Source organism: Phyllobates terribilis, unplaced genomic scaffold (genome assembly GCF_046119375.1).
Source record: "Phyllobates terribilis strain yellow unplaced genomic scaffold, ASM4611937v1 Scaffold_8__6_contigs__length_399053987, whole genome shotgun sequence".
Taxonomy (NCBI): domain Eukaryota; kingdom Metazoa; phylum Chordata; class Amphibia; order Anura; family Dendrobatidae; genus Phyllobates; species Phyllobates terribilis.
Genome location: NW_027362768.1, coordinates 266,544,004 through 266,616,092, shown reverse-complemented (window position 1 = coordinate 266,616,092; position 72,089 = coordinate 266,544,004). Strand labels below are relative to the sequence as shown.

Below are 72,089 nucleotides of genomic sequence, written 5' to 3'. Positions count from 1 at the left end.
TCTACAACTTTTCATAGAAATTATTTTGAGTTCCAGAAAGTCAGAGGTAACGCTCACAAGCTCCCAATGTAAGTCTATAAGGATATGTGTACCCGATGCGTACCAGCCTGTGGCCCAGACACTGCCGCAGACCCGCCGGCGGCTTCTGCTCATCTATGCAAATAAGCTATGGCCTTTTTTAATTTTTTTTTCCCACATGCGGACTTTCCTAAGAGAGGTTAGGTCTATGGGGAATGCCCGCATGCGGACCCGATGAAGAAATTGAGATGCTGCGGTCTGGAAAGACGAGCCGCATGTCTGTTTCCGCGGGTGAGCCGAAGAACGCACAGTGGACATGGGATTTCTACAAATCCCATCTACTATGCTGTAACATTTGACCGCTGCGGGTTTGATGCTTCATAAGTCCGCAGTGTCAAACTCGCAGCGGCTCTGGATCTTGGGCACGTTCCCTAAGAGCCTCGTTCTGGCTCTCATAGACTTACATTGTGTTGTGACTTCTGGATCGCCCAGCAAACACTGGCAGTAATCCGGCAGCTTACAACCTGTAGAAGACTATTGGAGTGGCGAGGATAAAAGATGGAAACTGCGTCTGGTAAGTATAATACTAGGGTCAGAGAACTTGGATTAGTAGCAACGCTCCAGTGCTGCAATAACAAAGAAAAAACACTGGAGAGGGGCTTTAACTCCCATTCAATTTTATGAAAACCACCAGTTTTAGTTGTGTTGTTTTTTTTTTTTTAGTGGGGAGGAATTAGAATGGGAGAAAACCACAGTGAGATATTTCATTAAAAGGACACTTAGACTATGCTCACACGTTGCGTATTTCCTGTTTTTTTTTTTTTTTTTTCTGCAGCAAAACCTGCTCTCTTGGCAGTGAAGAATCTGCCTAAAAAGAGCAGGTCTTCCTGGGTTTTTGGTGCAGTTTTTATTTATTTATTTTACTCGCTTATATAGCGCCATTGATTCCACAGCGATATACAGACATTATCACTGTCCCCATTGGGGCTCACAATCTACATTCCCTATCAGTATGTCTTTGGAGTGTGGGAGGAAACCGGAGAACCCGGAGGAAACTGACACAAACACGGGGAGAACATACAAACTCCTTGCAGATGTCCTTTCACTGCAGTTTTGTCAGTGTTCATTTGTCTCTTGTACATGCTGATGAAGTTTAGTGCAAAAGAAAAAAATTCAACTTCCTCAGGGTTTGGCACCAAAAACGCAGCAAAACCTGATACCTGTGTTTTTGGGTTTTTTTCAGCATTTTTCCACTACCCATTCCTTTCAATGGGTGGAAAACGCTGAAAGAAGTGACATGCTGCATTTTACAAAATACAAGGTTTTGCACAAAACACTGAGGACAAAAAAAAACATCCTGTGTGCATGAGATCTGTACAATCTCATAGATTTAGCTGGTACTGTAACATGCAGGTAAAAATTTGCTAACAAAGCAAACATGCAGTGTAACATGCAGGTGCAAAAAAAAAAACGTGTGAACATAGCCTTACAAACCTATTTTTTTTGTGGTGTTTCAGGGGTCATTGTGACTTTTTTTCTTCCAAAACACAACTATGGGCATAAGATCTGAAAAATGGCAGAAAAACATACAAAATGTTACAAAATAACAAAGTGTGTGTGTCTGTGTATGTGTTTTCAGCCTAATAAAGATTTGTACAGAGTTTGGCTGTGTGCCCACGTAGCGTTTTTCAAGCGTATATGCTGCGGAATTTCCGCATCGTAAACGCTTGAAAAACGCATGTAGATCCGCACCCCATGGTCCCCAATGGCATTCCGCAATGTCAATGCCCATGCTGCGGATTTTTCCGCAGCGTATATGCTGCAGTCAAAAATCCGCAGCATGTTCATTAATTTTGCGGAAGCGCAGCGGAATCAATGTGCGGATGGTACCCAAGTCTGGAGGAGAGGAGACTCTCCTCCAGACCTGGGTACCAAAGAACCTGTAAAAAAAAGAATAAAATAAAGTTTATACTTATCTTATGATGTTTTCCCTCCGTCGCGCTGTTGTCTGAAGGACCTGCCACGTCATTGAGTCATGTGACCCACCACATGACTCAATGACGTCACCGCAGGTCCTGCACACAACAGCGTGAGCCGCTCAAGCCTCCGGACGGGGCAGAGAATGCATCAGAAGGTGAGTATAAAGTTTATTTTTTTATTTTTTACCATTCTGAACAAGTTGTCAAGCACTTTTCCAAGTGATGCTTGGAGAAGTGCTTGATAACCCGCATGCGGAAATGCATGCAAAGACGCCTCACAAACGCTTCTACCTGGCGGGAAAACCGCATGTAATATCCGCATGCGATTTTCCCGCCAGGGAGAAGCGTAAAAAATATGCTTCAGGTCCGCAACGTGGGCACATAGCCTTTCACCCACAAACAAGATGACATTAAAACCAATAGTTGTTCATATACACTGCTCAAAAAAATAAAGGGAACACTCAAATAACACATCCTAGATCTGAATGAATTAAATATTCTCATTGAATATTTTGTTCTGTACAAAGTTGAATGTGCTGACAACAAAATCACACAAAAATCATCAATGGAAATCAAATTTATTAACCAATGGAGGCCTGGATTTGGAGTCACCCCCAAAATTAAAGTGGAAAAATACACTACAGGCTGATCCAACTTTGATGTAATGTCCTTTAAAACAAGTCAAAATGAGGCTCAATATTGTGTGTGGCCTCCACGTGCCTGTATGACCTCCCTACAACGCCTGGGCATGCTCCTGATGAGGTTGCGGATGGTCTCCTGTGGGATCTCCTCCCAGACCTGGACTAAAGCATCCGCCAACTCCTGGACAGTCTGTGGTGCAACGTGACGTTGTTGGATGGAGCGAGACATGATGTCCCAGATGTTCTCAATCGGATTCAGGTCTGGGGAACGGGTGGGCCAGTCCATAGCTTCAATGCCTTCATCTTGCATTAGGAGAAACCCAGGGCCAACCGCACCAGCATATGGTCTCATAAGGGGTCTGAGGATCTCATCTCGGTACCTAATGGCAGTCAGGCTGCCTCTGGCGAGCACATGGAGGGCTGTGCGGCCCTCCAATGAAATGCCACCCCACACCATTACTGACCCACTGCCAAACCGGTCATGGTGAAGAATGTTGCAGGCAGCAGATCGCTCTCCACGGCGTCTCCAGACTCTGTCACGTCTGTCACATGTGCTCAGTGTGAACCTGCTTTCATCTGTGAAGAGCATAGGGCGCCAGTGGCGACTTTGCCAATCCTGGTGTTCCGTGGCAAATGCCAAGTGTCCTGCACGGTGTTGGGCTGTGAGCACAACCCCCATCTGTGGACGTCGGGCCCTCATACCACCCTCATGGAGTCGGTTTCTCACCGTTTTTGCAGACACATGCACATTTGTGGCCTGCTGGAGGTCATTTTGCAGGGCTCTGGCAGTGCTCCTCCTGTTCCTCCTTGTACAAAGGCGGAGGTAGCAGTCCTGCTGCTGGGTTGTTGCCCTCCTACGGCCCCCTCCACGTCTCCTGGTGTACTGATGACGCGCCACCTGGGCCTGTGTTGTGCAGGGGAACCCGGAACCGGGCCTGTTGTAGAATGCTGGGGGTTGTAGTCTCCGTGTGGCGGTGACCCGGTCCGTGCCCAGGGTGGTCAAACCAGTGGCAGTCTTAATGTATAGCAAATGTCCGACTACGCCACCCGTGGATTGCGGTCAGTGGGGACCGCCGCTGCACTGCCGACCGCTGAGGCTGATGTTGTTTGCGCAGCCGAGTATGGGATAACTCCCCACGGGAGAAGTATTGCCTCAGGGCAGCTAATGTGAGAGATGATGGGAGTGATGGTGTGAGGGTCCCAGTGCTAATGGTGCTGGTGCGGCAAGGAATCACAGAGACGTGAGGTGCAGTTCAGGGTCTTTACTGATGGTACAAGGCAGACCCTCCCGGGAGTACTGGCTAGTATAAGGGGCCTGGTCAGTGGGCGAGCAAGCAGGAGTTCCCCTGGCCAGGTGGAGTTGTAGGCCTCCCCGTTTATCTGCACTCTTCCTGGCTACCAGCGGTTACAAGTAGCCCACGTCCCTGAGTATACCGTGTGGTGCTCACCCGTATGGCTGGTGACTTGGGGCCTTCTGTTAGCCTCCGCTCCTGGATGGCGGCGCTGGTCCCTTCTTTGTGACTGAGCCTCCGGGCTTCTATGGCCAGAGGACCTGGAATCCCCTGCCGGTTGGTTTCTGCTGCTGGGTATATATCAGTCCCCACAGCCTCGGACTCCTGTGTCCGGTTTTAGTAACTTCAGCCAGGGCGAGCTATATCTCTGCTCACAGCCCCTGGCCTTCAGCTGCTGCTCCTACAGAGCTCCTGTTCTCACTTTCCCTCTCCAGGCTCTGACTGCTCTGCTTGTTCTGCAGGCTCTGTCTCCCCTAATCCCGCCCCAGACCCAGTTTATAAGGGCAGATTCCTCCCCTCCCAGGTCTGGGTGGGCAGTGTTGCATGCTTAGGGCTCCTGACCAGAGAAACCTCCCACTTGCTCTCAGACATAATATCTCTATTACTGTGGCAACCAGACCCCTGGGGTGTCACATTCCCCCCTAGTAAATTTTAGTACTCCAGGACTAAACACATTTTTAAAACATAATAACAGGGTATAAACAATAATACGATAACATATTTACAAGAAGCTTTAGTTCTTTAAAGGTCACGGCGTGTCCGCAACCGGGTGTCCATATCACCCAAGGTGAAGCTTTAAGCGAAGTAGGGGACCTGTCCAAAGCAAACCACTTGCGTTGTCCTTGGGCGTGGCTGCAAGGGTAGACTAACTACTTTGGGACGCAAGGAGGCCACGCCAGACAGGTTTTCTCTTCCGCGGCCGTCTTCGCAAGAGGCACCAAGGTACAACTATCTACAAAACTGTTCCGGTTATCCAGCGTCCATAACCTCTTAGTCCATAAAAATCTGCAGGGTAACTGAGAAACATAATTAATAACAGGCAACAAACATAAACCATAAACAGTTAACAGATAAATTCACAGTGCATTAGTTTAGATTCTCCAGCGAGCGGGCATCTGACCTCTAGTGACTCTAGTGGACCTACGGAGCTCACTAACTGGTTCTGCACTACAGGGTGTAGGAGGTGTTATGGGTAAGCTGGGCAGCTGTCTGCGCACTCTTTGGCTCACTAGGGGCACGGCAGGCTCACTACTAGCAGAGGGTTGATCCTCCTGTACTGCTGGTGTGGACGCTTCTGCCTCTTGGGCCGGCTGCTCTTCCAGCTCTACCGGTTCCTCTGTAGGCACTTGCGGGGCTGGCTGGAGAAAGGTGAGGACGGGTACCACGACAGCGCCGTTTACTTGTGTCCAAGACCGGGGGAAGTCTCCGAGTACGGTACTGATCATTTCTTCCCTTTCCTCTGTGGGTTGAGGGTTTCCTTGATCTTCTTCAGGGCTTTGCAGCTGCTCGGGACACTTCTTCAGGTGGTCTCTGGAGACAATGGCTGTGGTTTCTCCTCCATCCTTACTGATTACGCAGATTTTTGGGTTCTCATGGCTTGATGGCAGTACGGTGTACGGGTCCTTCTCCCACTGGTCGTCCAACTTGTGGAGCCGCCTCTTCCTCTTCAAGACCTGCTCTCCAGGTACCAGGGGAACAGCGGGAGCATACTGGTTATAAGCCTTCTCTTGCCTTTCTCTAGCTTGAGACAGACTTCGCTCGACGCTCTCCTGTACTTTCCGATACTGCTGCTGCCTTTCTGTATCCCAGTCTGCCTCTGGCGAGGTGTCCTCAGGCGTCAGGACTCCCATATCCAGGTCAATAGGCAGCTTACCAGGTCTTGCTCTCATTAGGTAAGCCGGGGTACAGTTGGTGGAACCTACAGGGATGTGGTTATACAGGTCCACCAGATCGGGCAGTTTCTCAGGCCACAGACTGCGTTCTTCCAGGGGCAATGTTTTTAGCAGATCTATCACCACCTGGTTCATCTTCTCGCAGAGTCCATTGGTTTGAGGGTGATAGGGCGTTGTTCTTATCTTCTTGCAGCCATACAGGTTGCAGAACTCCTGGAAGACCTCCGCTTCGAAGGCTGGTCCTTGGTCTGTCAACACTTGGTCCAGGTACCCGTGTGGACGGCAGAAGTGCTGCTGGAAGGCTCTAGCTGCTGTTTGAGCCGTTAAGTCCTTGACCGGGACCACCACCAGGAACCGGGAGTAATGATCTACGATTGTGAGGGCGTAGACATACCCAGCTCTGCTTGGAGCCAGTTTCACATGGTCCAGGGCTACCAGTTCCAGTGGCTGTCTGGTGATGATGGGCTGCAGGGGAGTCTTCTGGCTGGCTCGGTCTTTTCTTCTCAGGTGGCACGGGCCACAGTCTCTGCACCACCTCTCGATGGCTCCTCTCATGCCTACCCAGTAGAACCGTTCACGCAACAAGAACTCCAGCTTCTTCCATCCGAAATGCCCTGCTCCGTTGTGGTATGCCTCCAGAACCATAGCCGCGTCTCGTCTTGGGACCACTACCTTCCAGGTCAACTCATGTGTTCGAGAGTTAACCATTCTCCGGCACAGCTTCTCCCTGTAGAGGAACAGCTTACTTTCCTCCTTCCACAGTTGCTTGGTCTCCTCCGGAGCATCTGGGTCAAGACGGGCATCGGCCTGGGTCAGCATTTCCTTCACCAAATGGACTGCGGGATCACTGTCTTGCGTCTCCGCCCAGTTGTAGTGGGGCAAGGGATTGAACGTCACGGAGCGCCTGTCCTTCACACGGTGGGAATACAGGGTAATCCCATGACGGTGGAACGCAGGGAGCTCAACTTCTTCCAGATCTTCTGGATCTTCCCCTACGTCCGGTAAGTTTGGCATTCTAGACAGGGCATCCGCGTTGGCATTTGAGCGTCCTGCCCGGTATTTGATGGTGAATTCAAAGTTGGACAGGCGGGCCATCCATCTCTGTTTCAGGGCACCGAGCCTTGCAGTGTCCAGGTGTGTCAACGGGTTGTTATCCGTGTACACGGTGAAGGCAAGGTAATGCTTGAAACGTTCGGTCACTGCCCACACTACTGCCAGGAACTCCAGCTTGAATGAGCTATAATTCTCAGGGTTCCTCTCCGTGGGCCGTAGCTTTCGGCTGGCGTAAGCGATCACCCGTTCTTTCCCTTGCTGGATCTGGGACAGTACGGCTCCTAGCCCGATGTTGCTTGCGTCCGTGTGGAGGATAAAGGGCTGGCTGTAGTCTGGATATGCCAGGATTTCATCCCCCGTGAGGGCCATCTTCAGCCGGCAGAAGGACTCCTCTTCCAGCTTTTCCCACCTAAAGGGCGGCTTCTGGTTTTTGGCTTTCCGAGATTGACCTATCAGGAGGTCCTGCATAGGGGCTGCCATTTTGGTGAAACCGGGAATGAATCTTCGGTAGTAGCCTACCAACCCGAGGAACTGCCGCACTTCCTTTATGCTGAAGGGTCTTGGCCAGTCCTTAATCACGGTGATCTTATCAGGGTCGGGAGCCACTCCGTCAGCACTCACCACGTGTCCCAGGTACTGCACCTTGGGTTTCAGGAGGTGACACTTGGAGGGTTTCACCTTTAGGCCGTAGTTTGCCAGAGCTTCGAACACTTCTGCCAGGTGTTTCAGGTGGTCCTCGTAGGTCTTGGAATAGACGATGATATCGTCCAGGTATAACAGGACCGTCTCGAAGTTCCGGTGTCCCAGACAGCATTCCATCAACCGTTGGAAGGTTCCTGGTGCGTTGCAGAGCCCGAACGGCATACAGTTAAATTCGCTGAGACCCATCGGGGTGGTGAATGCGGTCTTCTCCCGGTCCGCCTCTGCTACAGGAACCTGCCAGTACCCGCTAGTGAGATCCAAAGTAGAGAAGAAGTTAGCAGATTTTAATGCAGCTAAGGACTCTTCTATCCTTGGTAACGGGTACGCATCTTTGTGTGTGATACGGTTGACCTTCCTGTAGTCTACACACATTCTCATGGTGTTGTCTTTCTTTTTCACTAAGACTAGTGGAGCTGCCCAGGGGCTACAGCTGTCCCTGATTACCCCAGCCTCCTTCATGTCTCTAAGCATCCCCTTGGCGTGTTGGTAGTGTGCCGGGGGTACGGGTCGGTATCTCTCCTTTATGGGAGGATGGTCTCCCGTGGGGATGTGGTGTTCTACCCCCTTTACTCGCCCGAAGTCTAGCGGGTGTTTACTAAACACTCTCTCGTACTCTCGAACCACCCGATAGACTCCCTGTTTCTGGTGTGAGGGAGTGGAGTCAGTACCCAAATGCAGTTGCTGACACCAGTCCTCCATTGGTTTCTTAGAGCCGTTACCTTCCTCTGGTTGAGATGGAGGCAAGGGTTCCACGGCCTGTACAGAGTTCTGGTTGATGGTGAACAATTTGGCTAGCGTGGCATACCGGGGCAGGTGTACTTCTCTCTCCCCGATATTTATGATGCGAACGGGCTCCCTCCCATGGCGTACATCGACCACCCCCCGTGCTGTCAAAATGGTGGGCCTACTGTCTGAGTAGACGGGTTCTACCATTGCTTGGTAGTCTCTACCTCTTAGACCAATAGCTGCCCGGCACCAAATCATCACCTCACTTTTTGGGGGCATGGCAATAGGGAACGGGTCACACATTCTCACGCTACCTATCTCACCACCAGATAGTTCCACCTGTTGCCGCTTCATCAGTGCCCGGATCTCTTTTTGGAGCACACGCTGCTGGCCGGAACTGGCGTTCTTGGCAACCTGCTGTAAAATGAGAATCACCTCTGCAAGACAATTTTCAATCACATTAGTTCCCAAGGTTATTCTAGGGTGACTCTCATGACGGTCTATGTCCACTATAATCAGTCCTTGTGCCGCCAGTTCGACTTTACCGATCTTAATGGTCACCTCTTTGAATCCCACCTGCGGCACGGGCTGACCATTGCTGGCGATGATACTCAGGTCGTCATCTGGGTAGCGGGTTATGTCCGAGTCATTCCAGTACTGTTTAAAGAGCACGTACGGGATGGTGGTCACCTGTGACCCAGTGTCTAGTAGGGCACTCATAGGAATGCCATCCAGTACCACAGGCAAGGTTGGACGTCCCCCTACGTATTTATCACGCCAGTTTGATGGGCCTGATGGTCTTATGCCTGGGGGTTGGCCCTCTACCCCAGGTTGTGCCCGTTTAAATGACAGTACCTTGCCACATGTCCGGGTTGATTGCAGCGGCGGCAGATGGGTCGTCCGTCCTCGTATCTGTCGCTGGGTCTTCCTCTTGCCGGTGGGGTCCTCCTCAGTCGGCGCCACGGGACGTCCTCCGGTCCGGATGCCAGCTGGATCTTTCCTGGAGAAGAGACCTGTAAAGACTGCACAGTTCTGGTTAGCGCGGCAACGCTCTTAGTCAGCTCTTGGACCTGATGGTGCAGGTCTGTAGCCGGGTCACTGTTTAAAGCCTGCGCATCAGCTCCCACAGGCCCTGCAGACAAGGGCGCCGTCTCCTGGTGGTAAGTGATAGCAGGGCACCTGTGGGTCACAGCGCCACCTGGTGCCGGTTCTCGGAGCACCCGGATGGCTCTGTCCTTGAACTGTGCAAAGTCCAGGTCAGGGTCCTGTAAGGCCATTGTCCGCAACTGGGTTCGGTGGGCATTGCACAGTAGACCCTCAATAAATTGTTCAGTCAACAGCTTATCTTCATTTCCCACGCTGTCAGGGTCTGCCTGCTTAATGGCTCTCAGGGCCTCTTGTAGGTTTAGAGCATAGTCTCTTATACTCTCATGTGCCCGCTGTTTACACCCGTAAAATCTGAGCTTTATTTCGGCTGAGGTGCGGGTATCAAATGTGTCTTTCAGCCGGGCTAGTATTTCTCTGACAGACCTCTTCCTCCCAGGTGGCCAGGACTTTACCTCCCTTTGGGCTGCCCCGATTAATTGGGCCACCAGGATGCTCACTTTTTGCTCTTCTGTGAGGGGGTACACCTGGAAGAGGCTATCCAGTCTTTCTCTAAAGTCATTTAGAGTATGTGACTCCCCTGAGTACTGGGGTAGCCAGGTTGCCCCCGGGATATAGGGCATGGTGAATGGCATGACTGCTGCAGCGGTTGCGCTGGCGGTGGCTGTGGCAGTGGAGCTCCCCTCGGTATCCGGCATCCTCCTCCCCCCTAGTGAACCGTGGCCTACCTTGCGATGCTCTTCTTCCGTAGGCCGCGGCTCCGCAGTCGATCGTCGGGGTTGAGGACCTGGCGTCGCGCTCTGATGACGTCTCCGGATGGCGGGAAACGACTCCGGACGGCGGGAAGCTTCACCACAGGTAAGTATAAAAGTCTCTTTTTCAGGCACGCAGTACCCGGTGGTTGCGGGCACGAAATCCTGCCGATTACGCCAAAGTTGACGTGCCCCCTGGGCCTGTGTTGCCCTCCTACGGCCCCCTCCACGTCTCCTGGTGTACTGATGACGCGCCACCTGGGCCTGTGTTGTGCAGGGGAACCCGGAACCGGGCCTGTTGTAGAATGCTGGGGGTTGTAGTCTCCGTGTGGCGGTGACCCGGTCCGTGCCCAGGGTGGTCAAACCAGTGGCAGTCTTAATGTATAGCAAATGTCCGACTACGCCACCCGTGGATTGCGGTCAGTGGGGATCGCCGCTGCGCTGCCGACCGCTGAGGCTGATGTTGTTTGCGCAGCCGAGTATGGGATAACTCCCCACGGGAGAAGTATTGCCTCAGGGCAGCTAATGTGAGAGATGATGGGAGTGATGGTGTGAGGGTCCCAGTGCTAATGGTGCTGGTGCGGCAAGGAATCACAGAGACGTGAGGTGCAGTTCAGGGTCTTTACTGATGGTACAAGGCAGACCCTCCCGGGAGTACTGGCTAGTATAAGGGGCCTGGTCAGTGGGCGAGCAAGTAGGAGTTCCCCTGGCCAGGTGGAGTTGTAGGCCTCCCCGTTTATCTGCACTCTTCCTGGCTACCTTGCTGTCAGCGGTTACAAGTAGCCCACGTCCCTGAGTATACCGTGTGGTGCTCACCCGTATGGCTGGTGACTTGGGGCCTTCTGTTAGCCTCCGCTCCTGGATGGCGGCGCTGGTCCCTTCTTTGTGACTGAGCCTCCGGGCTTCTATGGCCAGAGGACCTGGAATCCCCTGCCGGTTGGTTTCTGCTGCTGGGTATATATCAGTCCCCACAGCCTCGGACTCCTGTGTCCGGTTTTAGTAACTTCAGCCAGGGCGAGCTATATCTCTGCTCACAGCCCCTGGCCTTCAGCTGCTGCTCCTACAGAGCTCCTGTTCTCACTTTCCCTCTCCAGGCTCTGACTGCTCTGCTTGTTCTGCAGGCTCTGTCTCCCCTAATCCCGCCCCAGACCCAGTTTATAAGGGCAGATTCCTCCCCTCCCAGGTCTGGGTGGGCAGTGTTGCATGCTTAGGGCTCCTGACCAGAGAAACCTCCCACTTGCTCTCAGACATAATATCTCTATTACTGTGGCAACCAGACCCCTGGGGTGTCACACTGACCTGTCTCTTTGTAGCACCTCCAGCGTCTGGACACTACGCTGACACACACAGCAAACCTACTTGCCACAGCTCGCATTGATGTGCCATCCTGGATGAGCTGCACTACCTGAGCAACTTCTGTGGGTTGTAGAGTGTGGTGCCCCTGAGGGTTCAGTCGCCACAGGGGTACTGCACCTCAGAACGAGGTGTGGTATCTCCTCTCCCAGGTAAGGGTGGAGTACTACACAGGACCCCAACCACACACTCAATACTACACCACTCCAGTTCTGAAGGGGGCCTAAAGCACCATAGTGCTGCCCTGGGCCTGAATGGAGGAGTTGGGGGGAACCAAAGTTAGGGGGAACCACGTAGTGAGTGAGGGTGGAGGAAGCATTTACCTAAGCACTTTACTAGAATTCTATATAACTGGAGGCCATTTTAATAACAAGGTCTTTGGTCGTGGGTCTTTGGGACGGCAAGTCAGCACAAGGCTGCAGCCGGCTGAGGGTCCACGGTCCCCGGTCTCAGGCCTCAAGACGGGGGAGCGGGGCAGAGTTAAACCCGGCTCTGTCCCCGGTCAGGGTCCAAGCAAGAAGGCCCAGGAGGGGAGCAGAGGAGATAGGCTCCACAGGCGAAAGGATCTCAGGGGGTGCGGACGGAGCGGAGTCGCCACCTGCATACCTTATTCTGGCCCAGCCAGAGAGACCCTGCCGCAAGAGGGGGTACCAGTCCCCGATTATCTGACTTTGCACTTTACGTCTCTGTCGGAAAAGTCCAGAGGCTTATGTGGATCCCAGGGGGATACGGACGGAGCGGAGTCGCCACCTGTATGCCCTAATCTGAGTTTATCCAGAGGCACCCGGCCTTACGCCACGTTCTCACCACAAGTCACCAATAAGGGCACCCAGTCGGTCCGGGAACTACACGTTACCCACAAGGGACATCGCAGTACCTGTACGGGACTCAGTGGGGGACACAAGGCGGGAGAAGTTGAACGAGAGAGGAACACACTAGAGCGGGGTCCTGACACGTGCTCCTGAACTACCTGGAGTGTGCTGAACCCCACCCTGGTGGCCGCAGCTCGCCGCGTGACAGCAGAGAGAAGCTCTGAGCTGACTACACGTCACAGTGAGTAAAGACGTGGATGACTTCAACTACTGCTTCTGTCTGTTCTTTCCTCCGCGGCTCTGCACCCGCCGATGCTCTACTCTGCACCCTCTCTACACTGCCCTGAGGCCCCGCTCCACCTGTGGGGAGCTGCACCAACTAAGCTGCCTAAACACCGGCCTCAGAGGACTGTCGCAGCGCTGGTGATCCTCACCAGACACCGCAGGTGGCGTCACGAACATTCCCTAATCCCATATAACTTCCCCCCTTCTTTTGAAGAGTGACTCCAGGGTACGGGCCCGGGAGCTGACCACCGCGACATCCCCCAAGATCAGGCAACAAGGCCCGGGCGCCGAGTCGTCCCCCCATCCCCCTGGGTGCGTCAAGAGTCCTTCTCATGCTACCACACGTGTGAAAGCACAACCAACATTCAAAAGTGACCAAAACATCAGCCAGAAAGCATTGCTACTGAGATGTGGTCTGTGGTCCCCACCTGCAGAACCACTCCTTTATTGTGTCTTGATAATTGTCAATAATTTCCATCTATTGTCTATTCCATTTGCACAACAGCATGTGAAATTGATTGTTAATCAGTGTTGCTTCCTAAGTGGACAGTTTGATTTCACAGAAGTTTGATTTACTTGGAGTTATATTCTGTTGTTTAAGTGTTCCCTTTATTTTTTTGAGCAGTGTATATGGTCAAATGAACGTGACATACTTTTCTGAGGTCTGGCACACAACAGGTTACTGTGTCCTACCCTCCTGGCATTTTTGAGCGCTTTAGTTAGATAATCTCTGCAGCCCAGCACATTGCTATTCAGGCTGTGGCTTTAAAGGGACAGTCCTGAGACTCCTCCTCCTTCCCCACTGTCATAGACGTCACCGCAGAGGGGTGTGCAGGAGAATTCAGATCCAAATAACAAGGAACACTTGGATCTAGGAGAACGGTGCCCTTTAAGTGTCTCTAGAAGGTGAGAACTAAGGCTTGTATACACACAGGGGTCATAGCTGTTTTTGGGAGGAAACCTGAATGACAGCTGAGCCTGTCCTCTATGAGTGGGGGAAGACAAGGTAAGGAAGACCCTTTAAATCCACCATATCTTCTGATCTTCCAAGTCATCTGTGGCATGCAATGGGTGTCACGACACATACCAATGGCCAGATCATTGATTCCTGGCACATACTCATCCTATGTGCAGTGTATATACGGAGTTATTGTATATATAATCCCAATGTGCAGTGTGTATACAGGGTTATTGTATATATAATCCCAATGTGCAGTGTATTTACAGGGTTATTGTATATATAATCCCAATGTGCAGTGTATATACAGGGTTATTGTATATATAATCCCAATGTGCAGTGTATATACAGGGTTATTGTATATATAATCCCAATGTGCAGTGTGTATACAGGGTTATTGTATATATAATCCTAATGTGCAGTGTTTATACAGGGTTATTGTATATATAATCCCAATGTGCAGTGTATTTACAGGGTTATTGTATATATAATCCCAATGTGCAGTGTATATACAGGGTTATTGTATATATAATCCCAATGTGCAGTGTGTATACAGGGTTATTGTATATATAATCCTAATGTGCAGTGTTTATACAGGGTTATTGTATATATAATCCCAATGTGCAGTGTATTTACAGGGTTATTGTATATATAATCCCAATTGTGCAGTGTATATACAGGGTTATTGTATATATAATCCCAATGTGCAGTGTGTATACAGGGTTATTGTATATATAATCCCAATGTGCAGCGTATATACAGGGTTATTGTATATATTATCCCAATGTGCAGCGTATATACAGGGTTATTGTATATATAATCCCAATGTGCAGCGTATATACAGGGTTATTGTATATATACTCCCAGTTCTCATCCTATGTGAAGCGTATATACAGGGTTATAGTATATATACTCCCAGTTCTCATCCTATGTGCAGCATGTATACAGGGTTATTGTATATATAATCCTAATGTGCAGTGTTTATACAGGGTTATTGTATATATAATCCCAATGTGCAGTGTATTTACAGGGTTATTGTATATATAATCCCAATTGTGCAGTGTATATACAGGGTTATTGTATATATAATCCCAATGTGCAGCGTGTATACAGGGTTATTGTATATATAATCCCAATGTGCAGCGTATATGCAGGGTTATTGTATATATAATCCCAATGTGCAGTGTGTATACAGGGTTATTGTATATATACTCCCAGTACATGGTGCAAATATATCTAAATATTTGCTGAGGATGTCATTTTCTTTTCCAGCTACTGAATCATAGTAACTAATGTTACAATTGTATCATTTATTATAACATCTATTTTTGCAAATATTTGAGCATATTTTTTGAGGATTAAATAATTTGTACGTATCATTATCCTATCTGTATGATTCCCATTGCCTGCAACGATGAAAAAAAAAAAAGATCATGTGACCAGATTGCATAAATCACCATCGATAGAAAACATAGAAATCAAAATCTCTAATATTTGGGGATTTACATTCCCAGAACAGTCACAAATTGTGCTGTGTATTGCCGGCTATAAAATGGCAAAAATCTCTAATGCATGTTTTAAGAGCAATAATATGGCCAGATTGTAATATGTTGTCAGACAACCAAACCCTAAAATAAAAGGGCTTTAGGTTCTTTATCTGTCAGTCATTACGACCATAATAATAATAATTGTACAATCCATAGAGGCAGTGACAGGTTTGTACAGAAACGTGATGTTTTCTCTTCTGGCCAAACAAGGGCGGATTTCTTCATGTGTCACAATCCCAGCAGATCCGGCTGACTGCAGCACTACTGCTTTTATTTTTAGCTGCTTTGCGGGGTCCAGGACGATCTTCTGCCCACTCACTGCCTTGTAGATGAAGGGTATTCTCTGTAGTCAGACGCAGCCTGCACCTGCTGCTAAAATGAGACACAAAGAAGGTTCAGACGTTTTTGCGTAAAATCTAATCTGGTGAGAAATGTTCTCTCCACGCCACCCCCGGGACAGTCCTCCTGATAATCAGAGCGGCGCCTTTTCCAGAATGGCTCTTACCAACACTTATTAAACAGCTGGCGGTTCCCTGGTGCAGAGCTCAGATAATGTCTTGGTCCTGTAGATTGGAGAGGTGTAAGCCACTTTCCCAGGGAACAAATGACTCCATTACTAAAATGAACAGAAATCCAGGCCTCGGAATAACATAGGATTGATGCGGCTATGCTAAAAGCTTGGCGTGCTGTTATATTTGGGGGCATAACCAATTGTGTGTGATACACAGATATGCTGGTGATCTGATGTGGAAGGTTCTGGGAAGACATTGTAGATAAATGGCGCATAGTTGTGCTGCTATTACGGCCTTGCACGCTGATTGAAGAAGAGAGATTTCATGTTAATTGTTTGCCAATCATAAATTTGCATAAGATTAAAACCTCTTGCGGTAATACATAAGGCAACATGCAAGACACATTTGCTGCAGATTTTCCACACCTATAAAATCCACAGTGGAATACATTGCCAGCTAATTAGATGAGATTATTAAATGGCTTGTCTGGGCAGATAATATTGATGACCTGGCACCCCACTGATCAGTCATTAGCTTCGGTGGTGGCTATAACCATTGAGCGGAGCTGAACAGCACAGCTTTATTCAATGTGGAGCGGCCGATGCCAACAACTGATGCTCAGCGCCCATTCTTTTAACCCCTTCACATCATGGCCAGTTTTCATTTTTTCCTCCCCTGCTTCCAAGAGCCATACGTTTTTTTATTTTTCCATCATTTTAGTAGTATGAGGGTTTGTTTTTTTGCGGGACGAGTTGTAACTTTGAATGACACCCATTGATTTTACCACATAGTGTACTGGAAAACGAGAAAAAATATTCCAAGTGCGTTGAAATAATTTATTCCCATGTTTACTATATAGTAAACCTCACCTGGAAATATGATTCTTCAGGTCAGTATGAATACGCAGATGCCAAACGTATAATTTTTTCTTTCTTTACTTCACCCCTTCACAAAATATTACATTTATTTACATCATATATCATGTTCCTGACTTTGATGCAGGCTCCGGCGCTGAGCCTGCATCTTTCCCCGCACATAACTGATTTAATCAGCTTTCATGTGCCTTTAACAGCAGTGGGTGGATCAGAGCTCTACCTGCCGCTGTTAACCTGTTAAATCCCGCTGTCAATCTCTGACAGCAGGATTTAACACGTGCCAGCCAGGAAGTGCGTCACATATCCCTCCCATCGACGCCGCTGTCACATGATCGGGTGACACTGATAGGTTGTCATGACAGAAGACCCCTTTGCCTGGCATTATGATTCTCCTGTGAACGCTGGCTTATGGCCGGCATTCATAGGAGATCATTGTTTTTTCTATATATAGCAGCTTAAGCGCTGCTATGTATAGCACAGGTGATCAGATACATACAGTTTGGTATCACTGCGTTCCGAAATGTCTGATTTATCAACATATAAAGTAAATTAATCCAATCTGAAAACGGCATAACAAGAAAAAAATCGAAACTCCAGAATTACATCTTTTTTTGGCTGCCTCAACATTGCATTATGACGCGATTAAAACATTGTATCTACCCCAAAATGGTATCAATAAAAACGCCAGCTCAGGGCGCAAAAAATAAGCCCTCACCCAGCCAGCAGACCCTCAGCTGTCCTGACAACCCATCGGTGCCCCGTGATCATGTCACTGGCATGCCAGTGGGGGCATTGAACAATGTGCGCACTTGTCGCCGTGTGTGAAATGCCGCTGTCAGAGATTGACAGCAGGATTTAATAGGTTAATAGCGTTTGGCGGAGCTCATCTCCACCTGTGGCTGTTAGAGTCACATGATGGCTTATTAAATCAGCCGCCATGTGCAGGGAAAGATGCGGGCTCGGCGTGCGAGCCTGCATCACAATCATGGAGCCGACATATGATGTAAGTTTACCTCCTGCTGTGAAGAGGTAAAAGGAAATCTGTCAGCAGACTTCAAATCCCCCCACCCAAAACTATTTATATGTGCATTCAGCTCTTTCAAAGCAAGTCCAGCCATACCTTTACATGGCCAGTTCTTTCCTTAGTTACCTAGAAAAGAGCTTTCGAATTGGTATGTAAGTAAGGCTGTAGACCTGAAGCCTCTGTCACTCCAGCTCTATTCCCCACCCAGTGGTGCCTCCTCCTGTTTTACTAACAGCCTCTCTGCTGTATGACTTCAGGTAAAGGCGCTGACAGTCAAGCATGAGGAGGAGGCGGTGCTGGGCGGGGAATAGAGCTGGAGTGACAGAGACTTCCGATTCTGACTCATTTATATATCCAGTCAAATGCTGATTTCTCAGTAACAGAGAAACGGACTGGTCATGTAAAGGTATTGCTGGACTTTTCTTTGAAAGCGCTACATGTGCATACAAATAGTTTGGGTTGTGAAAACCTTCTGACAAATTCCCTTTAAACAGGAACTAATCTGCAAGGAAGCTTTTATCAGAACTTTTAAAATCTGTTGAGTACTGAGAAAGTCTCAGATTTTTGTACAAGTATGCTGTGTACCATATTTTGCAACTTCTAAAGACAGAGGTTAAACCAAAAATAGTCATGAACAATCTGGTCTTAAAGGGGTTGAAAAGGATTTATTGATTGGGATTAATATGTGTTTTATTGTGTTTGAAATGTTCTAAAATGGCACATACTAATTATACACTGCTCAAAAAAATAAAGGGAACACTTAAACAACAGAATATAACTCCAGGTAAATCAAACTTCTGTGAAATCAAACTGTCCACTTCGGAAGCAACACTGATTGACAATCAATTTCACATGCTGTTGTGCAAATGGAATAGACAATAGATGGAAATTATTGGCAATTATCAAGACACACTGTTATGGATCCGGGTGGTAGAACCTCTGTGCTGCGGTGCAAGCAGGGACCCAGAGGGGCGTAACTAAGTATCAACTTGGACCGACCTAGGTCTTACGGCGGCTATCGACTCTGTGACCAGAGAGGGACCGAGCAGAGGGACCAGGCGCTACTCTGGGGACGACCTTGTAAGAGAGCAGGTGACTCCCACGGGTCAGATGGCTGGGACTGACCGATACTGCAGATGAGCACAGCAGGCAGGCTGACGAGAGATCTGGGTAGATGAACTGGCAGAGACAGCAGGCGACAGGCGGGAGCCTCTAGGTAGGCTGTCAGGTGGTCACGGCAAGTGACAGGCGGGAGCCTCTAGGTAGGCTGTCAGGTGGTCATGGCAAGTGACGGGCAGGAGCCTCCAGGTAGGCAGACAGGTAGTCACGGCAAGTGACTGGCAGGAGCCTCCAGGTAGGCAGACAGGTGGTCACGGCAAGTGACGGGCGGGAGCCTCCAAGTTGGCAGACAGGTGGTCACGGTAAATGACGGGCAGGAGCCTCCAGGTAAGCAGGCAGGCAAAGCCCATAGACAGACTGGCGGACAGAACGGAAGACAGACTGTCGGGCTGGAGAGTAGTCAGGCTGGCGGACTGGACTGATAGTCAGACTGGCGGGCAGGACTAGTAGGCTAGCAGCGGGACCTGAGTGCTGAAGCAGAGGTAAGTATACTGTGCATCAACTATTGCTCGGGCACCTCCATATTGGAGGAGGTGCTTTAAATATGGGAGGACCTCCGGCAATTGGCCGGGGACTCCTTAGGGCGGCGCGTCGGCAGAAGCAGGAAGCTACAGTACCCCCCCCCCATTACGCCCCCTCTTTTTTAGGCCAGAAAGAAATTTTTCAAGAAGAAGCGGGGCATGAATGTTCTCCCTGGGTTCCCAAGTTCTCTCCTCTGGGCCAAACCCCTTCCAATCCACCAGAAAAAAGGTTTTTCCTCTTACCCTCTTGGTGGCCAGAATGTTCTCTACCTTAAAAACGTCCTCAGTGGAAACTGGAGCAGGGAGAGTACTTGGACTGGGAAACGGAATTCGGGGATGTTGACCATATACTACAAAGAACGGGGACTTGGAAGTTGATTCGCTCTCATGGTTGTTGTAGGAGAATTCGGCCCATGGTAGGAGGTCCACCCAATCGGAATGGTGAGCATTAACAAAGTGCCAGAGGTAGCTGGTAAGGATCTGGTTGATACGCTCCACTTGGCCATTGGACTGTGGATGGTAAGCGGAGGAGAAATCCAGGGTGACATCCAGCAGTTTACACGTAGCTCTCCAGAAGCGTGAGGTGAATTGAACCCCGCGATCCGACACAATGTGGAGGGGTAGGCCAAGGAGACGGAAGATGTGAAGGAAGAAGTCCTTAGCCAGCTCTGATACAGATGGGAGACCAGGCAGAGGGATGAAGTGGGCCATTTTAGAAAAGCGGTCGGCGATCACCCAAATGACTGTACAGCTGTCAGAAACAGGGAGATCTGTAATAAAGTCCATAGCAATGTGTTGCCAAGGGGCAGCAGGTACGGGAAGAGGCAGAAGGTGACCGGCTGGAAGATGTCTGGGAACTTTGTTGCGGGCACAAGACGGACAGGCCCAGACGAAGTCTATCACATCCTTGCGCAGGGAAGGCCACTAGTAATGCCGGGTAATGAGCAGGAAAGCTTTCTTCTGACTGGCATGGCCGGCTAATTTAGATGAATGACCCCAGTGAAGAATCTTCTCCCGATCTGGAACCGCTACAAACGTCTTACTGGGTGGGAGACGAGTCAGATCTAAGGGGGCTATACTCATCACTTTGGAGGGAACGATGATGTGCATAGGCTCCTCCTCTAGATCGGAGGACAGGAAGGATCGGGACAAAGCATCAGCTTTAACATTCTTGTCCGCCGGGCGGAAATGTAGGATAAAGTCGAAGTGAGCGAAGAACAAAGACCACCGGGCCTGATGCGGATTGAGTCTTTGGGCATTCTGGAGATATGCAAGGTTTTTGTGATCAGTATAGATGATCACTGGGCATAGAGCCCTTTCAAGGAGGTAACACCACTCCTCCAGCGCCAATTTGATGGCTAGCAGTTCTTGGTCTCCTATGGAGTAGTTGCGCTCAGACGAGGAGAAGAGTTTGGAGAAGAAGCCGCAGGTTACCATTCTCCCGGATGAAGAGCATCGGGGTGAGCACCGCTCCGGCGCCGGAGGAGGAAACATCAACCTCCAATAAGAACTGTTTGTTGTAGTCCGGACGGTGCAGCACTGGAGCAGAGGAGAAGGCTTGCTTTAAGGAAAGAAAGGCCTCCTCAGCTTCGGGTAGCCATACCTTGGGATTTGCTCCCTTACGGGTGAGCGCAGAGATGGGAACAGTCCGGGAAGAGAAGTGCGAGATGAAGAGACGGTAGTAGTTGGCGAAGCCCAGGAATCGCTGAATCGCCTTCAACCCCTCCGGACGGGGCCACTTTAAGACGGCAGAGAGCTTCTCGGGGTCCATTCGTAGACCTGTCTGGGAGATAATATAGCCCAGGAACGGAAGGGAAGTCTGCTCGAAGAGGCACTTCTCAAATTTGGCATAGAGGTGATTTTGCCTGAGCCTAAGCAGGACCTGACGAACATCCCTCCGGTGTGTGGGAAGGTCCGGAGAGAAGACCAAGATGTCGTCCAGGTACACCACCACGCAGAAATATAGAAGGTCACGGAAGATGTCATTGACTAATTCTTGGAAGACGGCGGGAGCATTGCAGAGACCGAAGAGCATTACACGGTATTCATAGTGACCGTCCCGGGTATTGAATGCCGTCTTCCACTCCTCTCCTTGACGGATCCGGACCAGGTTATACGCCCACGTAGATCCAGCTTGGAAAAGATCCTGGTGCCCTTAAGGCAGTCAAACAACTCGGAGATGAGCGGCAGGGGGTATTTGTTTTTGACCGTGATTTGATTGAGTCCTCTATAGTCAATACAGGGGCGTAGCGAGCCATCCTTCTTCTTGACAAAGAAGAATCCGGCTCCAGCCGGGGAGGTAGATTTCCGGATGAATCCCCTAGCCAGATTTTCCTCAATGTACTCTGACATGGCCCGGGTTTCGGCCGACGACAACGGGTAAATAAGCCCACGGGGTGGAGTGGCTCCGGGTACCAGTTCGATCGGGCAATCATATGGCCTATGAGGTGGCAGTGTCTCTGCTTCCTTTTTGTTGAAGACATCTGCATAGGACCAGTAAGGTGCTGGTAAACCGGGTAGATTAGCCAGGGTGGGTGGAGGACGAACCGGGCGGACCGGGACCAGGCAGGTCTTATGGCAATCCTGCCCCCAACGGAGAACTTCACCGGATTGCCAATTCAGCACAGGTTCATGTTTCTGAAGCCAGGGTAGACCTAGCAATAGGGAGTGAGAGAGACCAGAAAGCACATGGAAGGAGATCCTCTCAGAGTTCAGCATTCCCACCTGCAGGGTTATAGGTTCTGTGACGAGCAGGATGGTCACCGGAAGAAGTCTTCCATCTACAGAGGCGACTGCCAATGGTTCAGCCAGAGGTTTGGTGGGAATGTAATATTTCTCTACCAGGGACTGGGAAATGAGGTTCCCAGCAGCTCCGGAATCTAGGTGTGCAATTTCAAAGTAGCGGTTCTCTCCCCAGGAGATGGAGACAGACAAAGTCAGGGAAGGAGAGGGTTTACTTTTGCCTAGGATGACCTCTCCGAGTGGGCCTAGACACTGCCGTTTCCCGGCTTCACCGGGCAGGAACGGATGAAGTGCTCCTTACTGCCACAGTAGAAACAGCTCCCCTCGACTCGGCGTGACTCTTGGCGAGATTTGACCATCTTGGTCTGGTCGACCTGCATGGGTTCGGGCAAGCGTGCCCGGGGAGTTGCTAATTGAGAGGCCGGTCTCTGGAAAGTAGGAGCAAGACGAGGAAATCTTCGCTCCCGGGTAGTCTCTTTAGCATGTTCCAGGAAACGGATGTCAATCCGGGTAGCTAGTGACACCAGGTCATCCAGGGTGGTAGGAATGTCCCGGCCGGCTAACTCGTCCTTAATTCGACCGGAAAAGCCCTCCCAGAAGATGGACACCAGGGCCTCGTTGTCCCAGGCAAGCTCAGAAGTGAGGGTACGAAAACGTATGGCATATTGGCCCACGGTGAGACTCCCTTGGCGGATACGAAGCAGAGAGGAGGCAGTAGAGGATTTTCGACCTGGTTCACCGAAGACTTTCCGGAAAGCAACGAGGAAAGACGATAGATCGGACACCAGGGGATCCCCTCTCTCCCACAGGGCATTTAGCCATGCCAGTGCTTCTCCAGTGAGGTGAGACATGATGAACGCCACCTTGGCCCGGTCGGAGGGAAACTGATGTGCCAAAAGTTCAAAGTGCAGGGTGCACTGGTTTATGAAACCCCGAGCTAGAGCGGGGTCGCCTCCAAAGCGAGGAGGTGCAGAAAGTCGGGTACCTGGGTTGGATGCCGTGGTATTGGTGGGCAGCGGTGATGCCAGAGCGGGAGTCGCACGACTCGAGGCGGACACAGGTGGAACAGTCAGTGTGTCCAGGCGGGAGTTGATACTCCGCAGGAAGTTCAGGATGGTTTCCTGTTGGGATCTCTGATGAGAAACCTCCTGGTACAGGTCAGAGAGCGAAGGAGCTTGGGGGCCACCGGGTTCCATGGCCCGAGCAAACTGTTACGGATCCGGGTGGTGGAACCTCTGGCGGGTAGGCTGTCAGGTGGTCACGGCAAGTGACAGGCGGGAGCCTCTAGGTAGGCTGTCAGGTGGTCATGGCAAGTGACGGGCAGGAGCCTCCAGGTAGGCAGACAGGTGGTCATGGCAAGTGACGGGCAGGAGCCTCCAGGTAGGCAGACAGGTGGTCACGGCAAGTGACGGGCGGGAGCCTCCAGGTAGGCAGACAGGTGGTCACGGCAAATGACGGGCAGGAGCCTCCAGGTAAGCAGGCGGGCAAAGCCCATAGACAGACTGGCGGACAGAACGGAAGACAGACTGTCGGGCTGGAGAGTAGTCAGGCTGGCGGACTGGACTGATAGTCAGACTGGCAGGCAGGACTAGTAGTCAGGATAGCAGCGGGACCTGAGGGCTGAAGCAGAGGTAAGTATACTGTGCATCAACTATTGCTCGGGCACCTCCATATTGTAGGAGGTGCTTTAAGTATGGGAGGACCTCCTGCAATTGGCCGGGGACTCCTTAGGGCGGCGCGCACGGCCCCTTTAAGAGGGAGGGAGCGCGCGCGCCCCCTAAGCACCAGCATAAGCAGGAAGAGGAGTTCTGGAGGACGCCGGGCGGGGAGCGCGGCGGTGAGTGGGACGGCGTCTCTGCCTGGCAGGGGGCAGACGCCGATGCTACACACACTCAATAAAGGAGTGGTTCTGCAGGTGGGGACCACAGACCACATCTCAGTACCAATGCTTTCTGGCTGATGTTTTGGTCACTATTGAATGTTGGTTGTGGTAGCATGAGATGGACTCTACAACCCACAGAAGTTGCTCAGGTAGTGCAGCTCATCCAGGATGGCACATCAGTGTGAGATGTGGCAAGAAAGCTTGCTGTGTGTGTCAGCATAGTGTCCAGAGGCTGGAGGCGCTACCAGGAGACAGGTCAGTACACCAGGAGATGTGGAGGGGGCCCTAGGAGGGCAACAACCCAGCAGCAAGACCGCTATGTCCGCCTTTGTGCAAGGAGGAACAGGAGGAGCACTGCCAGAGCCCTGCAAAATGACCTCCAGCAGGCCACAGATGTGCACGTGTCTGCACAAACGGTTAGAAACCGACTCCATGAGGGTGGCACGAGGGCTCTGTTAACTTCACAGATGAAAGCTGGTTCACACTGAGCGAATGTGACTGACGTGACAGAGTCTGGAGATTCCATGGAGAGCGATCTGCTGCCTGCAACATCCTTCAGCATGACCGGTTTGACAGTGGATCAGTAATGGTGTGGGGTGGCATTTCCATGTGCTCGCCAGAGGTAGCCTGACTGCCATTAGGTACCGAGATGAGATCCTCAAACCCCTTGTGAGACCATATGCTGGTGCGGTTGGCCCTGGGTTCCTCCTAATGCGGGACAATGCCAGACCTCATGTGGCTGGAGTGTGTCAGCAGTTCCTGCAAGATGAAGTAATTGAAGCTATTGACTGGCCCGCCCATTCCCCAGACCTGAATCCGATTGAGCACATCTGGGACATCATGTCTCGCTCCATCCACCAACGTCACGTTGCACCACAGACTGTCCAGGAGTTGGTGGATGCTTTAGTCCAGGTCTGGGAGGAGATCCCACAGGAGACCATCCGCAACCTCATCAGGAGCATGCCCAGGCGTTGTAGGGAGGTCATACAGGCACGTGGAGGCCACACACAATACTAAGCCTCATTTTGACTTGTTTTAAGGACATTACATCATAGTTGGATCAGCCTGTAGTGTGTTTATCCACTTTAATTTTGGGGGTGACTCCAAACCCAGGCCCCCATTGGTTAATACATTTGATTTCCATTGATGATTTTTGTGTGATTTTGTTGTCAGCACATTCAACTTTGTACAGAGCAAAGTATTCAATGAGAATATTTCATTCACTCAGATCTAGGATTTGAGTGTTCCCTTTATTTTTTTGAGCAGTGTACTTTATTTTTCAAATGTGGCTGAATGTCCAGATTTCAGGCCTCCTCTTGCCATCTTGGCAGCTCTCATCTTCCTTTTTAGGTTCAATACAAAAGAGCGCTTCCTGTGTCAGAGCCTGACCAGTCATGTGTATGAAGGGGTCTGGCTGACTGGCTCATTTCAGATTCTAAGCCATCAAGTTTCCTTATCACGGCTGATTCTGAGACAGAGGAGCTCTCCTGTGTAGAACCAAACACGGAAGTGGAGCTGCCAGGACGGCAATAGGGCACTGAACCAGGGGACATCGGGAAACATTGAAAACGTAAAAATATTAGTTTTTACAATGAAGCGCAGTTGGTTCTGCTGTACAGTCATTTTCAACTTCTTTTTTCTATATCACATAAATCACAAAAATACAATGTGTCTTTGTTGTGTGTTGTTGTTTAATAATTATTTTGATATGACATGACCTAGCTTGTGAAATTGCTTTGAACTCATTGGTGGGGTGTAAATAGTTGTTGTTTTTTTTTTGCTACTTCTTTTTTCACTATACAGGGTGGTCCAAAAGTAGGTGGACAGAAAGTGTAATAAGGTTATGAAGGGGAAGATTTATCAAACATGGTGTAAAGTGAAACTGGCTCAGTTGCCCTTAGCAACCAATCAGATTCCACTTTTCATTCCTCACAGACTCTTTTGAAAATGAAAGGTGGAATCTGATTGGTTGCTAAGGGCAACTGAGCCAGTTTCACAGATCTAGTTTTCACAGATAGATCTCCCCCAAATCTGTTTTTTTTTTCAGATAATTCAGATAACACATAATAGCAAATAATTTAAATACAGATCAAAAAAAAATGGATTTTAACAGAATATTGGAAATCTCAAAATGCTGAAACCGTTAGAGCAAATTGGGTTGAAACATTTGGTACTCAAGCCCCAAAGAGACAAACCATTTACCGCATTCGTGACAAATTCAATGCCTCTGGCTCAATCCTTAATGCTCCAAAAACTGGTCGACCCAAAACAGTCTGTACAGAAGATAATAAACAACTTGTTGCTGAAACATTTGTTCAGAGTCCAAAAAAGTCCACCAGAAGAGCCTCTTTGGAATTGGGAATTTCACGAGCTTCTATCATGCGAATCCTGAAATCTATTGGGTGGAAAGCTTATCGTCCACGTCTAATTCATGGTTTATTGGAGGATGATCCAGACTGCAGTGTGATTGTGCCATCCTATGGTTACCTACTGCTGTCAGAGGAGCAGCTATTCTCTTGGCGACTGTATCTAGCAGAAACTATGCACAGCGCCATGTCTCCTCATGTCAGCTTCATCCTGGGGCTATTGGCAGATCACATAGCGGTAGGAGAAGAAGTAGCTAATGTTCTCTGTGTATGGGGGAGAGCAGGGAGCGTGGAGGAGAAGCAGGTGATTGTGGGAAATGTAGTTTACGGTGGTCACATGGGCAGCCCTGAAGGACCACCTACACGGAGGAGAGGAACACAATTATGGAGGAGCTGGAGCCAGAAATAGAAGATGTAAGAAATCAGCCAGTGAGGATCAGAAGGCATGGTTGGGATACTTTAGTAGGTTTTTTAGACTACGGCAAGTTATTTCTGCAAAAGAATGTGACTTCTGAACTCACTGAAGCAGAAAAAACCCTCATGCTCAAAATACGCCCCCCCCCCCCAAAAAAAAAAAAAATTAACGCATCGTATGTGTATACAATGTTTTTTAGTCTGAAGCATTTTTTGAACTTTTTTTTTTGTAATGTCAGAAGTGCTTTTTCAACGTTTTCTACTGCCGGTGTTTATTAAAAAAAAAATTCCCAGGATTTTTGTAGCATTTTTCTTTACTGGAATTTTCTGGTAGTTGTTTTTTTTTTTTATTCTATTCAACAATTAAGAAACTGATAACGTTTTTTTTTTCAAGCAACAACGATGTCAAAACGCTGAAAACAGCCTTTTGAACTTTCCCATTAACTTCTGCTATAAAGTAAAGAGCTTCTTCAGAGTGGAAAACACCTGAAGAATAGTCAGGTCACTGCTTTTAACTACTTGAAACCTTAAGTAGTTAGAAGACGCTCAAAAGCCTGAACCTACGAACAGCCAGTCATTTTTATATAATTTTATATGTTTATTCTTTAGAGAGTTCAGTTACAGCTTTTTCAGGTGTTTTTCGCAGCAGAATCCTCCTGAAAAAGATGTTGTTTGCACATAGCCCAAGAGTTTTTCTATGTGGATTTTTCATCCTGAGGAATCCACAACAAAGTACTCCATGTAAATATACCCTTACTGGACAAAAAAAAGACGAGTACTGTGCAGTGCAAGTAATTATACAAAATGGGATATCTCTACCAGGGTTTGTGCACTCAGTGTAAAGTTTACCCTGTTATACGGTCTTTATAATTTAGTCTCTGAATTCAGTAATACTGTAAGACCTCAAAGTGAATGAGATTTCTGAAGTCTCAGGCACACACTACTTCTTTTTTCCTTGCAGATTTGAAGCTGTTTTATATCTGCAGCATGTTGATTCTTTCAGCGCTTTTTTCAGTGTTTTTCCACCCATACTAATGATGTGGGGGGAGGGGTAAGGCATCCAAAAAACGTGCAAAAAAGGGCATATTTTAAACCGCGTTTTTCCTGCCAAGAGACACGTTTTTGGTTCAGAAATGTCTGCTGCGTATACCGTATTTAACATGTGCACGTACCCTAATGCCCTAATAGTTCTTATTAAATGGAAAATCTGAATTTTATTATTGGATTTTGTACATAAGCAACTTTTGAATTTCAGATCTAGCACAGGATATTTGTAGGATTTGGAAGAGCAAACATTATTTCAAAATAACTGACACGTCGGAACTTGCTTAAGATTTGCAGCTTATGTGTTCTCACAACTGCTTATTATGCAAAAAGACCATCAGTATGTGATATGTATATTGCCAGAAGAATTTGTCGATATATAGTACAGACCAAAAGTTTGGACACACCTTCTCATTTAAAGATTTTTCTGTATTTTCATGACTATGAAAATTATACATTCACTCTGAAGGCATCAAAACTATGAATTAGCACATGTGGAATTATATACTTAACAAAAAAGTGTGAAACAACTGAAAATATGTCTTATATTCTAGGTTCTTCAAAGTTGCTTTGATGACTGCTTTGCACACTCTTGGCATTCTCTTGATGAGCTTCAAGAGGTAGTCACCGGAAATGGTCTTCCAACAATCTTGAAGGAGTTCCCAGAGATGCTTAGCACTTGTTGGCCCTTTTGCCTTCACTCTGCGGTCCAGCTCACCCCAAACCATCTCGATTGGGTTCAGGTCTGGTGACTGTGGAGGCCAGGTCATCCGGCGTAGCACCCCATCACTTTCCTTCTTGGTAAAATAGCCCTTACACAGCCTGGAGGTGTGTTTGGAGTCATTGTCCTGTTGAAAAATAAATGATGGTCCAACTAAGCGCAAACTGGATGGAATAGCATGGCACTGCAAGTTACTGTGGTAGCCATGCTGGTTCAGTATGCCGTCAATTTTGAATAAATCCCCAACAGTGTCACCAGCAAAGCACCCCCACACCATCACACCTCCTCCTCCATGCTTCACGGTGGGAACCAGGCATGTAGAGTCCATCCGTTCATCTTTACTGCATCGCACAAAGACACGGTGGTTGGAACCAAAGATCTCAAATTTGGACTCATCAGACCAAAGCACAGATTTCCACTGGTCTAATGTCCCTTCCTTGTGTTCTTTAGCCCAAACAAGTCTCTTCTGCTTGTTGCCTGTCCTTAGCAGTGGTTTCCTAGCAGCTATTTTACCATGAAGGCCTGCTACACAAAGTCTCCTCTTAACAGTTGTTGAAGAGATGTGTCTGCTGCTAGAACTCTGTGTGGCATTGACCTGGTCTCTAATCTGAGCTGCTGTTAACCTGCGATTTCTGAGGCTGGTGACTCGGATAAACTTATCCTGAGAAGCAGAGGTGACTCTTGGTCTTCCTTTCCTGGGGCGGTCCTCATGTGAGCCAGTTTCTTTGTAGCGCTTGATGGTTTTTGCAACTGCACTTGGGGACATTTTCAAAGTTTGGCCAATTTTTCGGACTGACTGAGCTTCATTTCTTAAAGTAATGATGGCCACTCGTTTTTCTTTACTTAGCTGCTTTTTTCTTGCCATAATACAAATTCTAACAGTCTATTCAGTAGGACTATCAGCTGTGTATCCACCTGACTTCTGCACAACACAACTGATGGTCCCAACCCCATTTATAAGGCAAGAAATCCCACTTATAAAACCTGACAGAGCACACCTGTGAAGTGAAAACCATTTCCGGTGACTACCTCTTGAAGCTCATCAAGAGAATGCCAAGAGTGTGCAAAGCAGTCATCAAAGCAAAAGGTGGCTACTTTGAAGAACTTAGAATATAAGACATATTTTCAGTTGTTTCACACTTTTTTGTTAAGTATATAATTCCACATGTGTTAATTCATAGTTTTGATGCCTTCAGTGTGAATGTACAATTTTCATAGTCATTAAAATACAGAAAAATCTTTAAATGAGAAGGTGTGTCCAAACTTTTGGTCTGTACTGTATATATATATATATATATATATATATATTCGCCAAGATACTCGCTGATTTTTTTATCTAACTTTGAATAAAGAAATTAACTATTTTATCATTATCTGGCGTCCTGGGAGCTGGATCATTTCTCCTCTTTCTGTTCGTTTGTTTGTACCCAATTAATGTAATCTATTTTTTTTCCCTTTTTTTGGCGTAATAAAATAAACATCAGCAAATATCTCAAGACAAAAAAAGTAGTGACTTGAAAACCCCCCACAAATGATGAATCTGGCCTATGTGTTTTTTTTTCACACCCTGTAGCAGACATGGGACAATTTTTATCATGACATCCCACATCCTGGGTTGCCAACCTGACTTTTATTTTTTCTGGACAGCCTATCAAAAAAATCATGGACAGACAATATTTTTTACGGACATATTAGAAAGGCATAATAAATTATTATGATTATAAGTGATCAATATCTGCAGCACAAACTTCTGATGAGAGGACATCAGCTGCATTCACTGTAAAATGATGATAATTACAGCCAAAATAATCTGTATAAATTTCTTCAGTTTCCGAAAAATCATGAATGCCGTAAATTTTTAGTATGGGCTGTCCTGGACTTTTTGGTCTGTTGGCAACCCTGCTCAGGTCCCGTCAGAGCCAGAAGTCCTGGCCTAGTGTGAGAGGCACAGGGATTTCAGCAGTCAGAAGATGTGACAAAGACTGAATGGGAGGAGGTGAGAGGTAAAGTGAGTATAAATTTTAATGTTTTACTTTTTGATGGCCCCTTACGGTTCGGAGAAATGGCATCCACTGGCCGCCATATTGTTGAATCCGCGCATAAGCTAATTACAAAAAACTCTGCATCTTGGCGAATTTTTATAATATTTGAGTACAATTTAATTCCACTTGGCTATATTCACTAATCTCTACTGACTATAGATGCTATACTGGATAACTTGTTAAGGTGACATCCATTTTACATTTTTTTTTTGCACTTTTATATTTTTCCATAAAGGATCGTAGCGATCCTCAGGAACATTTAAACAATCACTGAATTCTGTAGAATTCTATAAACAATGGTAGAGTTCCATTGGCGGACACAGACCGAAAAGGACCCCTGTGCAAGAACAGTATATGGGCCCTTTACAGTCTAAAGGTGATAATAATGTACAATTCTACCTGCTTTGGAGGTAGAAATGGCCCTCCTTACCTCTTGGACCCCTGTGTGGCTGCACAGGTTGCACCAGTGATATGTCCACCCCTGTAGAGTTCTACCTGGACCATTGACTGCAAGAACTCTTTACGTTTAGTGTTACCCCCATTTTTTGGATAGTAATCTGCAAGCAGGGCCCTCACTCCTTTTGTTCAAATGAGTAAACTATGGGGCCGATTCTTTAAGGTGCTTACACCAGAAATCTGTCGTAAACACATTAACAAGATGCAATATTTTGTGCAACTCAACAGTTGCGCAAAACTGTTGCGACTATTGGTGTTTACATGCCAGATCAGGCCAGCTAGGCCAATATGGGTGGGACACAGGTAACATCACGCTCGCCCATCAAATTAATCACAAGTTACACGTCTAAAGTGGCGTAACTTACATCAAAAGCGGACATTTTTGGTGGTGACGCATGCTGTGTATCTGACATGTCTGATTCATTACGTGGCACATGTTGCTTAATAAATGTGTTATGCCAGTTTTAATAAATCACACCCCCATTGTGTTACTCTTTAATGTCTAATATTGTTTGTACATCTGATTTGTAAAGTGCTGCAGAATATGTTGCGCTATAGAAATAAAATTATTTTTACGTTTGTAAATCTCAAGTGTCAGATCACTAATTGGTGTTGGTCTCAATTACACAATGAGACAATTCTGTATATGTGTCACAGCCCTTTCGCAGAATCCTCCCGGCCCTCAGAACTGGAAGTCTTGACTGACTGTAAGAGGCCCGAGGATTTTAGCATGATTGGTGGGGATCAGAAGATGCGACGAAGACCAGATGAGTGATTGCTAAGAGAGGAGGAACCGGAGAGGTGAGTTTATGAATTTTTTTTACATATTTCCTTTTTTATGCTTTGAGTCTAGTAAGATACCAAAGCATAACAAAAAGGACATTACAATTGCGAAGAATAACTTCTCCATAGATTGAATTTCCCAGGAAAATCTGTGCAAACAGGTAAATTCAGAGTTTGCCTGATCTGCTTATCTCTATTGGCTGTCCCTGATCTAGTCTGCCAGTGCATGCTTTTCTTTATCGACTTTTAGTAGTCCTCTGACACCGTATTTTCTGGGCAGGTACAGTCTGTCAACATCACTATGCGGGTATAAAGCATGATGACTATTCACTAACTATCTCGTTTTTTAATTTTCCAATTCAGCGTGAGTCAAGTACTGCCCTGGTGTTTATGGCGTTGCCACAATTTAATTTCATCTTTAGTATTTTCCGCACTTTTTACTTATCATATATTTTACTTGCTTTTCTGTGCTTGATGACCTGCAGAATGCTCAGTTACTTATAGGCTTCACTTTGATTGTTCTTAATCATTTGTCCATGTGGTATTTCAAACTCCTTGCAGATGTTTTTGGTGGGAATTGAACCCAGGACTTCAAAGCAACACTGTGAACCACTGAGCTACCATGCTGCCCAAGTTTTGCTAGTTGTTAACCAATCATCAATTTCATCATACTATAGAATTCCATTCATTTTTTGGGCAATATTGGATGTAGACTTGTAAGGTATGTAGTGTAGCTTTACCCAGAGATGTCCAATTTTTGACTCTTTCCATTGAACTTTTTCAGTTATGATTTTCCATATGATTTTTTTTTTACTGAAATTTTTTTGATCCATTTTACACTTGTGTTGTAAACTTTTGGGTTTTCCCAAATATCATTTAAAAATTTAATTGTTTCTGCTTTATTTGGATTTTCACATTTTCTACTGTTACCATTTACGCATTGGTAAAACAGTTTTTGATCTGAATTAAATAGCTGATTTCATTTGTACTGGATAATTATCTCTTCATATCATTCAATTTTGCCGGCAGTACTGTTATCTCTTCTTGATCTTCCTATTCTTTTATTTTTGCTTTTTTATATTCTTCAAATTACTGACAAAGGATCTTTGATTTTTAAATCCAGTCCAAATTTCCATTTTGGCTCAGATGTTCTTTGAATTTTTGTCTTTAGTTTTCAGTATCTAGCTGCTCATGAGCTGATTTGTTTCTTCCAATGATGGTTGAGTCACAATTGCAAGTACATTGTTTGCGTCTTTCATTATTGGTGCCAGATTTTTCTTGGCACTCCTTTCGGTGCTAGCTGGCAATCCTTTTGTTTTGTTTTTTTCATATGTAAAGAATTGCAAGATGGCTGGCATCCCCTGAAAAGATTTGCTGTATGACATAATGCTTTATTTGTTATGTAGCTGCATGATATACTGTGACTACATGGTATACTGTTATTACATGACACTAATGCAAAGTGTTGTGATTTTATGGCTCATGCTATGATTCATTGTAATTCTCTTTGTGTGAAGGTTATGGGAGAATAGGCAGCTGGGCCGGTAAGAGTTGCAGTGAGTTAGCCCTGCAGCTGGGAGGAGTCTTAGGAGATGTTACCAGGTTCATTGTCAAGGTCAAACTCTATTGTATATATACAATAGACTCTAATTTTAGCTTTCCTACGCCTACATGTTTCGGCCTGCACACAACTTACACCCTAAATTGTCGTAGTTGTCAGGATAAAGTCCCCTGCAAATAGGTAATCAAGATGACGAAGTGTGGCACTGTTGGAAAGAAAAAGCTGGTCCGTGGGTAGAGCCGCGTGGTATGGCACGAAGAGTAGCTCAGCCCACTGAAGTAACTGACAACAGAATAAAACGCAGTGCTGAAATAGAAGTCTTTTGCTTTATAGACGGTGCTTGCCTGAAGGTGGCACAAAGTATGACTTACTACCCAGCAAGTAGTGAAAGAAAATGTGAAGAAACGTTGCTATGGATGGTGAGACCACACTGGATGACGGAGAGACTATTTAGGCTGCTGGAAGGACGGCTGCCGGTGGGGAGGAGGCAAAGCTGTGGAGCTACTGTGAGTGCAGAAGGTGCACCATTGCTATGTGAGTCATGGAAGAAGAAGTAGCAGAAAGAGACGGAGCTTTTTGAAATTCAGCAGTAGACTGCACAGCGGATGTGCAGCAACAGGAGAAGAGGTGTAGAAAGAGGCCGCATTGGTGTAGGAGGAGGTCACATACATGCGAACAGTCCAGAGCCAGGAGTATAATAATAATCTTTTTATTTATATAGCGCCAACATATTCCGCAGCGCTTTGTAGTTCAGACAATTTATAAACATTATCAGCTCTGTCCTCATTGGGGCTCACAATGTACATTCCCTATCAGTATGTCTTTGGTGTGTGGGAAGAAAACCACGCAAACACGGGGAGAACATACAAACTCCTTGCAGATGTTGTCCTTGATGGGATTTGAACCCAGGACCCCAGCGCTGCAAGGCTGCAGTGGTAACCACTGAGCCACCGTGCTGCCCTACCCTGCGGAGGCCCAGACAGACATTGGGGCAGGTGAGGCTGTTCCATTCGATTTGAATCGCAATATTGCCTGCACCAAGAAGATCCATCATGGAGTCTGATGAAGGACTGGTCGTTGCAGTGGAGATAGGGGTGACTATTGATGAGTCAGCCACAGCTGCGGAGTCTGATTCTAAAGAATTGGGATTAAGCCAGGAGGGCTGTGAGGATGAAGACAAGATGGCAGGGATGCGGTGGCGTAAGAAAGGAAACTAGCACACTTGTTCCGATTGCACCTTGAAATGGAAGGGAAGTTTTGTGGACCCTCTAAGGTAGCTGACGCCGATGTGGCGAGTCAAGCTTTGTGTGGTTCCAGGGTTCCTTTCATGTTTGGCCATATAGGCCAAAAGTAATTGAAGCTGTGACTGTGCCAGTTTATAATCTAGTGCCCTTTTCTGTTGATTAGGGGCACTGATGTGTTGGAAGGTTCTACACCATCAACAAGGACTTTATCCAGCTTAAGATTGTATATATCTTAAAGGGCTATATGCTTTCTTATAGGACTATGTTAGGTAAACATTTTTCTTAAGACTGTCTACAATATCACTAGATTAGGACGTTTTTTATGCTTTACCATAAACCAAAGTCATCAAAGTTATGCACTATAATGCATTTACATTGTATTGCTATGCTGTGTTATATTTCATACTTTTCAGGTCCTGCTTGCAAAGGTCGGCAACTGTTAAAGAGGGGTGTGTGTAAAGGAGTGGCTGGCACCTCCTCAAGAGATTTGCTGTCTGTTCCTCTATCCACTAACCTACCTATTCCTGATATTGATATTTCTGTGTGTGGTTCTACAATTACACCCCAGCAACATGCCCGCTGTCTTGGGGTCATCTTTGATTCAGATCTTTTCTTCACTCCTCAAATTTGATCTCTCGCTCGCCACTCATGTCACCTACATGCTGGACCCCCCTGACTCACGAACCCTATAGCCACCGTGTGGTGTGTCAGTATTAGCGGCACGCCACTGGTTGGGGGCCCCTGTGGGAGTGGGTGCCCCTGTGGGAGTGGGTGCCCTAGGCAGATGCCTAGTCTGCCTGCCCCTAACGCCGGCCCTGCTCGTATCATCTGTTCACACATCCTCCATGCAGTTAATAGCCCTCGGTATCTGTACTTGTACTGATACTGGCTGGTGACCGGTTCATGCAGTGTTATGTGCATACCCTATTTCGTATATTATGGCTGTAATGTACAATACAAGCACTTTTTACCATTCACTTTTTGTGCCTCCCCTATTTCCTCAGATTGTAAGCTTGTGAGCAGCAGGGCCCTCACTTCTTTTGGTATCTGAGTTATGTGTTATTCTGTAATGTTATTGTCTGTACAAGTCCCCTCTAATGTAAAGTGCTGCGGAATATGTTGGCGCAATAGAAATAAAAATTATTATAATATAATGCTTTATTTCTTATGTAGCAGCATGATATACTGTTATTACATGGTATACTATTATTATATGACACTAATGGAAAGTATTGTCATTTTATGGTTATGGTTCATTGTAATCCCTTTTATATGAAAGTGATGGGAGCTGTTACTATGTTCATTCCTATGCTGGGCACTGTAGAGTGATATTTTGGCACTATCTACTGCTCATTGTTGGTACTTGAGTCATTGCATTAAGTACCATATGTAGAAGATACTGGAAGAAGGGGAATGGTTTATTAATTGACCCCTAGCTGTTGTTGCAGTTCAGTTGGGGATTGAGAGTTGCAGAGAGAAGAATACAGGAGCTGAGAGTATAAACCGCAGATTAAGTGGGTGTGGAAGGAAGGAGACATTGGTAGCAAGTTGACAACTGCATTGAGAAAAGGCAGTTTGGATCCTAGACATGACAGAACATCCTTGATGCACTAGTAAGTGGATAAAATGGAGTGGAGAGCCATGCTTTCAATGGGTGCAGCTGGGAGCCCAAAAAGATATTGCTCTGGTTTGTGGGGACAGTGAAACAGCAGAAGGTGAAGTTTTGGGACTGAGACAATATGTAGGCCAGATATAGTAGTGTTAATGGAGAAATACTGAATTTGCCAGGATGGGGCATGGATACTTGGCAGAATTGGGCTGTAGTCAGAAGGAAAGATAATTAAAATGGCAGGTAATTTTTGCCATATTTCTGAAATATTTCTTGCAAGGTATGTGCCATCTTTCCTTATTACTAAGAGTTCAAGATTCCTGTACCATCTTAAAGTATGCGGTCAAAGAGTGGGACAACTGCAGCAGTGAACATCACGCACACCCAGGAAAACCCCTTTCACTGGTAGATAGGTGCGCAACTACATGTTTCGGCCTGTGCGCACCTTACACATAGATGCATGCTCCATTATTTTTTTCCCCCACATTTTTCTTCACTTTGCCTCATTTCATCAGGTGTTTCCATGCTAACTTCTACATGTTGTGTGTTCATTTTATGATGAGCCCACAGGGCTAGAAGAAACACTTGCTCCTGTGGTAAAGTAAGCAGTGAAATGTGTTACCTCAGAAAGCAGCAGATGTAAGCCCCTGCTGTGTTATCTGTATACTCACTTATCATAAGTGACTTATGCTTCTTCCCATTGCCAGTACCTGTGGTATGTACTGATCATAAGCGGGAGCAGCTCCACAGTATCTTTCTTCGCACTGACTGTTTATTCGCTCTAAGTTCAAGCTGGGGCGGACATATTGTTATGATCTGCAGCAAGTACTAAGGAAAGAAAGGGGAAAGCTATCCCTACAGTAAGACTAAACTGAATCCCTACGATGTAGCGGGCTGCCTGTTCCTTGCGAACAGACCAGCCTTAGTCCTCGGCTAGTCTGAACGAAGACCTATAGAATTAAGGGAGGGGTCCCTAAAAGAACTAAGGACTGGAACAAAAATGGGACACCTCCTAAACAGAGAAGGTTGTTGCAGAACACAAAAAGATAAACTGACAAAAAGGTACTAGAGGTCCCAGAAGAACCAAGCAAACTGACAGAGATCGGCACAGAAGCACCTGGCTAGAGAAACAGTCAAACACTGAAGTCTAGCACAGCCAAAAGCGGAGCTGGAATATAAAGGCAGATGGTCACGTGACCACAAAATACAAGATGGAGAAAACAAACAGGAGGGATCTAACACATATCATTGGTGCAACCTGTGCAGACGCACAGGGGTCGAAGTGGTAATTGGGGCCACTACCACCTCTAAAGCAGGTAGAAATGTTCATTATGATAAGCTATTGGACTGCTGAGGGCCCATATACAGTTCTTGCACAGGGGCTTCTTCTGTCTATGTTAGCCAGTGAATTCAAGGGTAAAATTTGTGTTCAGTCAAGACAGATTTTCATATTATGGAGAAATGAGATGATAGCTGCTGTTTAAAAAACTATATGGAAAAGGGAGATAGGGGGAAGGAGGACCTAGAGGAGGGATGTCAAACTCAAACACACAGAGGGCCAAAATGAAAAACTTGGACAAAGTCGCAGGCCAACCAGTATACAGTGTAATGGGCCACACAAAGTCCTCCATACAGAATAATGGGTCTCATATAGTCCTCCATACAGTGTAATGGGCCCCACATAGTCCTCCAAACAGTATAATGGACCCCACACAGTCCTTCATACAGTATAATGGGCCCCACATAGTCCTAGTCCCCCATACAGTATAATGAACCTCACATAGTCCTCCATGCAGAATAATGGGCCCCACATAGTCCTCCAAACAGTATAATGGACCCCACACAGTCCTTCATACAATATAATGGGCCCCACATAGTCCTCCAAACAGTATAATGTGCCCCACATAGTCCTCCATACAGTATAATGGGCTCCAGATAGACCTCCATGTAGTATAATGGGCCGCACAAAGTCCTCCATGCAGAATAATGGCCCCACATAGGGGTGGTGATTCTGGTGTCAAGGGCCCAATATAATCACCCTGTGGGCCAGATTTGGTACACGGGCCAGAGTTTGACACGTATGACCTAGAGGCACACACATATGGTGTGCTCCAAGTTCAGAAGAAACAACAGTTACACATAAAGAGTTATTCCCCCCAAAAATACGTTTTCCCCTATTCATGGGATAGGGGAAAACTTGCCGATCAATGAGGTTCTGACTGTTAGGACCCCAGCCATCCCGAGATCAAGCCTTTATAACTCTGAGAATGGGGCTCTGCAACCCTGTCCTGAATGGAGCGGAGGTGTGCACGCTCAACCTGCACTCCATTTATCTATAGAACTGCCAGAAATAGCAAATCAGTCCAAATAAATGGAGGGGAGGCTGAGCACATGCACCTTTGCTACATTAAGGATGGGGCTGCAAAGTCCCATCCTCAAGGCTCTTGCAAATAATCAACTAAAACATATTTTAGAAAGAACGAAATTGCTGACAACTGAAATTATATAGATTATGGGCTTGTGCAGATAAGGAAATTAAGAAAAAAAATAGTTTGCAGTTGAAATGATCACTAAAGGTTTTTTTCTGGTTTTGGAAAAAACATCTCCTGCAATTCCGAGTCCATGAAAATACCGGACTGCAGTCAGATGACATCTGAGTGCAATCTGATTTTCACACACTGTCACATAGGAGAACGAGGAAAACTGATGACACTCGGACAAAACGCTGATCAAAGTCTGCTCAAAATAATTGGTCTGTTTTTCTTATACGTGAGAATAGCACCTGTCTGAATGAGGCCTTAACAGTGCTAACCACTTGAGCCACCAAACTGCACAAGAGCGCTATCCTTTATAAACATAAAGGAGCAACAAAATGTGGGGCCTAAGCCTTAAAAAAAAAATCTATAATTTGAACTTCAAATTAAATTGTGAAAACTTTTTTGTCATGAGCACAATCATCACATATGGTGGGGAGAAAAAGAGAAGGCATCCAAAAAAGTACACATTATACCAAGTGTTAGACAATATTTGCTTTTAGTCATACAGGGACCTAAGATCTGTTTTCTTCTTTTACCCCTAAGCACAGTATGACATACATGTATGTGATTGCGGGGGGTGATCATGTGTGGAGAGGGCTCAGTAGATGAACTTTTTCCACACGCAGCAGATGGCGGTAATATTAAATAGCCAGCGTCTGTCTCTAACAGCCGGTGCTGAACTCTGACCGCAGCTATTAACCTTAAATGCCGCTGTCCATCTTTGACAGTGCCATTTAAATGGAACTCACGCTGCTGCTCGCGTGTACTGGCTCAGTTTGGAGCCTTGTGACGTGATTGCGAGGCCATCTTAGTCCTCCTCTGAAGCTCATCACTGTTAGTCAAGCTTTCCACTTTCTGCTGTTATACTTATGGTATTGCATTATAGTACATTGTACCTTGTGCAATCATTCGATGACATATCATTGTACACATATGTATAATTATTGGTTGTTTACGCAACAATGTATTAAATTAGGATTTAACCTTTGTACGATGTTATTTGCAGCCAAGTATTTCTTTATCATGGATTTCAAATTGGAAACTGTGGATTGCAATCTAAGGAATGTATGGTTCAATGATATTTACATGCAATCTATGTGTTAGTAGGTGTTAAAATCAATATTGTGATCACCTAACACAGGTGTGGTCACCAGAAGTCTATGCTCAGATGTCCATATAAGTCGAAGACAGACTGTCTTTCTCAAACAGAAACCAATATAGTGAATGCCACCATTTGTATCTGTGGTATGTGGGATGTGTTCTTTTCAGGAGTTCTGTTTTCCTGTTCCTAAAATTAAACAGAGAAATGTAATGCCAAAAGCTATTGTGAACCTAGCTCAACGGGGTTGTCCAGTCTTAGGTTACAAGTCTGCAGTCACTCTATAAGTCTCGGCACGCTGTGTGGATTCTGTGATGCCAGCGCCAGGATCAGCGGGTGTGTGACTGCAAGTATTCAATTTACGTACATACGGTCACATGCCAACTAGACATGTGCAGCGTCGCTCAATGAAAGTGGGTTGAGCGAGGCTGAAAATGTCTAGTTGGAATGTGGCCAGAAATATGCAAATCACATACTTGCGGTCACATCACAGCCTGCTCTTGACACTGAAGAATCCTGACAGTGAGCGTGCTGAGAGGATTCACAAGTCTGCAGTAACTTAGTGACTGCAGGCTTGTACCCCAAGGCTGGACAACCCCGTTCAGCGATTTATATATTATGGGTACAGTGAGGTTTGTAACAAGGGTTTGTTTAGATTAAATTTATTTGTAAACGTGATTTTCCTTTTTAATGAGGATTTTTTTTTCTTTTATAATAGACAAGTAGAAGATCCCTCATCCTGATAGGTGTAGACATGTCTTCTGATCCCACCACACCAACGCAACCCCTGCAGTCCCCGAAGTCACCAGTAGCTCTGTCATACCCATTCCACAGAGAAGGGAGTCGACTTTGGGAGAGGAGTCACCTTTTTCTTGGAGAACTGCCAAGCCCTCTACCAACTAAGAGAACTCGTACATATTCAGCGTATGTATTAAAAAAAATCTGCATTGATGTAATGTACAGCTCTAACACTTTGTGGTTTTGATTTTTTTTTAAATAGCTAATTGCATATAAGTCAAATGGACATTTGAACACTAAATTATAAAATTAGAGCACTTCCATGATGAGAAACCAGGGCTCTTATCCTTTGCAAGTCCAGTTCTGAAATTAATTACATTTGCACAGGAAATAAAATGTGCCATTATATTATAATATTTCACAAATTAATGTTTCCGTGTGAACAGCAGCAGATGCTAACTGTAATTTACATCCCGAGGCAATGCCATGTATCGGAAAAAAAACCTCTGATCCTGTTTATTTTTTAACCATTTACATTGACTGACTATAAAAAGTCTACACAACTTGTTAAACTGCCTTGTTTTGTCATGTAAAAAAATACAAAGAAAAATAATTTCAGAGCTTTTTCTACCCTTAATGTCACCCATAACCTGTACAAATCTGTTGAAACAAAAGGAAATAATTTTAAGGGGGGACATTAAAAATAACAAAACTAAAATAATGTGGTTGAATAAGGGTATAAACATTTTTCCAAGGCATTAGCTCTACCCTGGGACACTATGAAGACAGTCATCAAGAAGTGTTTTAAATTTGGCACAACATTGAAAATACCTATAATGAGATGTCACTCAAAGATTGATGAAAAGACGAGAAGAAAATTGGTCTGGGAGGCTGCCAAGAGGTAAACAGCAATATTAAGGGAACTGCAGAAATTTCTGGAAAGTACTGGTTATATACTGCATGTGACCACAAACTCCAGTATTCTTCATATGTCTGACCTGTGGAGTAGGGTGACAAGACAAAATCATTTTCTTACAAATAAAAAAACATCCAAGCCCACCTATGTTTTGCTATTACCTATATTAAGTCTGCCTAATACATGTGGGGAAAAATTTATACATGTTGACCTTTTTGGCCATAATTCCAAAAGGTACGTTTGATGCAAATCCAACACTGCGCATCACTTAAAGAGCACCATGCCCACAGTGAAACATGGTGAAGGCAGCATTATGCTTTGAGGCTGCTTTTGGGTAGCTGGAACTGGGGTTTTAGTCAAGGTGGAGATTATTATGAACGGCTCCAAATATCAGTCACTTTTGCATTAAAACCTTGAGTTCTTTGTTAAAAAGCTGAAGATGAAGAGGAATTTCACCTTTCAGCATAAGGATCTAAATCCAATTGAAAATCTGAGGGTTGTCCTGAAAAGGGCTATACACGGGATTTGGAGCGCTAATGCAAGGAAAAGTGGGCAAAGATTGCCAATTCTAAGTATGCCATGCAGATAGACTCCTATCCAAAAAGATTGAATGCTGTCATAAATTCATAGGTTACTACAACAGTATTAGTTTAAGGGTGTGCATATTTATGCAACCACATTATTTTAACTCTTCATTTTTAATTTTAGAGCGGAAATTATTTATTTGTTTTTCAATTGTGTTGTATGGAATTTTGGTGACATTAAGGCTATGTGCCCACGTTGCATTTATGAAGCAGAAAATTTCTGCTGCATAAATGCAAGTCCTCTCCCGGAAAAACGCATGCGGAATTCCGCACGCGTTTATCGCGCATTTTTCGCGCGTTTATCACGCGTTTTCCACATGCGGAATTGCCTTGCGTTTTTTATGCATTGGACAAAGGCAATTCCGCTTGCGGAAACGCAAAATTAAATGACATGCTGCGTATTTTTGAACGCGGCATTAACGCTGCGGAAAAATCCGCAGCATGTGCATAGAACTTGCGGAATCCCATTGGGGACCATGGGGTGCGGATATACATGCGTTTTTCAAGCGTTTACGCTGCGGAAATTCCGCAGCATATACGCTTGAAAAATGCTACGTGGGCACACAGCCTAAAGGAGAAAAAATATCTAATTGATATGATTTTTTACATGACAAAAAAACTTTATTTTAACAGGGTGTGTAGACGTGCGTAGACGTTAGTTGCATAAAAGGGCTTCCTCTATCACTCCATCTGCATTTATGTGCATCTAGTGTTCAAAAATATTAAAACATAAAACATACAGTATATTTTCTGTTGCCAAAATTGCAACAACCTGTAGGATGGAATGGAAATTAGTTATAACATACATTGATCATAAAGAATCTTAACGGCAGAATTACTAATTTTACACCATCCATAAACAATGTACAGCTTATAAAATAGATGCCAAACTTAGGCCCATGGGCCAGATATAATCAGAGTAATTATATTTGGCCCTCAAGAAAATCCAAAATGTTTACTACAGATGGCCCGCCAGTAGACAACGTATGCACCGCTAATACTACGAATCCCGCGTTTACTGTCCAGCTCACTCTCTGGTTAGTACAAGGCGTTTACAACACTCCCCGTAGTAAGGCGCTCCCCAGCTATAACACTTCCTGACCGGCATTCACCTGAGCCGGAAGTTCCCTCCTCTTCTCCCTACATCAGCGCATGCTCTCCCATACTTCTCAGTGCACATAGCACCTACTACCCACTATCTCCACCACAAGTTGGGCACAGGAATGCTATTGAGCCAGTGCACTTATGCCACAATTTTTTATTGCTCTATTTTGCTCATGTATTCTCCATTTTGTTTTTTATATTTTGAGATCTTACCCATTGTGTTCACTCCCTACCATCTTGACTCTGCGAATATTATAGTTTCATTGCTGTTTATGTTCTTCTGATACTCTCTACCTCCCTATATATTTTTTCTATTTAAGTCACCACACCCTTTGCATTCCCCTGTATACTGCTCTAACCCTAACTTCTCTTGCAGTACTGGGGTTCTCCCTTCCATAGTCCAATTCCCCCACCCCACCCCCCTCTCCCCCACACCGCGCCACTTTTTTTCTGTCACAAATAATGTTATAAATATCAAGGTTTGCCATAGACTTTGTCCAATTTTTTTAAAGTTTTGGCCCACTGTGTATTTGAGTTTGACATCCCTGGTTTATAAGGTCAAAAGTTGTGAAAGGTTCTCTTTAAAGGGTTATTCCCATCTCCAGGATCCTATCCCAATACGTAGTAGGTGTAATAATAATAATAATAATATTATTAGCAAATACCTCCAATTAGAAATGTAGTATAGTATTTTTGATTCACTATCTCTTTACTCATGTGCAAGCAATGCAGGACCTTAGGTATCCATAGCTACGACCACTAGCAACTAGCTAACTAACTGTGACTTTATCAGTGGACATAACCATGGATACCAAAGGTCCTGCATTGCTTGCACATGAGGAAGAAGACATAGCGAATCAAAAATACTATACTACATTTCTAGCTGGAGGTATTTGCTAATATTACTATTATTATTACACCTACTACATATTGGGATAGGATCTTGGAGATGGGAATACCCCTTTAAGTACTGCTATTCTTTTCCGAAGAAACAAGCATTCCTAAACAGTTTTTTTTTTTTAGAGAACTGAAACTCTGTATCTTAAAAAAAACATCAAATAAAGATGTAAAACTGAGGCATGTCCTAAAATGTGTGAATAGAAATTTCTATAAAACGGACACATGTGAATACTCTCTGTTAGAAAAATAGAATAAATTCCATATAATGTGGACCTTGAGCATATAGAGGGCTTGCTCTGCTCTAGGCTGGTAATGGATTCCAAGAATATTGTGAAATTATTTCAGAATCCTGATGTACCAGTAACATGTGAGAACATGTATGCATTCATGTGTATTGACACTGAAAGGAAGGAAACTATACATTTTTTTAAGTTCTGCAAACATCAGGTCACATGAGTATGCAGATCGTTTCTTTTAAAATGTCATGATTTTCTGATGTTTGGTTTAATCTTTAAGTTCTGAGAACAAAAAAAAATAAGAATGCAAAATACCAACTATGTTCACATGTTGCGTTTTTGATGCGTTTTTTTTCTGCAGGCAAAACCTACTCTCTTGGCAGGAAAGAAGCAACATCAAAAAACCAGGCTGAGTTTTTGTTGCGTTTTTTTTGCTGCGTTTTTTTACTGTGTTTTTGTCTATGTACATTTGTCTTTTGTGCCTTCTGATAAAGTTTAGTGCAGAATTAAATAACCTAATTCAAATTCATCAGGTTTTGGCACCAAAAACGCAGCAAAACCTGATACCTGCAATTTTTGCTACATTTTTGCGGTACTTTTGCACTACTCATTGCAATGGGTGAAAAACGCTACAAAAACGCTGAAAGAAGTGACATGCAGCATTTTGCAAAAATGCAGCTCTTTGACAAAAGTCTGGGAGAAAAAGGAAGGTGTATGCATGAGATTTCTGAAATCTCATAGACTTTGCTGGTACTGTAAAAAACAGCTGAAAATTTGCATAAAAAAAACACATAAAAAAAGTGCTGCAAAAACGCAACATGTGAACATAGCCTAACACACCAGACAAAGAACGTGCATAGTGGCAGATTATTGGGTATTTTTTATCATTTGCTGAAATTAAAAACAATTCGTAGAGAAAATAACCTAGATAATTGGTGACTCATGTGTTGAATTTGCGTTTAAAGGGGTTGTCAAGGTTTGGGCTGAAAGTCTATAGTTACTAAATCCTCACAGCTTGCACACCACACGCTGTCAGGATCCTCCAGTGCCAGAGACAAGAGCGGGTGGTCATTACTGCAAGTATGTGATTTTCATACATGCGGTGACATACCGACTAGACTTGCTCTGCTTCGCTCAATTCACTTGTATTGAGTGAGGCTGCACATGTCTGGTCGGGATGTAGCCAGAAGTATGCAAATTGCTTACTTGTACTCACATGACTGTCACTGGAGAATCCTGACAGCTTGCAGTGTGCATGCTGTAAGGGTATGTGCCCACGATTGCATCCAGACCTGCAGCCCAGACGCTGCGGAAGAGTGCCAGCGGTTTCCGCTCATCTATGCAATGAGCGGCGGACATTTTTTTTCCACATGCAGACTTTCCTCATAGAGGTTAGGTCTATGGGGAAAGCCCGCATTCGGACCCTCAAGAGAAATTGACATGCTGCGGTCTGGAAAGATGTGCCACATGTCAGTGTCCGCGAGTGTGCCGCAGACGCATAGCTGATATGGGATTTCTACAAATCCAATCCACTATGCTGTAACATCTGGCCGCTGCGGGTTTGACACTGCATAAGTCCGCAGCGTCGAACCCACAGCGGCTCCGGATCGTGGGCACACAGCCTAAGGGGATTCAAAATTCTGCAGTCAAGTGGACGTTCATCTCAAACCTAGACAATCCCTTTAAGGTGTATTCCATTAGTGGGAGGGACAGTGTTCATCATATGTTCCTACATTTCTCATTAGCACTGCAAGAGCTTCTGCAGGACCAATCTACAAGGGTGTATGCAAGCAGTTCTCCCGTTCCCAGGGCCATGGGTTCCTCACCCCTGAAAATGGAACCGAAGACATATTTGTACATATTTCTGAGTAAGTGTTCTTTACTGTATCATATTAATTTAATAAGCCAGTTTATTAGACCATGTGATAATGCATATGATTACGTAATCATACTCTATATTGCCAGCATTCAATGAAGTCCCCATGGTCACTTAATATCTGTATGTATAAACCTGTCTCTAACATGTAAAATTAAGAAAAAAAATGCTAAAATCTTTTTTTGGAAATGCCTATTAGTTTCAACAATGAAATAAGATTAATAATGGTAGCTTAAAGTGGATTTCCCACAAATAACATTTACCACTTATGCACTCTTATTTCTAAAAGGGGCTGTACACTACTTGGACAACCCCTTCTCATTCCATGTTTGGCCACATTAAAATAAAAACTCCTGTACTCACCGCCGGCGCTGTTCCAGCGGTGTGGGTACTCGGATTTGCGGAGCTCAAGTGAGGTTGTTACATCATATGAGCCCTGCACCCAATCAGCGCTGGCGTCACTGTCCCCACCTTTGGACAAATCAGACATCAAGAGGAATTGAGCGGACATTCGGAGCCCTGACTTCCTGTTGATGTTCAATATGTCCAAAGGCCAGGACAGTGATGCCGGCGCTGTTCCAGCAGTGTGGGCACTGGCGTTCCCAGGGCTCACTTGAGGTTGTTATGTCATGTGAGCCCTGCACCCAGACAGTGACGCCGGTGCTGATTGGGCGTAGGGCTCATATGATGTAACAACCTCACGTGAGCCCTGGGAACACGAGTGCCGACACCGCTGGAACGATGCTGGAACCGGAGGTAAGTATAAGTGTTTTTATTTTAATGGGGGCAAACATTGAGATTGAGAACGTAAACTTTACTGAAAACCACCTGGAGAAGACTTTCTTTTGACCATTTTCTAGCTCTAAATAGGCTAAGTCTAACAAAGCCAAATACAAGGACACCCCTGGACACTCCAGGTCTATCATCCATCAACTAGACATTGATAAATGCATTAAAACCTCCAGTGCAATCTCAGCCCTGTATGAATACAGAATGGCATATAGAATATGTTATCACACCTTGAGCTGAGCCACATATCATTTTGGAACCCAACCAGTCCACTTGGGATGGGATGGCTTGTGCTGATTAGGGTGCTTCCATGCCATAGCAAAAAAAGAATTATCATTTCCTATGCCGTTAAATCAAAATTATTAAACTCCAATGCAAATTAGTTTTATTAGCAAAATTTATAAACTTTCTATTGTTTGCAATAAACTAATGAAACAAGAACAATTTAAATAACTCAAAACAACTAATATAAAAAGTCACCTCCAAAATCAACACAAATTGTCATCAGTAGCCGTCCCAGTAGCTGATGTCTGGCTGTGCATCGTGTTTGCATCCCTGTCATAATGGCCATAGGGGCTCTAATAAGTACTAAATATTCTTGTGATGAAGGGGTTGAATAATTTGGAGACTTGTAGCAGTTATTAAAGTGGCTGTCACGGGGTTACCGCGACAGTTTGGAGCCAGAAGGCTCCTACTCCAGCTCAGAGAAGAAGCACTTCTCCATCATTTTAAATGTGTGTTTATTTCGTACAGCAGAACAGGGGTTAAGTGGCCTTGTTGGAATTCCCTGTGCTCACAACTAAGCTCGGTTAGCCACTCCTTTTCCCTTCATAATCTGGGCTCTGATACAAATCCTTGTCAGAGCTAGCTTTTGCTGCATGACTAACGGAGGGAGTGGAGTCCTTATGAGAAGGAGAGTTGAAGGAATTATTTGTGACTGTAGTCTGGTTTGTAAACATGGTAATTCCTTATCCTTTTCCATTTTTGGTTTATTCCCCTACCTTCACAACCCGGTGCTTTCCTCTGTTATATGTGAGTGAATATTTTGTGTGCCTGGAGTTTTCTGTTTACCCCTGTCTGTGTAACCTTGTTTGTTGGGTTGGTGTACTACGGTGCACAGTAGCGTCCCCTTCTCTGGGTAGGAGCAGTGAACAGATGGAGGGCTTACTCAGGACTTAGGGCGAGGGTGAAGGCCCCGGCATCCTTACCTTCAGAGGTATCCCTGGGAATAGGGCAAGCTAGGGCGCCACCCAGTGTTAGGGACAGGGTAGGAGCCCCTGGTCCCTGGTCACCCGACAGCCATGTCGTGACAGTGGCATTTTGTGTTGAATTTGGAGAAACCATTTGTTATATTAGTTTTGTGGAGCTATTTAATACAATACAAATAAAATACTGCGCATAAATTGTAGGAGAAAAAGAAGAGAATCCCATATAAGGTTTCCGAAACTACAATATGACACAGAGATGTAGAATAAGAGGTGTCTCGTAAGGATATCAACAAATGGCTACTAAAATGACAATACACCATGGCAATAATAGCATATGTTTATGCATAAAGGATAAGTTACTGTACACTGGAATAAATATTAACCCGTTTACAACCCAAGGTGGTTTGCACGTTAATGACCAGGCCAATTTTTACAATTCTGACTACTGTCAATTTATGAGGTAATTACTCTGGAACGCTTCAACGGATGCCCCTGATTCTGAGACTGTTTTTTTCGTGACATATTGTACTTCATGATAGTGGTAAAATTTCTTCGATATCACTTGCGTTTATTTGTGAAAAAAAACGGAAATTTGGCAAAAATTTTGCAATTTTCAAAATTTGAATTTTTATGCCCTTAAATCAGAGACATACTGTACAGACCAAAAGTTTGAACACACCTTCTCATTTAAAGATTTTTCTGTATTTTCATAACTATGAAAATTGTACATTCACACTGAAGGCATCAAAACTATGAATTAACACATGTGGAATAATATACTTAACAAAAAAGTGTGAAACAACTGAAAATATGTCTGATATTCTAGGTTCTTCAAAGTAGCCACCTTTTGCTTTGATGACTGCTTTGCACACTCTTGGCATTCTCTTGATGAGCTTCAAGAGGTAGTCACCGGAAATGGTTTTCACTTCACAGGTGTGCCCTGTCAGGTTTAATAAGTGTGGTTTCTTGCCTTATAAATGGGGTTGGGACCATCAGTTGTGTTGTGCATAAGTCTGGTAGATACACAGCTGATAGTCCTACTGAATAGACTGTTAGAATTTGTATAATGGCAAGAAAAAAGCAGCTAAGTAAAGAAAAACGAGTGGCCATCATTACTTTAAGAAATGAAGGTCAGTCAGTCCGAAAAATTGGGAAAACTTTGAAAGTGTCCCCAAGTGCAGTTGCAAAAACCATCAAGCGCTACAAAGAAACTGGCTCACATGAGGACCGCCCCAGGAAAGGAAGACCAAGAGTCACCTCTGCTTCTGAGGATAAGTTTATCCGAGTCACCAGCCTCAGAAATCGCAGGTTAACAGCAGCTCAGATTAGAGACCAGGTCAATGCCACACAGAGTTCTAGCAGCAGACACATCTCTTCAACAACTGTTAAGAGGAGACTTCATGCAGCAGGCCTTCATGGTAAAATAGCTAATATGAAACCACTGCTAAGGACAGGCAACAAGCAGAAGAGACTTGTTTGGGCTAAAGAACACAAGGAATGGACATTAGACCAGTGGAAATCTGTGCTTTGGTCTGATGAGTCCAAATTTGAGATCTTTGGTTCCAACCACCGTGTCTTTGTGCGATGCAGAAAAGGTGAACAGATGGACTCTACATGCCTGGTTCCCACCGTGAAGCATGGAGGAGGAGGTGTGATGGTGTGGGGGTGCTTTGCTGGTGACACTGTTGGGGATTTATTCAAAATTGAAGGCATACTGAACCAGCATGGCTGCCACAGCATCTTGCAGCGGCATGCTATTCCATCCGGTTTGCGTTTAGTTGGACCATCATTTATTTTTCAACAGGACAATGACCCCAAACACACCTCCAGGCTGTGTAAGGGCTATTTGACCAAGAAGGAGAGTGATGGGGTGCTACGCCAGATGACCTGGCCTCCACAGTCACCAGACCTGAACCCAATCGAGATGGTTTGGGGTGAGCTGGACCGCAGAGTGAAGGCAAAAGGGCCAACAAGTGCTAAGCATCTCTGGGAACTCCTTCAAGATTGTTGGAAGACCATTTCCAGTGACTACCTCTTGAAGCTCATCAAGAGAATGCCAAGAGTGTGCAAAGCAGTCATCAAAGCAAAAGGTGGCTACTTTGAAGAACCTAGAATATAAGACATATTTTCAGTTGTTTCACACTTTTTTGTTAAGTATATAATTCCACATGTGTTAATTCATAGTTTTGATGCCTTCAGTGTGAATGTACAATTTTCATAGTCATGAAAATACAGAAAAATCTTTAAATGAGAAGGTGTGTCCAAACTTTTGGTCTGTACTGTATGTCACACAAAATAGTTAATAAATAACATTTCCCACATGTCTACTTTACATCAGCACAATTTGGAACCAATTTTTTTTATTATTAGGGAGCTATAAGGGTTAAAAGTTGACCAGCGATTTCTCATTTTTCCAACAAAATTTACAAAACCTTTTTTTAAGGACCACATCATATTTGAAGTCACTTTGAGGGGTCTTTATGACAGAAAATACCCAAAAGTGACACCATTCTAAAAACGGCACCCCTCAAGGTGCTCAAAACCACATTCAAGAACCCTTCAGGTGCTTCACAGGAATTTTTGGAATGTGGAAGAATAAAATTAACATTTAACTTTTTCACAAAAATGTTACTTTAGACCCAATTTTTTTTATTTTCGCAGGGGTAACAGGAAAAAATGGACCCCAAAATTTGTTGTGCAATTTGCCCTGGGCACGCAGATACCCCATATGTGAGAAAAAACACTGTTTGGGTGCACGGCAGGGTTCGGAAGGGAAGGAGCGCCATTTGACTTTTTGAATCTAAAATTTGCTTGAATAATTAGCGGATGCCATGTTGCATTTGGGGAGCCCCTGATGTGTCTAAACAGTGGAAACCCCCCACAAGTGACCTCATTTTGGAAACTACACCCCTCAAGGATTTTATCAAGGGGTATAGTGAACATTTTGAACCAAGAGGTACGACACAGAATTTGATAACATTAGGTCATCATATTGAATAAGTTGTCATTAGTCTTGAGCGCAAGTGCTCGCTACTTGAGTTTGCATCGGGTACTTAGGTATGCACCAAGTATCACAGGTGCTCGAGTGACATGCTCGAGTCCCCGCCCGCATGTTTCACGGTTATTAGACACCCAAAACAAACATGCGGGGATCGCTCGTGCATGGCAGGCTATCCGCACAAGGTTTTTTTGGCCGCGAAGCATATGGGGCAGAGACTCGAGCACCCGCGATACTCAATGCATACCCGAGCACCCGATGCAAACTCAAGTGGCGAGCACTTGCGCTCAACACTAGTTGCCATATCGTCATCTTTTTTTTTTTTTTACTTTTGAAAAAAATCCCAACCCTAACCCCCAAGCCTAACCCCAACCCTAACCCTAACCCTAACCCTTACACAACCCTAACCCGAGAGTTTATTTTTTACGCCGTTCCTCGTACGGTATAAGTGATAAGACGTCTTTATTCTTCGGGTCGGTGCAATTACAGCGATACCAGAATCATAGCGGGTTTTTATGATTGACAGCTGTCACACAGTAAAAGACTCATTTTTTTGTAAAATCTAGTTTTTGCATCGTCATATTTTGAGAGCTATAATTTTTACATATTTTGGCTGACAGAGTCATGTGATGGCTTGTTTTTTGCGGGATGAGTTGACGGTTTTATTGGTGCCATTTTCAGGCAGTGACATTTTTTGATCGCTTTCTATTCCGGTTTTTGGGAGGCAGAATAAACAATAACCAACAATTCAGGAATTGTTTTTTTTTTTTTTTTTTTATTCTGTTCCGCGTGTGGTAAAATTGATAAGGCACCTTTATTCTTCGGGTCAGTACGTTTACAGCGGTACCACATTTATATCGTTTTTCTATGTTTTGGCGCTTTTACATAATAAAAGCAATTTTCTAGAAAAAATTATTTTTTTGCATCGCTTTATTCTGAGAGCTATAACTTTTTTTTTTTTGGCTGATGGAGCTGTATGGTATGGTGGCTTGTTTTTTGCGGGACGAGATGACATTTTCAGCGGTACCATTTTTATTTATATTCGTCTTTTTGATCGCGTGTTATTCCATTTTTTGTTTGGCGGTATGATGTTAAAGCATTGTTTTTTGCTTTGTTTTTTTTTTTTTTTTTACCGTGTTCACTGAAGAGGTTAACTAGTGGGACAATTTTATAGGTCAGGTCGTTCCAGACGCGGCGATACCAAATATGTGTACTTTTATTTATTTTTTTTTTTTTTCATAATAATATTTATTGATGGGTACATTATATTTTTATTTTTGGTGGATTATTTTTATTTATTTATTTTTTATATTTTTAAAAAATATATATATTTTTTTTCACTTTCTGACACTTTTTTTACTTTTATACTTTGTCCCACTATGGGACTTTCACTTTTTTTATTCTGATCACCTGCATAGCACAGGAATGGAGCACCATCCTTGTGCTATGCAGGCTGTCAACGCTGCACAGGGAGAAGATACTTTGGTCATGCACTGCGCATGATCAAAATATCTTCCTGCTGTCTGGTGACCCGGATGTTGTCATGACGACATCGGGTCATCATGGCAACATCCGGAAAGCCGCGGCAGACAGCGCTGGAGGCCGGAAGAGTAGGTGAGTATTGCGATCACCTCCCCTTGCCACCGCAATGCTGCGATCGACTTCTATCGCAGCATTGTGGGGGTTAATGTTCCGGGAGCGGTGCGGGACCACTCCCTGCACATTGTCACAGCTGACACCCTGTGCTATCAGCTGACACCCAGCGGCGACCGCGCCCGCACAGATCGCAAAGACGTACTAATACGCGTCAGGCCCTTAAAGCCCAGGGCGCAGATACGTATTAGTAAGTCTTGGGCTTTAAAGGGGTTAAAATTAAATATTTAACCAAGTGATTATTTGCCTAAAAATATGCATATCCTGTGAACTTTTCCACATTTATTCATGTTACACCTGCAAACTTAAATTTTTTTTTTGAGGGGGGAGATTTTATGTGATATACCAACACAAAGTAGCAAGTATTTGTGATGTGTGAAGGAAATGATACATGCCTTTCAAAATATTTCCAAATATAAATCAGAAAATTGTGACTTGCATTTTTTATCAGGACCCTTGAGTCAGTACTTTGTAGGACAACTTTTCACTGCAATTACTGTCTTTTGGGGTCTGTCTCTACCAACTTTGTACATATAGTGGTTGAAATTTTTTCCCATTCTTTGCACACCATGTCTAGCTCAGTGAGATTGGATGGAGGCGTCTGTGAACAACAATTTTCAAGTCTTACCAAAGATTGTCAATGGGATTTAGGTCTAGACTGTGACTGGGCCCAGGGGTGGATTAAGAGTAGCAAGGGCCCCGGGCAGTTTAGAAGGCGCGGGCCCCCCACCCCACACACACACACCTGATGTATCACGTGACATGTCACATGATCCCCTGTGATAGATCATGTGATAGTTCACGTGAAATTAATTTGGCACAATATTAATTATAATAATTTTTTTAGGCTATGTGCCCACTACGCGTTTTTTAAGCGTTTCCTCAGCGGCAATTCCGCTGCAGAAACGCTTAAAAAACGCTTGGTAGAAGGTCTGCCATGTTCCCCAATGATAATCCGCATGTGCTTTGCACATGCTGCGGAAATTTCCGCTGCGGATTATCATTGCGGAAAAATCCGCAGCACTAGCAATTATTTTGTGGAAGCGTGGCGCTTTCGCCGCCATTGACTTGCATTGGAACGCATGTAATCCGCATCACTGCATCTATACATGCAGAATCCATGTGTTTCAATGTGCGGATGGTACCCGGGTTTGGAGAAGAGGAGACTCTCCTCCGGACCCGGGTACCATAGAACCTGTAAAAAAAAGAATAAAATAAAAAATAAATATTATACTTACCTTCTGATGGCCCCCGGTGTCTTTATCCGATGCGTCCTGGCTTGCCGGCAGCTCGCGATGGTCTGAAAAGGACCTGCCGTGACGTCATTTAATCATGTGACGGGTCACGCAACCGCTGACGTCGGCAGGCCATCAGAAGGTAAGTATATATTTATTTTTTACCATTCTTTTACGGTCACACTATATAAATCCATGCCGGTTGCATGGATTTATATAGTGTGACCAAGTTGTCAAGCACTTTCCAAGTGATGCTAAAATCGCTTGGAAAGCGCTTGTCAACCCGCATGCAGAAATGCATGTGAAGAACGCTTCACATCCGCATGTCCCTGGCAGGAAAAACGCATGTACAATCCGCATGTACAATCCGCATGCGTTTTTTCTGCCAGGGAGATGCAGAAACGCTCCAAAAAAATCCGGAGCATTTCTGCATCGTGGGCACATAGCCTTACATTAATTGTATGACTCAATATTGAGCACACGTAGCCATCTATACACAGCAGGAGGCCGCACGTAGCCATCTATATACGGCAGGAGGCCGCACGTAGCCATTTATACACGGCGAGAGGCCACACGAAGCCATCTATACGACGGCAGGAGGCCGCACGGCGCCATCTAGACACAGCGGGAGGCCGCACGTAGCCATCTATACACAGCAGGGAGCCCACACGGAGCCATCTAGACACAGCGGGAGGCTGCACTGTGCCATCTATACACAGCAGGGAGCCGCACGGTGCCATCTATACACAGCGGGAGGCCGCACGGCCCCCCCTCCAGAGACAGCAGGAGGCCGCACGGCGCCATCTATACTCAGCAGGAGGCCGCACGCAGTCACGCACACAAACATATACAGACATACACATACACGCATAAACACATTTGAAACACAAAACTACATATAAACAGACATCACACAATGATATCTGCCTGCACACACATACATACATACACACACACACTCACACACACACACTCACTCTCACACATACACACTCTCACACACACACACACTCACCATCCCCCGGCTCGGCTCCAGTCCTCCTGGCTCCTGCTCCTCTCCGGTGGTAAGTAGCAGTGCAGGCCGGGCGCGCACTGCGTGACGTCACAGCTAGGAGACACGGCCGCGCACAGGGCCGTGTCTCCTAGCAGTGACCCGGCCGGGCCAGCACACAGGGAAGTTAACTGCTGCAGTGCTGGCCCAGCCGAAGAAGAAGCAGCGGCCGTGCACCGCTGCTGGGGGAGTGGTCCCCCCCCCCCGCCACTGTCTGCCGGTATGTGCCGCGGGGCCACACATATAATGAGGGAAATCCGGCCATAGCCCCCCCGGAGCCCCGGGCCCCCTGGAGACCCGAGGCCCCGGGCGGTGGCCCGGATTGCCCTCATTATAATCCGACTATGACTGGGCCATTCACACACATGAATATGCTTTTATCTAAACCATCCATTGTAGCTCTGGCAGTATATTTATGGTCGTTGTTCTGCTGAAAGGGGAACCCACATCCCAGTCTCAAGTCTTTTGCAGCCTTTATCAGGTTTTCCTCCAGGAATGCCCTGTATTTAACTCCATCCATCTTCCCATTGTTATGCTGGCTGATGGTGAAATGACCCACTGCTAACCAGTAAGAGTATTGTGTGGGTCACACTTGGCGTTAGCTGTCGTACTGACGCAAGCCCTTGAGGGCCGGGTATACTCTTCACCAACTTCCCGGACCTGGCAAGGGGAATCTTTAGTAGAGGCGTTCCCAGGCAGAGGGCAGCACGGCGGCTGGTGACCGAACACACAAACAGCAGAAAGAGCAATCACCCCAGAACCGAAGAACCGCAGTGCAACTGTAAAAACTAAGATGAACAGAGATAAACCAAGCACAGGCACCAAAGCATGAACCACCTCAGAAGTACAGAAACCCTGACCTTAACTACAAACCAGAACTGAAAAAATCAGCAACGAAAAGGAGGAAATGGCAGGTTTAAATCTGACCACCCTGGGGCATCACCCAATCTCCACCCCCAGACCACAGAGACACTGGAGGAGGAGAGAGAAGACTGGAGGGAACCTCCCACCATCTGACTGCCCTAGCGGTACGATGCCCTAACACAAGGGGTCCCCGCACAGCATAATCGCTGGGAGCAGCAGTGTTCCGCCTCCCCGCGATGCATGGAGTGTATCTCCTAGAACACGATATCTGGATTGATTGAGCACCCCCATAAGCTCTGCCCCCCATGGCCGGTAAAGGGCGACTGATGATCCACCTGGAGAGCCGGAGCCCGCCCAGAAGTGCGAGGGGCCCCCTCATGTACGGAGCAACTATTCCTGACACCCATCAACTTTGACTAGCTTCACTGTCTTTGCTGAAGAAAAGCATTCGCACAGCATTATACTGCCACCACCATGTTTGACAGTGGGGATGGTGTTTTCAGGGTGATCTGCAGTATTAGTTTTCCGCCACACATAGCGTTTTATGACTAGCCCAGGTGATGGGGATGACTCAGGTACCCGGGCCTTTAGCCTGGCCTTAGGGATGTCGCGGTGGTCGGCTCCCGGGCTCGTACCCTGGGGTCGCTCTTTAAAAAGGGGATAATAGGTTTCTTAGTTTTATGAAAGTTCGTGACGCCACCTGTGGCTTCTGGTGAGAATCACCAGCGCTGCGCAGTCCACTGAGGCCGATGATAAGACAGCTCGATGGTATAGCTCCCCACAGGTGGAGCTAGGCCTCAGGGCAGTGTACGGAAAGGGAGATGCAGGACAGGTGAGACCCAGCCAGGTCAGAGCAAGAACAGGGACGGACACGGTAATCAGTTCAGTACCTTTTACTGGTGGAAATTCAGGCACATCCCGGAGCACTGTAGGGTGAAGGGTGCATATCAGGATCCTCCCCAATGAGCGAGTGTAGAGCCTCCTGTTTCTTGCCTCTGCGTAGTAAGTTTCTGACCTGCCTGGAGCTAGGCCTAACTTTGTCTCTGTCCTGCGCTGGCTGACTTTGTGGTAGGGCCTTCTCTTGGAATACATGCTCCTCAGCTTGCGGGGCCTATGTGTCTCCCGGCTCTGTTACGTATCAGCACTTTAGCGATCCTGGGACTTGTAGTTCTCCAGGGATTCCGGTTATGCCTTACTGGGTCATAGATATCCCGATAAGCTTCGGACCCGGTGTCCGGTAACTTCTTCGGGGTGAGCCGGTTAAGCTCCTCTGCCCCCTATGTACTAACTCTCCACTTGCCTTCGGCCTACTCAGGCCCTCACTAGGCTACTCACACTAACGGCAGCTTACCGCGCTTCACCGATCTTATGGCGCCGGCACACCTAAAGCTCACTATTCTGAGCTACAACTCAACTGAGCTCAACTCTGCATTCAGACCTGTACTTGCTGAACTCTCCAGAGGAACTCCCGACTGCCTGGCTCCACCTTCCCTATTTATATCCATAACGGGCTCCCTCTGCTGGTCTGAGGTGGAAGGTGGAGATGTGTGAATGTTTATGGGGGCCTCTTATGGAGGAATCCATCAGTGCACTCTTCTAGGATCTGTGATACCAGCGCAGCTGGGTGTCACATTTACATTTAGCCCCAAAAGTTGTAATTTGGTCTCATCTGACCAGAATACTTTCTTTCACATGCTAGCTGTGTTCCCGATATGGCTTTTTGCAAACTGGAAACAGAACTTTTTTTATGTTTTGCTTTCACAAAATGTCTTTCTTCCTGACACTCTTTGTCACGGTGTAGGGGGAATGCTGGTGAGGAAATGGCAGATACGGGCAGGGTGAGCAGGGAAAACTAGTCTGTCCCTAGACTGGGAACCCTGAATAGCCCTGACCCCAAAGGTATCTCTGATGGTTAGAAGGTTCGGGTCTCCATCCTAAGTCCTAACTCCTCCACAAGCCCTCTGCTAAACCCCCTCACCTCCCTCCACTGAAAAAGGTACAGCAACTTCAAAGGAAAGGACTTCAGCGGCACAAACGAAACAGGTCCGCACAGCACGGCTTCCAGGTATAGAGTGAAACTCTATCAGCAGCACCACCTGGTGGAAGGAGAGGCTACTTAAAGGCTAGGGGGAGGAGACTCACACATTAACTCACATCCTCCAGGACAGGGCAATAGAACTGGCATTAACTCATGCAGTACTAGGGGAAATAACACAGTTAAAGGTACAGTGGCATCTAGCATAGACCGCAGATACTTAGCGCTAGACAGCGCTTGACACTCTTCCATAAAGGCCAGATTCGTGGAGTATATAACTAACAATTGTCCTGTGGACAAATTCTCCCACTTGAGCTGTGGATCTCTGCAGCTCCTCCAGAGTGACCATGTGCCTTTTGGCTGCTTCTCTAATTGGTTCTCTCCTTGCTTGGGGTATCAGTTTAGGTGGACGGCCATGTCTTGGTTTGTTTACAGTTGTGTCATTATCCTTCCTGTTTTGGATGATGGATTGAACAAACCTCTGAGGCCTGTACAGAACAGCTGTAGTTATACTGAGAATAAAGTACACACAAGTGGACTTAATTTACTCAATTATTTGACTTCTGGAGGCAATTGGTCCCTCAGGATTTTATTTAGGGGTACCAGACTACGGTGGGCTGAATACAAATGCACAGTACAATTTTCAGATTTATATTTTTAAAATATTTATTTAGAAAACCATGTATCACTTCCTTTACACTTCACAAATACTTGCTACTTTGTGTTGGTATATCACATAAACTCCCAATAAAATACATTTAAGTTTGTGGTTGTAACATGAAAAAATGTGGACAAGTTCACGGGTTATGAATATTTTATCAAGGCATTGTATATGCATGTAAATATATCACATAAGTCATTCATTCCAAAAACTTTAAAAACTTTCTACCTTGCATTGCCCTTTTTTACTTTAGCCCCACAGGAGATTTAAGATTATTTTAAATAAAGGATAAAAATAATAATTTTAAAAAGAATGTGATTGTACCATGTTTTCAGAACTCCAGGTCTGTATTATAAACTCTATAGGGTTAGAATTACATGACATTAGTGATATCATTTTAATATCTTCTTTACTTATTACAGCATTGAGGGGGAATATGTACCTGTGGAAGGAGATGAAGTAACCTACAAGATGTGCCCGATCCCACCCAAGAACCAGAAATTCCAAGCTGTGGAAGTTATCCTGACCCATCTTTCTCCTCACACAAAGCATGAGACCTGGTCAGGCCAGATAATCAGCTCTTAGAATTTAGCAATGCCTTCCATAGGTGGTGGGGACCAAACACAGACAAACTAAAACTGCCATACTGACCCAGTGTCTACACCTTTGAGTCATACTAGATCTTGTGGAACGTTTGAGCCAGTCTTGCTGAGATATTTTTCTTTATTGAAGACGAGGAGTAAAGACTGGTTCAAGCTGTCCAAAGATCTGTGACTAGTTTCCAGGCTTGTCACTTGTACTAACATCATTAACACTGAGTTGGCTTTCAACCAGTATACTTAGCAGGATTCTCCTGGTTTTCAGCATATAGCAGTTCATAGTAGTAGGACTGACATGTTTATCGTCTGTTTTTCACTCTTCTGGTCATTTTATGTGACCTTTTTTGCCTTTTTTTTTTATTCAAGGAAATGCAAAAAAAACTGAGTTTTCACTTAAATTCCGAGCCAAACTTTTCACACTCTTTTAGCAGTTGTTGGGACTTTAGGTTATAGATTTTGTATCACTAAACCACAATTGCTGTGTTGACATTTGTATTTTACAATTTTGTAATGCATCTGCTCTGTAAAACCATTTTGGATTAACAGTTCCCCACATCTGTTATTTTTTGGGCTTCACATAGAGTACACTTGTCTACATTGGTGGAGGAAAAATTGAGCTTATATATTGTTAGCTGATGATAATATGACCTGCTTCCAGATTTCAGAATATTTCTGTCAGTTTTAATACTGTTGAAAGTATATTATTGTGATTTTTTTTTTATACATATATATCTTTTTTGTGTGTGAGTGCCTTAATTCTTGTAGTATTGTGCGCTGTTTTGTATTGAAGGCATTGCTTTTTCTCTTATTTTCTTCTTTTCAGTTTGATTAGATTTGAATACATATGGTTTGCTTGTTTTTCTTGATGAAAGATGTATTCATCAATACCATAGTCAGTACCACAGCTCAGTTGTTATTGCAGGTCCATATTATAGAAAATTACCATTTATTCTTCAATAATGCTCTATTGTACATACATAACATCAAGATGAGCTGAAGAAGTCAAATTCTATATGTTCCCTTTAGGTGATACTGCCACTGATTCTTATATTTAGTAACCTCTGGCATCAAACGCTTTATTTACTGCAAAAATTGTCCCATAAAATAAGGAATTCACAGGAGTCCATTTGCATAAAACAGTTTTCATCACATAAATTATTTATATCAAACATTAAATTATGTAGATTTTTTTTAGAAATAAAATGCATGCTACTCTTGAGAGAGTTCTCTAATTTGAATTGTATGTTTTTCTTGGTGATGTTATACCCTGACCGGTTTTTCAAAAAGTAAGATAAATGATGTACATTAAAGGGGTTATCTGGGAATTTGCTTATTTTGTCCTATGAGGCTAAGAACTTCTAGGCTATTAGTTTCTAACTACCTGCCTGTTCTGCCTGGTGCCGATCTCTGTCTGTTGGTCGTCACGGACTTCTGTCCATGATTCTGCCCATGACAAGATGTCACTGCCGACGTCATGCTGATTGACAGCCGTTCCCCACAGTTAAGCAGTGGGGAGCTGGCTGTCAATCAGCATGACATCGGCAGTGACACCGTGCTGACTGAGCAGAGTGGAAGGGAAGAAGCAGATATGTTGATTAGTGATGAGCGAGCATGCTTGTTACTCGAGACTTACGAGCATGCTCGGGTGTTTTCCGAGTATCTTCAGCGTGCTCGGGTATTATGTTTGAGTCACGCCGTGCACATGATTGGCGACTGTTTGACAGCTTTAATACATCTTCACATGTATTAAAGCTGTCAAACAGTCGCCAATCATGTGCACGAAGTGACTAAAACTTAACACCCGAGCACGCTAAAGATACTTGGCGAGCACCCGAGCATGCTCGCCGAAAGGGTTAACAGAACATACTTGCCCATCACAAATGTTGATGTGATGACAATGGAAGTCACAGAATGGCCATTAGGGAGTGGTACGTCAATGATCTGAGCCGGTTGAGACCGGCACTGGACAAAACAGGCAGGTAGTTAGCAATTACCAACCTATAAGCTCTTAGCTCCAAAGGGAAAATTAAGAAAAGTCCTGGATAACCCCTTTAATCTGAAGTAACTGATGTTTTCTCACCTATATTATGAGCAATATGAGTCAAAGCCGTCCACAGATACAACAAAAGCTATCGGTGCTCATATGCTGGCCATGTCGTCCTTCAAGGAGAAGATTATTGCATGTTTTTAGATCTCCAGATATTTTCTTTTCCACATATTTAGTATCCTGCATGATATAGTAGTATTGTTATTTCTAAATTCTTCCATTTAAAAGTAAGAGTGCATTCAAATAGCATTAGCATCAGCAGGATTTTCTGACATACCCCTTACGTATGCCACTGTATAGGCATCCAGTGGAATATGTCGCCAGACCGCTCCCCTACTGTGCTGCATATTTTCTTTTACTAGATACCACTCTATTGAGTAGTGTAGTCATTCACACCATACAGCAAAACAAAAAGTTTTACTTGTATATAGAGGCCTGACAGAGGCCAAAAGAACAAAGTTTCTGCCTCCATTCAAGGCGTGGGTGGCTTATGAATACTTTTGACATGTGCACTGGGAGCTCTCCATGAGCGTACTCCAAATCCACATTGCAAGTGGAATGTGAAGGCACTCCATTCATTTTTACTGAAAAATTAGAAAAAAAAAACGCACCAGTTTTGGAAATTTCAAAGGATTTGTAGAGCTAAAAAATAACAAACACAGAGCTAAAGATATAAAGAGACACTACCACCAAAAGTGACCTATGCTTCAAATATAAGTTGTGAAAGCATAAAGGTGCAATATAAAGTAAGTGAATCTTTTGGAATGACTTGTAATTCAGCATTGATAAAAATACAATTTTGGCATATTAAAAACAGATACAATGTAACTGAAATAATAACACACAGTTGTACTGTTCATGTCTTTAATTGAGTACATTGAGTAAGCAACCACAGTGCAGACAGGATAAGAAAGTGAACCATTGAATTTAATAGCCCATAGAACGCCTTTAGCAGCAATCCCCTCCAGTGGACATTTCTTGTACATTTCAAAAGGACTTTTCCCTATTATTTTTTACATGCTAAACTGGCTACATCATGATAAAGTGGTTCAAAAAGTAGTTGTTTCTTTTTATTTTTCATCTTTGTTGTGGAAATATTAGCTTGTAAAGTTTAGATGCTGATTTCCCTTTCAACCAAGGAGTCATTTGCAGAGATTCTTCTCTGGGGGCTTTTGTCCCTGTATGATGTTGTCCAATCATGAGTAGGCAGCATCATGCAGGGGAAAAGAAGAAAACTCCCCCAGAGAAGCCTAGAACCAGCTTTCTCAGTGTGATGTGGTCAGACTTTAATGTCTAACCAGATCACACAGATCTTACTGCTAGCACTTAGTGACAATAAAAGTGTAGAGGGAAGAGGAGGACAGCTGCGTAATGTCATTACATACACTGCACTAAATCTATCGCAGGCATTTTAGAATAATGCCCCAGTATCTGGAATAGGTGCAGAGCGGTGTATGTGACATGCTGCAGCTCTAGTCTCACAGCGCTGTTATGTCATTCATAATGTAATTACCTGACAGTGCTGTGAGAATAGAACTGTGAGAAGAGAGAAGATCGTTTGAAAGGTTGCAAAATTTAAGCTCCACTCCGAGCTGTGCCTTGATTTTGCGACTTCTGATGTCTGCACGCCAGATTCTCCCAGCTCTGCTGAAATGAGTGAAGTTTAGGTTGGTGGTGTGGCAACTGCCGCTCGCCAAATTCATAACAATCAGCAGCGTTTGCTATGCCACAAATCGTACTCCAGCAGGGTCTTCAGTAGGATTTATGGCAAGGTGCACATGAAGGTGCACGCCTCTCATCCAGCTCTCCTGATTCATAAAGAGAATCAGAAGTGTCTGTCTCCAGGAGACCCCCTCATCAAGACCAGCATGAACAATGCCAATCTTGATGAATCTGTCCCAATGCCTTTATTTACAGCTGCTCCTCCATTACAGGTGTTAGGTAATTCAGTAATTACTAACTGGCTGCTTTCTGCACAGTAACCTGTGTAGTCTGTATAGCGATGGATAACAGTATTCTGGCTATGTAATATGGAGCAGCCCGAAGTATCGCAGAGACCTCTTTACCAGTCTGGATGTGAAGGCTAGAGCAGCCTTTACAACAGCAGTATAGTGCTACAGTCCTTAGCACCCCCAATAACAGCAGCCTGCTGAGCAGTCTCAACTACTACCTATATGGGCAGCTCTATTTCAGTCCTGGCCAGAAGATATTGGCCCCAATTCATCAAGCACTTTTCATCCGAATTCTGTTATAAAACTGCATGAAATGTTTCAAAACTTTTGCACAACTCAAAATTTTGCGACTTGCCAGTTTCACGGCAGTTTTGGCCAGCCCCGGCAACTTTTAGAAAATTGGGTGGAACTCTAGCAGGACAGGGTACGGCCAAGTGTGCCATCATACAGAAGTGGAAGACAAAATAGGAGCGCTCCATGGTGAAGTCCTGGTGGTAAGTAACAGGGAAGAGTAGATGGAACCTGCTCACCTGGTGGAGTTGTGCAGGTCAGGCACAACTCTGATGAGAGTAGTAGTGAAGTGGTATTCCTCGTGTAGACTGCTGCTCCACCTGTTGAAGCGAACAGAATGGCTCAATAAAACAATTATGAGGCAAAAAATAAGAAAAAACATTGTGGTCGGCGCTGTCTTTTTCTTGTTTTTTGCTTCTCAATTATCATGCGGAAGGGAGTAATCTCATCTCAGGCTACTCGCTTGTGCTGTCAGAAAGTCCATAAGGGTCTAATCAGATGGTGAGGTTAAGGTGCAATTCTTGCAGCACAGTAAAAACCTCACGCAGTTTTACCATGAATTACCAAGGCTTTATAGTTCTACTTAAGCTTTACCTGTGCTAGCACTGGAACTGGGGCAATATACCATAAAATAGCATGCAAGTCTTGCCACACATTTGTGAATCGTACAGCACTATGTTTGATTTCTCTTATTAGCTAGTGATATGAGCTGATGAGGAGATGGAAAACTACAAACTTCTTAGAATTCCGCCCTCTAATTGACTCTTAATGAGATTTTTTGGGAGGGATTAGTGAAATACAGGGTACATTAGCTGAGGAATGCATTTGTACACCTCTAAAGGGAATCTGTCAGCAGCTTTTTGCTATTTAATCTGAGGCCAGCATGTAGTAGTGGCTAAGACACATATTTCAGTGATGTGTCATTTATTAGGCTGTGTGTTGTTGGTTCAATACAATGAATGTTTTATCACCTAGAGATTATCACTGCCCATACTACAGGACATGCGCCTGCTAGACCAACCATGCCCCCTCCTCTGATTAGCAGCTCACTGTCAATAGATAATGTACATAGGAATCGTGGTGTGGGTGGGGGAAGCTTTCTGAGCTCTTCTGCATTGCTAAATCTAAACACCTGCACCCAGTAAACTAAGTGACACATCATTGGAATCAGGCTCTCTGCCCTACATCATGCTGCATTCAGATTAAATAGCAAAAGTCTGCTGACAGATTCTCTTTAAGACAATTGCTCAGTACGGTCATTTTTTACAATGATAACAAATCTGCTTTCCAATATATTCAAAGTCTATATTCATTAAATGACTTATGGGATTCCTGTGTCTTTTAGTCTACCTTAGGATATGTTCACACTGCTTTTTCTTCTGATGGTAAAAAATGACAATTTTTTCAATGGAAGACACTTCAGGAATAGCTCCTGGCATGTAGAGTTTTTTTAGCATTTTGTTCTCCTGAAGCATTTTTGGAAGCCTTTTTTGGTCATTTCCTGACGTGCTTTGTTAACATCTTTTTTCCAGCAATTTTGGATAACATTTTTTCTTTTTTTGGGGGGGGGGTATCTTTTTATTGGTGTTTTTCTAATTATTTTTTTTAACTCCATTAAGCAAGGAATAAAACACGACATTTTTTTAATCGGAAAAAGTCAAAAAGACGCCCAGGCTTCTTTCCTATTTTTAGGCCTTCCAATTGACTTCTATTATAAACTTTAGAGCGTTTTCCTAGTAGAAAATGCCTGAAGAATGCAGGACTGTGGAGTTGGTAAGCCAAACCTCCGACCCCTCAATTTCCATGTCTCCGACTCCCTCATACATGGCTCATGTTTAAGTGATTAATTTACTGTAGCACAGATTCATCTCAGCTAAAAGTCTAGACCCTTAGATCAGGAATAGGACAGACATTTATAGGACATTTCATAACTTTCCCAAATTCTTATGAGAAAATATTCCCCACAAACTGCATTGATCTACTGTACCCAATTTATTATATATTTTAGGAGTCGGTCCATTTTATACCGACTCCCCCAAAATGGGCTCCGACTCCAAGACTCCGACTCCACGGCCCTGGAAGAATGGACATGTCACTTTTTTTAAATACTTCACATTTTTGAAAGCCTGAAGCATTTAAAAGATGCTAAACAGAAGGAACATGTGAACAGCAAATTGCTTTTCCATAAAAAATGAATAGAAATAGGAAGATTCTTTTCAGCGTTTAGTGATCATTTCTTTTCAGTGTTTTTTTAGGAGCTGGCCCACTCCAAACATGATGGAAAAAAAAAGCAGTGTGAACAGTCCTTTACTTTAAACTGATGCCTGTATATTGTTTGGAAAGACTTGAATTTTAATTATCCTATTAAAGATAAATTTCATCTAAAAAGTTTAAATGTGCATACACCAATAATCAGAAGTTAGAGGAAGAGATGGCGTTTGCCAACAATGTTCCCCTGCTGGTCTTCTGGCTTCCTTTACCAACGGCTAACTTAACCTGACCACTGCAGCCCATCAGATTCACTATAGCCTTCAGACTTAGTCCGAGCCAAAAGAAACAGTCTCTCTTCTAGATCAGACAGAATGTGTCAGCTGCTGCCAGTCAGTGTCTGCTGATTAGCTGCAGCTCTCAAGTGACATCCACTGGTGGATGAAGAAGCAAGGGACACAATACCGGGTCTAGGGGGGATGGTAGGCTTTTTTAATACCCTAATAGACCTATTTTAATTATGAAACTATATTATTTATTAACCTCTTCCTGCTCCATGGTGTACTGTTAGATCATGGAGTTGGTGATGTTTTACAAATGGAATCTCCCTCCAACCGCAGCAATCAAACATCTGCTACCTGCTCTTTAACCACTGCGAATCATTGAGGAGGTGGGGCACCAATCGCCCCCCGGGACACAATTACGCAGTGTCGATAGGTTGCCATGGCCCATTGAATGTCCCCATCACTGCTATCTTGGCACTGCTATGACTAAGTTTCATAGGAGATCGTAATATATACATGATACTGGAATACTTCAGTATTGCTGTATATCGCACAAGCAAATAAATGATCGCAAGTTTGTCTCCTACGGTGACTAAAAAAATAAAACGAAATGTAATAAAAAAAACCTTTTCAAATATTTATAAAATATAAAAGTTTGAAAGAAGGGCCCTTGTCCCCATTCAAAAATAAAGAAATTAAATATATGAAAAAAAAAAGTATATTCGTTATCACACGATCTGTAAAATTCTAATCTATCTAAATATAAAATTATTTGATCTAATAAGTAAACGTCATAAAGAGAATAACAATTTGAAGTCTAAATTGTCATTTTTAGATTGTCGCACCTTCCACAAAAAATGCAATAAAAAGCTATCAAAGCAACATCCCAAAACGGTACCAATAAACACAGCTTGATGAACAAACCACTTTTTCTTTTTTTTTTTTTTTACAAAGTTCTGAATTATTTAAGCCACTGTAACACAAAAAATATACATGTCTGTTAATAATCTTACTGACCTGGAGATTCTTGTGCCAAGTTATTTTTACCAAACTATGAACACTAGAAAAATATACAAAATAAAAAAAGAACCCCCCCCCCAAAAAAAAGAGCCCTCATAAAGGCATGTTGACATAAAAATAAAAAAGTTATATCTCTTAAAAGAAGAGAGAGAGAAAAAAACTAAAGTTTCAAAAATGTAAATTAGCTTCGCCCTTAAGGAATTAAAATAGTAAAGAAAGAAAGCATCAATAATGTAACTTTTGATTTTCCACTATATGACCATTTTTGCATTTTTCAGCACATTAATTTCTAACAACTATTGTCAATATAAGAGTTGTTCTTTAAGTCTTAATTATAACATAGAGATGTCCTATACTTTCGTGCAAATACTGATGGCATATGCTGATGTCTTTCTCTCATAGCAAGGATTTTTTTTTTTAGAATTTCATCTGGTGGCATCTAAACTCATGTTTGTCTGTTTTACTATTCATGTGTTGGCAATAAATAAAAATGCAATAAAACAATCTTCTTTTTTTGTGTTATTGGCAAACACTCGGCGTAACCGCATGCAGTAAAACTGGAGGAGTTGCTTAAAGCAATTTATTAATTTAGCTTTTTCATTTTCAAAATGGCCTCTGATAAATGAGATCTGAAATCTGATTGGTGGTTATGGAAAACTCCATCATCTGTACACATTACATTCTTGATCATTGGCCAGTGGAACTAGGCTCAGTGCTCAGTGATCAAACGTTCCTTACACTGCTATATCATAAGACACAGGACGTTTGGCAAATATGAGTATTTTGCTAGATTTACATAAAAATGCAAAGATGCAGCAGAACAACAGAGTAGCTCCTTTCATAGGACTCCACACAACTCCATTTTCAGCTTCAAATGATAATTCTATTGAATAGCACAACACTATAAGTCAATGGTGCTCTATCACACATAATAAGGAAAGAGCTGGACACATCCGTGGGGAAACACTTCTCCGGACCAGGACACAGTATCTGGAAATGCAAGCTGATATGGAAGTTCCAGTCTTTGACTAAAGGATTCAACACTTGAATTTATGACTCACTGCTTGAACACAGTTCACACATCTACCAGACTGACTCCAGATCACTAAACTCCTAAGTCATCATCCCTACCACCTCTCTATTAGTGATGAGCGAGCATGCTTATTTCTCGAGATTTACGAGCATGCTCAAGTGTTTTCCGAGTGTCTTCAGCGTGCTCGGGTGTTATGTTTTAGTCACTCCGTGCTCATGATTTGCGACTGTTTGACAGCTTTAATACATGTGAGGAATGCCTGTTTCTTTGACAGCTTCAATACATGTGAGGAATGTCTAACAGTCGCAAATCATGAGCACGGAGTGACTAAAACATAATACCCGAGCACTCTGAAGATACTCGGCGAGCACCCGAGCATGCTCGCCGAAAGGGTTAACAGAACATACTTGCTCATCACTACTCTCTATCTGATACAAAACCTCTGTTTTGAAAGTTGTAAATATAATTTTTCTGGTTAGCCAATAAAGGTATTATTTCTTGAAGAATTTAATCTTTTTTAACATAAAAATATTTACATACAATTTTTTAGTTAACACAGCACCACAATATAATTTTTTATTGGACATTAAATTATGTTGTAAATAACAGTTACAACTGGCACGCATGGCGTTCTAATTTTTGGTCCACTTCATTGAGAACTTTCATAGCAGTGAATGGAGAGAGACACTCTTGTGAGCTCTCTACTGTCACTGCGACTGAGGCAACAGTCAGAACTCGTTCTTGAGGGCCCCAGTTCCAGAGATAGAGACAGGTCCCAGAGTTGGATACTTGCATCTAGTACACATTTAAAGAAGCCTTCCCATTTAGTTTTTTATTCATTAAATCTGTGCACATGTGCATGTAATATAGTGTGAGTGTATTGATAAACTCACATACAGCTGATGCCTCCGTTGTTCTTCTCCTCTTCTCAGTGACGTCACCGCTCTGCAGACTCTCCAGGTCACGTTGCGCTCTACATGACCAGGAAGTGACTTTTACAATATAAGCCTATTGAGCGTCAGAACGAGGCCCCATTCTTTCATTGTAAAAGAGACTTCCAGCTCACGCATAAAGCATAGAGTGAGCTGTCTAGTTGCAATTGTGGTGACGTCACTGAGAAGAGGAGAAGAATGGCACTGGACACCGGAAAGAGCGGCGGTAGGTGAGTACAGTGGGTACGGAAAGCATTGCAGCCATTTGGTAAATTCTAAAAAGTTCATATTTTTTTCTCATTAATGTACACTCTGCACTCCATCTTGACTGAAAAAAACAAATGTAGAAATTTTTGTAAATTTATTAAAGAAGAGAAACTGAAATATCACATGGTCATAAGTATTCAGACCCTTTGCTCAGACACTCATATTTAAGTCACATGCTGTCCATTTCCTTGTGATCCTCCTTGAGATGGTTCTACTCCTTCATTGGAGTCCAGCGGTGTTTAAACTGATAGGACTTGATTTGGAAAGGCACACACCTGACTATATAAGACCTCACAGCTCACAGTGCATGTCAGACCAAATGAGAATCATGAGCTCAAAGGAACTGCCCAAGGAGCTCAGAGACAGAATTGTGGCAAGGCACAGATCTGGCCAAGGTTACAAAAGAATTTCTGCATTAGTCAAGGTTCCTAAGAGCAGAGTGGCCTCCATAATCCTTAAATGGAAGAAGTTTGGGACCACCAGAAGTCTTCCTAGACCTGGCTGTCCAGCCAAACTGTTCAATCGTGGGAGAAGAGCCTTGGTTAGAGAGGTAAAGAAGAACCCCAAGATGACTGTGGCTGAGCTCCAGAGATACAGTAGGGAGATGGGAGATAGTTCCATAAAGTCAACTATCACTGCAGCCCTCCACTAGTCGGGCCTTTATGGCAAAGTGGCCCGATGGAAGCCTCTCCGCAGTGCAAGATATATGAAAACCCGCATAGAGTTTGCTCAAAAACACATGAAAGACCCCCAGACTATGAGAAATACCACTTTGTAAATATTTTTCCCAGCAACATGCGCTCCTGAAGGATGATGATGGAACTCGATATTCGGATTTGAAGATAATTTTTATGTCAAACTAAAATACAACTGGTTTCGACTTCTTTGAGTCTTCCTCAGGTATAATATCATGCATATAAACAGATCTATCTAAACACATTTTATAGCAGATATCCCTGCTTGTCAGTTTGGGTGGCTTTTATACACAGTCCCCCCCCCCCCCCCCTTTTTTTTTTCCTCTTTTTCTTCCCTTCCCTTCCCTTTTTTTCTCACAAAAATTTTTTCGTACAAAAATTTTTCACACAGAAAGTTTTTTCTTTTCTAAAACATAATTATACTAAATATAAAATGTATTTTAAATTTTAAACCCTTTCTTTCTTCATATTATAGCCATTTCCAAATACCAAATAGAATTTTTCAATATTCCATTCATACGCTTGTCATTTTGGGTGGAGACTGAAAGATCTGTTTTTCAGACACACCCAGATACTCAGATATGTAGGATTTTGCACTCTGAGGAATCTAACAATACTCATATACTAAATGACTTTTATGCAGTTTTTTCCCCCTTTTTTTCTTTTCTTTTTTTCCCTTTTTCTTCCCTTCCCTTTCCTTTTTTTCTCTCAAAAATTTTTCATACAGAAAGTTTTTTCTTTTCTAAAAACACTATAAACATAATTATACTAAATATAAAATTTCTTTTAAAATGTTATTAAACATGCTAAAAGTTGGATTTTGTACAAAAATGTAATATCCTACAAACATATACATTATGACAAAATAAATAAGTCTAATCCTTTGGAGATTGATAATGAAACTAAGAAAAATATCTCCAGGTTATCTTTTAGCCTTGAGAAAAATATGAAAGGTGAAATTAAACACCAGCTGGACGCAGACTTTTGAATATCTGTTTGGAGCAGAAAATTATCCCAAATGGTCTGCGGATACATTTTAATAGCACATTTATAGAAGATAAGGAATTTTTGGTAAAATTGTATGATATACTAGATGCTTGTTCTTACAACCTTATGAAACTTTTAATAGAAAAACTTAATAAGTTGTCAAAAAATTTTGCGGCATTATGTGAAAATGTTCTAGAAGAATTAGTAGAGTATAGGTCTTCACCTCTGTATGAAGCACTTAATAGGGATACGAATAGAAACTTACAAACTTTTGAAAGCAATTTAATCAAGATGAAGACCAAAAAGGTCCGTAGAGATATTTTTGATCTAAAAAAACGGGTGGTAAAACATCCGGAGAAAACGCAGCCGGGGTGGAGAGTGACTAAATACAATGAAGTTCCCACAAAACCAAAAACCCCTGGTCAGGTTAACGCCATAGGAACCGCATTAGAGGTAGATAATAATAGGTTTTTGAAAAAACAAAATTAAACAGTAAAGGGTTTCATAGAATCATAGAATCATAGAATGGTAGAGTTGGAAGGGACCTCCTGGGTCATCTGGTCCAACTCCCTGCTCAAAGCAGGATTCACTAGATCATCTCAGACAGATGTCTGTCCAGCCTCTGTTTGAAGACGTCCATTGAAGGGGAACTCACCACCTCTCGTGGCAGCCTGTTCCACTCATTAATCACCCTAACTGTCAAAAAGTTTTTTCTAATATCTAATCTGTGTCTCCTCCCATTTAGTTTCATCCCATTGCTTCTAGTCTTTCCTTGTGCAAATGAGAATAAAGATGATCCTTCTACAATGTGACAGCCCTTGACATATTTGTAGACAGCTATTAAGTCTCCTCTCAGTCTTCTTTTTTGCAAGCTAAACATTCCCAAATCCTGCAACCGTTCCTCATAGGACATGGTTTGCAGACCAGTCACCATTCTGGTCGCTCTTCTCTGAACTTGCTCCAGTTTGTCTATGTCTATGTTTGTCTATGTTTGTCTATGTTTTGTCTATGTTTGCGTACCTTTTACAATTCTAAGACGAATTCTGCTCTTATGGAGGGTTCATTCAAACCCCAAAGAACCTTTACTGCATTGGAAGCAGGGGCTATTCCAAAAATGAATATTAAAAATAATATGAATAAAAATAACATGAATAAAAATAGTAAAAATGTGGAACCAGTGAAACAAATCACTAGGGTCATATCTTCCACTCCCGGTGCGATTTCTCTACCGTTACATAAGAAAGGAATTTATGGGGTAGCT

At 44.4% G+C, this 72,089-nt stretch overlaps 1 protein-coding gene across 3 annotated transcripts; it reads left to right on the top strand.

The window, feature by feature from the left end:
- The first annotated feature begins 13,360 nt into the window (after positions 1-13,360).
- On the top strand, positions 13,361-66,989 carry CSDC2 (cold shock domain containing C2). Of its 3 annotated transcripts, XM_073644223.1 has the most exons (5): positions 13,380-13,515; positions 30,163-30,342; positions 40,384-40,589; positions 45,889-46,011; positions 58,936-66,989. In XM_073644223.1, exons 3-5 carry the CDS (start codon positions 40,420-40,422, stop codon positions 59,096-59,098), a joined length of 456 nt encoding a protein of 151 aa, XP_073500324.1. In that variant the 5' UTR covers positions 13,380-13,515; positions 30,163-30,342; positions 40,384-40,419; the 3' UTR covers positions 59,099-66,989. The 3 variants fall into 3 exon arrangements, with proteins under 3 accessions (XP_073500322.1, XP_073500324.1, XP_073500323.1); XM_073644221.1 differs by lacking the exon at positions 30,163-30,342 and having other exon boundaries at positions 13,361-13,515; XM_073644222.1 differs by lacking the exon at positions 30,163-30,342 and having other exon boundaries at positions 13,460-13,615.
- Positions 66,990-72,089: the final 5,100 nt, after the last annotated feature.

Excerpts from the sequence above, each read along its gene's own strand:
- CSDC2 (XM_073644221.1), top strand. The coding sequence starts at position 40,420 with ATGTCTTCTGATCCCACCACACCAACGCAACCCCTGCAGTCCCCGAAG. Across the intron at positions 40,590-45,888 it reads AGAACTCGTACATATTCAGC|CACTGCAAGAGCTTCTGCAG; the intron begins GTATGTATTAAA and ends ATTTCTCATTAG. Across the intron at positions 46,012-58,935 it reads ATATTTGTACATATTTCTGA|CATTGAGGGGGAATATGTAC; the intron begins GTAAGTGTTCTT and ends TACTTATTACAG.